Here is a 72089-nt window from a genome sequence, read left to right as displayed (position 1 = left end):
ACAGGCGAAGAAATCTAAGATGTAGTCAATGACTTGATTTTTTATAGGTAGGCTATTACAGTTGACCTTTTACTATTGGAATGCATTTCGGTATGTAAACATTAATTTCTTGCAGATTACAAAAAAACTAGAGCCAATTTTGCAATTTGACTGTCATATTCGTGTTCAGCACTTAAAAATTGATAAGAATTGACTAATTTTATTTCAGTAACATGACTTTTGTAAAAATTTGTTGTCCAGTGTAAACTTCAAAGAAATAGTCATGGTTGCTGTTGCTATTGTACTCTTGTATGCATTTGCCACATCTGCACTGATTCACACCTCCAACAGGCGTGATATGCATGATTGTCCAGCCCTCACATTTGTTTTAAAATTTGTGAGGAGATACGTAATATAGCTTTTCGGGGATGCATAATTGCACCTGTCTGTGAGTGGAATATTACCGTGAGCGTAACAATAGCAATCCTTCCTTCCTATTTCGATGAATAACTGGAGGTCGATATTGGCCAGCAATTGAAATTCTACCTTTGTTTCTGTCAACAGTGCATCCCAGATCATTACAGAGGAAGGCATTGTGCAGGGTCTCTCTATCACGAAACGTATCGAAGACATCCGCGAGTAGAAGCACATCTGATCTAAGATACATATCGTGATAGTAGCAATGGTATGACAAAACACGAATAAGACAATGTTCCTGTACGCATAGTCGATGGGTGGAAACAGAGTTTCTGAAAACTCGTTCCAGTAGCTTATGTACTCGTTTGAATGTTTTGATTTGCGCACGAGCGGGAAGAGCATATTGGAAGTACCATAGTATCGACGAGTGACTGTAAAACGAACATATGTCGACGAGTGATTGTAAAACGAACATATGTATTGAAGCTGGCCTAATACTAGCGAGATGTATTTTTCCACATTATTAGAGATTATACTTAGTGTTGCCTGAGTCTTGGCGTAGTCACTTGGCCAGTCATACTAACTCACTTTACGAAGTACTACAGGGTTTTTGTTTTAAGAAGGGTGGGGGGCCAATTTACAGCTGTATGTTGCATACTGTGTGCGCGGCTCATATGTACGTACCAGTGATTTGGCAGTGGCCGCGTACTTGATAATTGGTACAACTTCACAGATCCAGCAATGAGCGGCCACGAAAACCTCGCGCGTCATCATAAGGTATAATTATGCCAAAGGGCGAGGAGACGTTGGAAGTGTCTGATGTCTCAGCCGTAAAACATGTTCATGCAGAAGTAGTTTCCAGCTTGTATAGAGGAGATATTTTAAAAATAAATGAATAGCTGAGTTTCAACATTGTCTTTAGACAGGAAAATCATTGACTGAAAAGAGATCGAAGGCGTACTTCTTTCGGCAGTGTTATTTTTTTCCTAGACGTAGAATATGACATAGTCTCTTATCATGGAAGTAGACGATTCTTAGTTTCCAAGGTTTAATATCGCCCATTATTATTCACAAAAAAATCTTCCAAACTTCATTGAAAGTGCTCAAATATTCGATTAGCCATTACTAATATTCCACTTTTTCCATTGGTTAATTCTCTCCTCTGACCTCACAATCCATACCCGTCTCCTTAGCTTTGAAATGTGTTTAGATTTTCCCATTTATGTAAAATGTGAATTTATAGAATATATATATATATATATATATATATATATATATATATATATATATATATATATATATATATACTATTATTTAAGGTGGGTCGTGGGCAGTTTTGTCGTCCTCAGACGGTTTCGTGGGCAGATAAAAGTTCGTGGGCAGATTTCCATCTGCCCACGAAGCACGTCGTCCTTTTCTGCACTCTTGCCACAAATATCAATAAAATAAATGCATATTTATGCTGCTGAATGTTAAATATTCGATAAATATTCATCTGCAAAATAAATAATTGCCTTTTTACCTATTTATTTCCATTTTTTCATTAATGAATTGAATTGAATAGCACAACTTGAGTTACCTCCCATTATGTACTAGTATATATTGCACCTTAAAAATAGATTGACCCGGAAGTAGTATGTTTCAAATTTACTGCCCATGATGACAGGGGGTCGTTACAAAGAAAATCAAGGGATGGGGTTCTAACCTGTAACAATATAATATGTTAATAGTGTTACAGGTTAGAACCCAAATCTGTTGATTTTCTTTGTAACGAGCCACTATGCCCGTGATTATTATTGTGAGAGATCAAAACTGCCCGGGAACCAGGATGTGGAGTGAATAATCTGCCAATGTCGCCAACAAGCACCATACATATATACTATTTATTTTGATATCTAAGAAGTTTTCAATAATGCTAATTAGTAACATTATAATGAGTGAGCTGTTATATGTCTTTCGAAATACCTCTATTCACTACTGCTGGTCTTGAGCCCAAACTAAGAGGATTGTGGCTGTCATTAGAAATACAAGTGATACCATTTATTTAAATCCAGGCTTAGTAAGTTCATAACTTCACTTAAGTTCATATTATATGCTGCTGCATTTTCTTCTCTCAGTCTACCATTAACAACGACAACAAAAGAAAAATGGTGTTTACTCAGAATTTGTTCCTATATTTATCAAAAAATTTGTTTTGGAACAGATATTTTGTTGGAAAAGCTGAAAGAATAAAATTGGGGGAAAATCATGATGGTATAATAATACAATTGTTTACTTATAATAAAAGAATACTGGATTTAGTGTACAACATCCTTGCAATAATTAAATGGCATTGTGAATATGCAGAACCCCAATTCTTTAATGTACATGTACTGTTTAAGGTACAAAACTGTTTTGCATACTTCATAACTTATTTCTCTAATAGTGCAAATAATAGGAGACAGAAGACATTTAGAAAGAATTAATTTGTCAAAATAAGTTAAATATCAAGATTAGTTTAATGGACGTTTGAAAATTTACTATTAAAGTAAAATTGCCTATTTTTGAGAGAAACATCCTAATAGTAATACACGTAATTTTATTTAAATTAGCAGTAATGTAGAGGATGCTGATTTATTTATGAAATATACCATAAACGTGTGTTTCATGTTCATTACTCCAAAGTAAAATACCCAAGAACCACCTCAGAAAATCAGTAATGACATATTCACGTAAAACACAAAACACAATTCTAAAAAGGTGATGGAGATGCAGTTATCAGCTGTGAGTCACATAGCTAACACATGTTGAGTAGCAGACTGGATGATTGGTATGGAACGAATTGTATTTGCCTTGTCAGAATAGTTGGTAAAGATTTTAAGAGGACTTCCTGGTTGGAAAAAAGTGAATTGGAGAAATGTATTATTTTTTTCATCGTATGTGTCCTTGTTTCACTTCATTAATAATAATGATATGACTTTTGACAAATCTTTTTGTCCGAGTGACTCAATGCTGATAAGTGTAAAAAATTTCGAGGCTGCGACAGATGTGTCCTCTGTAGAAATGGGTGTTTATTAAACTAGGTCAAAATTAGGTAGTGTAAAAATAGGAAGTGGAACAATACACAATATGGAAAACGCTCGCTGTGGAAGACATTGGGCGGACATACAGACACATCAAGATGTATTTAATAAGATTCATACACATATTATATACTGTTGTATAGCTCTCCTTGTATGCTTCAGATTTATACTATAAACATTGAAGTGTGTGATACCGAGACAAACGGCAATGGAAGATGCACGTATCAAGGTTATGAAGATTGTTAAATTCACAAGCGATACAGAGTCAAATATACCAAAACTTTCATATTGCATTTTCTTACATTTCTACTATCACAGATCGATTTAGACTGATGCGAAACCTATCAATTTATATCAAATTTGTCAAAATCGGGGTTTATTTACTATTGTTATGAGTTATTCACCTGTATGGAAAACGATCGTATAGGAAGACATTAGGCGAAATGACAGACAAAGGAAGATATACTTAATAAGATACATACACATACTATTTACAGTTGTACGGCTTTAATTATATGCTTTAGATATATAGCAATAGCATCGAAATATGTAGTACGATCGCAAAACGGCAATGGTAGATTCACGTAGCAAGGATATGCAGATCGGTAAAGTCGCACCCGATATTCAGTAAAAAGAACAAAACCTTCTATTTTGCATTTTCACACATGTCTATTGGCACAGATCGATTTAGTATGATTAGAAACATATCAATTAAAATCAAATTTGTCATCTGATATCAAATGTGTCAAAACCGTTGTTTTGCGATTGTTATGACTTATTCGCCCATATGAAAAACTTTCGTATAGGTCGGATCTAGGCGCACGGACAGACAAATAAAGACGTGCTTATTAAGATATATACACACATTTTATAATATTGTATAGTTTTAATTCTATACTTCAGATCTCTAATATTAGCATCGAAGTATGTGCTACAATCACAAAACGGGAAGGGTGTATTAAAGTAGCAAGCATATGAAGATCGGTAAAGTCGCACCCGATATTCCGTAAAAAGTGGAACTTTTTTATTTTGTATTTTCACACACGTCTATTGGCACAAATCGATTTAGGCAGATGAGAACCTATATATTAATATGAAATTTGTCAAAAGCTGTGTTTGTTTACTATTGGTATAAATTATTCACCTATATGGAAACCGTTCGGATAGGAAGGCATCGGGTGCACAAACAGACATATGAAACCGTACTTAATAAGATACATACACATATTATTTAATGTTGTACATCTTAAATTATATGCTTCAAATCTATAGTATTAGCATCCAAGTATGTGCTACTATCGCAAAACGGGAAGGGTAGATGCACATATCAAGGATATGAAGATCGGTAAAGTCGCAAGCAATAATGAGTCATAAATACCAACTTTTTTATTATTAATTTTCTCGACTTTTTTTGGCACAGATCGATTTAAACTGATGAGGAACCTATACATTGATATTATATATGTCGAAATATATGGTTGTTTAAGATTGGTACAACTAATTTACCTATATGGAAAATCTTTGTGTTGGAAGGTATTTGGCGCACGGAAAGACAAATGAAGACGTACTTAATAATATATGTAAACATGTTATATGCTGTTGTTTAGCTTTAATTTTATGCTTGAAATCAGTAGTATTAGCATCGAAGTATGTTGTAACCCCCCTCCCCTTAGTACGCTACTGCAAGCAGACTTTGTTAAATGCTAAGAGACACTAATTGCTCGAAAATTATAATTTAAAAATATTTATGTATTTATGGACTCGTATATTATAACCTTATAATGCGCCTTCATTTTCCATCAGGTAGGTCTCCAGGTCGAGTTGTCATGAAAAACAGGAACCAGTATCGTACATTCTTTACTAAGCGACTTCTCCGATGGTGCAATGTGTCTATAGAGCGTCCGCCTCGGATGCGAGGGGTCGCGTATTCAAACCCCGGCCGAATCATACTAAAGACATAAAAATGGTACTAGCAGCTGCCTCTTTTGGTGCCGATCATTAAGAGGTTAGTGTTCGGATTAGTCGGCCTGGTGTCAGGATAGTGTGACTGGGTGGGACAAGTTTGTCTTATGTCCGCTAAAATGCAAAAGCCTACTGAACCAAGTCGAACAGGTTACGTATTATACAACTTATTTTCGAGGTTTCAGCGCCCCCCCCCCCCCTTAAATGCGTACATATATTATCAGTATACCTCCATGCTCAAGCCTATGCATTTGGGTTACCCCACCCCCACCCCTCTATGCGTACATACTAAATGGACGGCCCCTAACCATTCATGAGATGGTATTGATTCAAATTTACGAGTGCGATTGTGATGTACGCATTTCCCTACACAAACACGGGATGGTATTATTCAACCGTACATGTCCACAAAACTATATATATTTATAGATATATGTATACAACCATGGTACATCAATTAGGTATCTAATTACATAATGACAGTGTAGTGGTTAGCAAATTTGAGAAATATACTTTTTTATTCAGACACCATGCCAAAAGGAAAGAACTAACTTACAGTTTACGCTGAACTAAATTAAATTTACTATTTTTGTTTCCAGCATGGTCGGAATATGTTTACATGTTTCATATTAGGAAACAATTTGCATTATGGCTAAGTATATCTAAGAAGGAAATAAGATGTTCTTACAAACTCTTATTTTGTTGGTGTATTGGTTACCTCTCAACATATGAACCATTCTTTGCCATCTCACGATTATAATCCGTATGTACTTAAGCGTTGTCTCATTTGTAGTGTTAATTTTTAAATGTATACTTTGCTTGTAAAATGATCCCACTTTATATAAATGTACAAACACCGCAATCGTGATGTGCTTACAGGAATACATTCTTCTGAGTTCTACTGAAGTCAGTTATTCAGTATAATTTGTAAAACGATATGGACTGATTGATAAAAGTGACTGTTTTCTTTACTTTGGTTTGTCGCAATATTTTTCTAACACAGTACTAATATACACTGGTCACACATGACGCCCCAAAGAAGCAGTTGTAGTTAATTCTTTTTTACCTGTAGTAATGGGATTTTTACAATATATGGCTGTGGCAGATGTACGTCGATTATCAGACAATGGTCGGCTTTTGCACTATTCGCTTATTTCCCTACTTCGAGTGCGGACTGATTGACCGTTAAGCAAAATCTCAATTAATCTCTGCGATTTATGTGCAACGTACGATATTGTCCCCAGTGTTTATTTAATTCCATCATCGTTTAACAAAACTTCTTTTCTTATCCTCTCTAAATCAACTTTTGTTGACCAAAGACAATACATTTTATAAGCAAGGCAGAACGCAAAATCACATTACCCATCCACGAGTACAATGAAAATATGTAAACAAAAATAGTTAATAAAATTCCAAGGTATGTATAATATTGTAATATATTTTGGAGTATGCGCATTTGTTTACCGCTCTCCATTTTAAGGATTCCTTATATACTTGCTTGAATATGGGAAGTCGGTGCTGGGATTATAGTCTTTAGACCAAAATAATTAGCCAATTACTAGGGGCAAACGTTACGGAGTGAAGTGTAAGTGAGTTTCAAGATGACATGGTTTACTTTTGGTGAATTCAGGTAAGAGCCGCATGAGTATCCCTGTCACTCAGTAGTCCCTATTCAAATCTAATTGCGTGAATTGATCGTGTGACTCCAGGTGCAGTATTTATGACTGGAGATTGGTAAATTATACAATGGAATCAACAGAAAAGGACTGTTCCGCCGTCGGCGGGCGCCATTTATTGTTGCTGTGGTGGTAAATATGTTACAAAGTTACAGGCGAAATGAAGCTAAAAATCATGATTTAAAAGGCCTAAGGTGGCGTAGTAAAAACGGTTCCCTGTATTAGGTTGTTGAGTTGTATAGTTTCACGGCGTGAAATACTGGCGGTAAGTTACGGAAAGTTAACGAAGAGAAGCTTTGCAGTTGTGACATTGACATACAATTGGGAAGTTGGGATTTGTGGTCATGTATTAATTAGAGTAACATTACTGATAGATTGGACGCGTTGGACTTTCCAGTTTGCAGAAGTAGTTGTACAGGATTCCTTTGAATCGGGGAAACCTATGACTCGTAGCGGGATTCGCGCAAGGGCTTGACATCGCTCGGTCAAGAAACCCATTTGGTTGATACAATATTTCTTGCGTGAGCATAATGCAAATGTGTATATTGGCTTGCACTGTTTGCAGCTATGATGTACGATGTTAAGATCTCAGTCGGTCAGGATATTCTTTAACAACGGTATCTTTTATCCTAACACGTCTTTCAATACGGTACCATTTACCCCTTGCAATAAAGTATATCAGTTGGAGGTTGAGGATGAACTAATCGATATTGAATTTCTCTAAGTACTGTTTGGTCAATGTTCGGATCTCATTATCTTGTTATTGCAAAAAATATATATTGGTTATAATCAATTACACCTTTAGTTTTATGATTATTTAGACATTCTATATAAATCCAGCATGGTATCAGTTAATATTTCGACGATATTGTTATATGTGACCAGTACATTTGAACATGTATGATTATAATCAGTAAAATTAGGCATTTAAACTGTAGGAAAAAAAATTCTACTGAAAAATGTTTCATCAGCATAAAAAACTAAGGCTTGTCAAATCCGAGACTAGCAATATTTTATAGTACCTATATTTGCTCTTTTCAGGCCAAGTTCTCACGTAATGGCTTGTTTTAGTAAATTGCTTGTTTTTGTGTGGGGTTTTTTTTGGTGCTCCCACACAAAATGCGCATGCGCGGAATTTATTTTCCGTTGCCATGACGTATAAAAGTTACCGGCCATGCACCAACATTTTTCTTTATACATCAGATTTGCATAACATGATTAAAAGTAGTTATACTTGAACAAAAAGAACCAAAAAAAACCTATAAAGTGTACAGAAAAAATAATTTAATTTCTCGAAATAAAAGTATACATCACTGTTACTTAGATACGATTTTCCACCTATAGAGGACGCCAGCAGGAAATGACGTACATTTATCCCCACAAGACGAAGTACTGGGGGGGGGGGGGCCGGCACCAGACAGACCCCCCACCCCACTTTTCCAAAAAATTATAGTGTTTTATGTGTATTTATCCCCCCCCCCCCATGTGTTGTATGTTTTATATTATGCAAAAGAATTTAGGTCAAAAAAATTTAATTCTCCTTTTTAACGGAGTATTTCTTTTAAAACCTAGTTTTATCTATAGGGTTGTTTTTCCGAATAGGTTTCCATCTTTCCATCACCTGACTTGAAATCCCTTCCCTATACTCTTGGTTGACCTTGGCTAGAGGTCGCCTATATCCCGTGTGTGCTATATATATATATGCTATAGTTTGTGTATGCTATATTTTGCTTCCATGTTGGGATAGCCTTTATTTTTTCCCAAATCTCCCCAGTAATCTTAGGACCTTATAATCGGATCAAGAAAAGGTTTATTTTTATTTATTTAATATATTTTTGAATTTTGGCTAAGTAACGGTGTATTATAATTTAATTAAGAAAAAAAAAACTTAATGTGTTCTGTGTGCAAATATATTGTGTCATTATTCACATATTGGATTTGTAAATTGAAATCCGCTGTACTCGAGTTGGAGTCCATACACTTTTTTATTTGCTTGTATTTCTCCCACCTAGAGTTAGCCCGTCTCAAATTATTTATTGGATTTCTGCCAAAATCTCTAAAAATGGTTGTTCTTCCCACACACACACACACACACACACACACATACACACACACAGTGGGGATTTACCGTGCAGTGCGAGAGCTGCACATTTTGAGCAAATAGAATTAGAAGAGAGACTTATTAGATCCTTTGTTTTCGTGTATGTATGTAAAGTTTCCTATATGAGGTGTTTTTCCCGACTCTTTCATAGCCCCATGACGTCATTATCTCGTTCTTTTCCCATATAGTTTCTCTGTCCCGATAATTAGGATTTGTGATAGTTTACGTAATATAATTAAAGTCTATTTAATTATTTAATTTTAATTGTAATGGATAATAAAAAGAAACTGAAGCTGTTTAGGAAAATTTATAAGAATCTAAAAGGGTGGCGGCTACAGCAGATTCCAATCCGGGGTGGGGGTATGAGGGCAAGGGTTCACTTTGTGATGGTCCCCTTTAAGGGGAGATTATCCATTGCCCCATCTCCCTCCCCTTCTTTTCACCCTTTGCAGCCCCGTCCCTCCCATTCACAAATCTTCCTAGAAGTTCTTTTTTCTAATTAATTTGAAAGGATTACAAAAAAATTTGCCTATTCATTTTTTTTATGTTTATGACTTGGTCACACGCCATCATGGTTTTAGTTATGTTATCTGTTATTTTTCCTATTAAAGTTTTGTTAAAGTTGCCGTCTTGATATAAAACTTGGTTTCTTCTGTATTTTTATTTCTTGGATATCTCCATAATTAATTGTATCCTGTCTTGTTTCCTAAACTCGCACTGTGCCATCGCATGATATTTTGTGAAGTTCGCACATTTGCACATGAGATAATTTACATGTATGCATATGTCGTGTAGATATTTGAATATCAAGCTTTGTATTTTTGGAGAGCCGATGTTGGTCCAGTACCTCTAAGGTCTGTCCCAATTAACCGAGATATTTCCTCCTCTACTTTATTTTTAATTTTAGAGGTTAAATTTTCCCTTATCCAATTATATGTTTCCTTAGTTTCAATTCCCCAAAGTTCCTCATTTTCCCTATATTTACATAAAAGTTCCTTTATACTTCTAAAGGTCCTTGTTGTTTCTAGTCTTTTTACCAGTTTATTATTTTTGTAGATGTCACTTATGTTTTTCATGCTAAAACCAAACCAGTAAATGTATAAAGCTTCCTAAGGGGTTTTGGGTTGGATATTTACTTCTTTTACATTATAAATTAAATACTAGAGAGGAGGCCTAACTCGAATCGGGAGAAACACAAATAAATAAAGAAAGAAAGTGCGGACCCTGACTCGAATACAGCCTACCTCATTTTGAAAATAGACTTTAATGTGAGAAACACCACACCATAGTCAATCACATAAAACAAAAGGTTTTATTTTAATTTCAAATGGTAGTATACCGTTCATCTCGCCGGAATTCTAAATTGCAAATTAATTCAAAAGCAACTAAATTTATACCAGGACAAACAAATAAATTTGAAAAGTCCATAGAAAAATATATATTAAGACAACAGAGACAAATTTGACATAGCATTGCTGTCCCTACACACAGACTATATAGCATACACACACCATAGCATTGATACACATAGCATACACGGAACATAGAAAATTCTTGACAAAGATCACTAAAAATCAAGGATATGAAATCTGAAAATGGGAATAAGACCCATGTTTCAGACTACTACCCTTTAGAAAACACTAGGACTAATTATAAACTAAAAGTTTGATCAAAATTCCTTTTTTAAACTTTAAACAAGCACACACATCTTGGGGTATACAAGAGTACATGAAAACACTTAATTTTTTATGTGGTGGGGGTCATCTGTCTGGTGCCCCCCCCCCCCCATGATACTTTCGTAACTCATACCTGCGAAAGATTATCATTTGCACTCACATTGTATGTTCTTTAAAATAATGATTTTTTTTTTTTATTTGCGAGATATCGTCGTATAGTTAACCTGGATACAATATAATCTTGGTCCGTTTGCACCTTGAAACTTATCATGCGTGAATGGCAGGCGCCTTCAAGCAATCTGGTGATATTTTCGTCTCTTTTGCGATATTTTTTTTATCTGACATTAGCGATACACACACAGTAAGGATGCATACGCATGCCGGCATCCGCTACATTTACGGAGTTCGTTGATATATTTTGTTCTGTAAATTTCGCATGATGAAAAAAGAAGGAATACATTATAACAATGCAAGGTTAGTTTCTTTTATTTTATTTTCAATCAAGTGTTTGTTTATTGTACCGTGCCGGGGCGGGGTGGGATGGGGGGGGGGGGGGGGCACAAATTCAACACAAAATTAGTTCCTTTCTTATCTGCATGGAATAATGGAGCAAATATGATTGACGATATTGACTGGTAATAACAAGCTTTCAATTTACGCGCGCACACACGAAGACAACTTGAAAAATAGAAACAAACAATAAAATTAACTGGTAACTTCGCACTTGCTCAAGGTTTTGTAGTTACAATGGGGGGGGGGGGTCTGTGCTATTATCTGGTTAGGCATGACTATTTCGCAGAAATACAAACAAATCTTTTGAGATGAGCATAAAATACAATTATTTCTTTTCCTCCATACATTTACGATGCTCTCAAAGGACCCACATATTTAGGTAAAAGTATGACCGTTACCAGGCGTTACCGAGTTGAAAATATGCCGAGTAAACTTACGAATTACGCCACGTACAATGTATAAACAACACTTGGCAACTTTTAATGATAAAAGATGGTGTTTTTATTTATTTACTTATTTATTTAGTTATCAGAACTCTTTCAGAATAACAATGTAACTGCCGATTATACAGCTCGCCTCTAAGAAGATTTTCGTAGTTTCCAACTGCCATGCATAAAATAAGTTTATGCCAAAGTGATCGTGACCTACAAAATGTTGGCCATTGTCACAGGGCATAAAATTCATAAAACAATAAAGAACATTCCTTTTTGTTCTACCAAAGCAGCGGAACCATAATGAGTAGATAAAACACAAGGATATTTGTTGTTATTTTGCAAACCATTGCTAATAAAATCAGCTTCAGAAACTATTATTATTGTCCGCCCTAGAGGAAAGATTTTACAAGGTGGAAATCACTGACTGTCAGTATCCCTGGAATGACAACCAGTATGACAACTATAACTAGTTTGTGCATCAGTAAATAATCTTGAGTAGCCACTGCACCTGAAATGCGTGCAGTCCATTCATCGAATACCTCCTATTCATTCATTGTATAATACACATTTTACTTACTAAGAATACCCTATCACAGTATAAATGTTTAGTCATAAATCGGGAAAGTTTACAACTGTATATGCATATTTATTTCTATTTTAACCGTACTGTCATAAAGGTACTTCTGTGGAGGCTAGTGTGTATATGTCATGATGAAAGCTTATGTCATTAATAGTTTTCTTTCTTTGCTCTTTACAAAAAATCAAAATAATAAGACTTTCGTTATCTTTTGTCAGATTTCATATTTTCTTGAGAATTTTTTTAAAAATGTATCTGGAAAGTAAACATAAAAAATACGATAATTTAAAAAATGAAATTTGGGTCTCCATCTAAAGAATTTATATATTCTTAGTTACTACTCAGTAATTTTTAATTATTCATAAATGATTGTAAGATAAATTAGTTTTACAGTGTAAAAGTGCGAGTTTGCTCCATTTACAGAAGGATTTACTTGCTATTCTCTTTGTATAATTCTCCCAGCTTTAAACTACAGATACAGAACATTACATAAGACAGCGAATTTCAGTCTTAACCTAAAGCTCGAGGCTGGAGAAGAGGTCACTAAATTACCGTTTCCATAGTTACACACTGGTCAGATAGAGCAGTCTCCCGCAGGTATCATTCCCTAGAGATGAATTAGAGGCCAAGTAAACTGCCTTCATTTCATGAGCTATACTAGTGTAGTATAGATGAAATAAGTTTTAAATTGCAAAAGTTGTCTCTTTTGTAACCAAAGTGCAAATCAATAAAGAAATATAATGACATGTAAAATTACATGAACAGCAATGAAGGATCTTTTCACGAGAGTCGCAAAAGATTGAAACTATTTAACGAATTTCATAAATTTCATTTTAAATAAACTTAAATGTAAGATTATGTTATGTGTATCACATGACAGAAATGATATTCAATAAAAAGCATAAAAATAGGTTACATAATTGACTTTAAATTGCATTCGTCATTACACCTTCAATTCATATGTCGTCATGCCGGCATTTGCTGAGTTACTGGGTGTTATTAAACGTATCATATAGTTACGTATGATACTGGAAAATATCATATGGGTATATTAATCTTAAGAGGAGCAACATTGGCTCAGTGGTTAGCGTCTCAGACCTGCGACCGAAAGGATGCAGGTTCAACCCCTGCCATCGGATCAAATCCTCGACCTTATTGGAAAATAATGAGATAACAAGTACATTCTACAAAGACATGGAACCTATTACCTCCACTGAAACGTACGAAATGATCATCTAAATTTGCAACAAGTGATCAGGAGAAGTGCGACCTGTTGAACTCGGAAGTTTGATATGTTACACGTTTAAAAAATTATGATAAACAGTTACCGCATTTTGAAGTTAGAAATGAAACTTTTATTTCTGCCATCATTATATATAAACAAGAAATTATAGATGTAGTAACTAGTCTTGACCTAAACAAAACCGCTGGAACCAATCCAATAAGTAATAAACTTGTACAAGTATAGTTGAAGAAATGTATGTTCCATTGCAAATACATTTAAATAAATCACTCCCAGCCAGCGTGTTCCTAACACAGTGCAAGCTAGCGTATGACATACCGATGTATAAGAAAGGAGATAAAACACTACCGTCTAAATGCAGACTAATTGTTGACTTCAGCTAAATTATATACACTATTCATAAGTCCAACCTTAGAATATACTTCTGGAGTCTGGGATAATTGTTCTATTGAAGATTCGGAAAGATCAGAATAAAGGGGGGAAAATCAGATGGAAGATGCACGGATCGTTCCAGATCTATACCCATTAATTCTTCTAGATAGTCTCTTTATGCGGAAACTGCTTGGTTTGCACAACGAAGGAAAAGGAAGAGATTATGCATTATGTATTCGATTATAAATACTCAAGTACCTAACTATTTAAACGAACTTCTTCCACAAAGGAGATATGAGGCATCTAATTATCGTCTACGTTACTCTCAAAGTATCACACCAATCTCAACCAAACTTTATATTTTCACACGACCTTTTACCATATACGATTCGTCTTTAGAACTCTCTGCCTGATGATATCCGAAATCCTCCAAATCTTTCTATTTTTAAGAAACGTTTCTCTAATTTAACTAACGGGTCATCACACAAGCAGAAAGACTTAACCAAGAAGTGTATTGAAAGGTAGAGCGAAAGAGCTGGGATCTTTGGCATTAGGTAAGGGGCAATAGACAAAGTGTTCAACTTCTTCATTATCATAAGCACATGCACACGTGAAAGAGTTAACTAAATTCACCATGTAAAGGTCGGATTTCAGGAGACTACCTGCTTGTCTAAGTTTAGTATGTAGGATATTAAGGTGACATTTGTCAGTAGCGTAATTTTAGCGTGATGACCCGTTAGTTGAATTAGAAAAACGTTTCTTAAAAACAGAAAGATTTGGAGGATGAGAAACCTATAAACTAATATCAAATGTGTTAACATCGGTGGTTCTTTACAATTGGCATGACTTATTTGGTTATATACAAACCATCAAAAAACGGCAAGGGTAGAAGCGGGTAGCAAAGATATGAAGATCGGTAAGTCGCAAGCAATACCGAGACAAAAAAGGCAACTTTCAAGGTAGCATTTTCACACATTTATATTGACACGGGTCGTTTTAGACTAATGAGAAACCAATGACTGGATATCAAATAGGTCCAAATCTTTGTAGCTTTTTTTACGATTAACATGACATATTTAGCCTTATAGAAAACGATCATGTTGCAAGGATATAGGCGCACGGACAGAGAAATGAAGATGTACTTAATAAGATACATACACATAATTTTTACTGTTTTATTGCTTAAGTATATGCTTCATATCACTATATCAGCATCGAGGTATGTGATACCATCGCAAAACAGCAATACTAGAGGCACGTAACAAGGATATGAAGATTGGTAATGGTAAAGTCGCAAAGGATACTGGGTAAAATATATAAACTTTTCTAGGTTGCATTTTCACACATTTCTGTAGGCATAGATCAATTTAGATTGATGAGAAACCTACCAAATAATACCAGATTTGTCAAAATCTGTGTGTGCTTACGATTGGTATGACTTATTCGACTCCAAGATAAACGTTCGTGTTGTAAAGATCTAGGAGCACTAACATTCAAATGATTATCATCGAATTATATGGTACCATCTCAAAGCGGCAAGGGTAGAGGCACGTAGGTAGAATATAGAATATGATGATCCGTTGATGATCCGTAATATCGCAAGCGACACCAAGTAAAAAATATCAACTTTTTTACTTGCATTTTCACACATTTATATATTTCACAGATCAATTTAGACTGATGAGAAACCTATCAATTGATATCAAATTCGTCTAAATCGCGTTTTTAAAAAACTACTAATGTTATAACTTATTTGCCTATATGGAAAACGCTCATTGAGGAAGACATTGAGCGGACATACAGACACACAAAGATGTACTTTATAAGATGCATACACATATTATATATTGTTGTATAGCTTTCCTTATATGTTTGAGATCTATAATATTAAAATTGAAATACGTGGTACCGTGGCAAACTGCAATGGTAGAGGCACGTATAAGTCGCAACCGATATCGAGTCAAAAATACAAACTATTTTATTTTCATTTTCACACATTTCTGTTGGCACATATCGATTTAGACTGACGAGAAACCTAACAATTGATATCAAATTTTGCTAAATCGGTGTTTATTACTATTGTAATGACTTATTCACCTGTTTGTTAAACGATCGTATAGAAGACATTAGGAGAAAAGACAGACAAATGAAGACGTACTTAATAAGATACACACACATATTATTTACTGTTGTACAGCTTTAATTATATTCTTCAAATTTGTAGTATTAGTATCGAAATATGTGGTACAATCGCAAAACGGCAATGGTAGTTTCACGTACCAAGGATATGAAGATCGGTAATGTCGCACCCGATATTCAGTAAAAAGAACAATCTTTTTTATTTTGCATTTTCACACATGTCTATTGGCAGAGATCGACTTAGAATCATGAGAAACGTATCAATTGATATCAAACTTGTCAACATCGTTGGTTGTTTGCGATTGGTATGACTTATTCGCCTATATGGAAAATATTCGGTTAGGAAGGCACTAAACGCAAGGACGTACAAATGAAGACGTACTTCATAAGACGCATACACATTATTTACCGTTGAACAGCTTTTATTATATGTGTCAGGTTTATAGAATTAGCATCGAAAAAATGTGATACGATCGCAAAACGGGAATGGCAGATGGACGTAGCAAGGATACGATGATCGGTAACGTTGCAAGCGATACTGAGTGAAAAATACCAACTTTTCTATTTTGCATTTTCACCCATTTATATTGGCACAGATCTATTTAGACTGATAAAAATTTATCAACTGATATCAAACGTGTCAAAATCGTTCTTTGCGATTGGTATGACTTATTCGCCCATATGGAAAACTTTCGTATAGGTCAGATGTAGGCACACGGAAAGACAGATAAAGACGTGCTTAATAAGATGCATACACATATTTTATAATTATGTACAGCTTTAATTCTATGCTTCAGATCTATAGTATTAGCATGGACGTATGTGCTACCATCGCAGAACGGGAACGGTATATGAACGTAGCAAGGATATGAAGATCAGTAAAGTCGAACCCAATATTCAGTAAAAAGTACACTTTTTTGTATTCTGCATGTTCACACATGTCTGTTGGCACAGATCGAGTTAGACAGATGAGAAACCTATATATTAATATGAAATTTGTCAAAATCGGTGTTTATTTACTATTGGTATGACTTATTCGTGTATATCGAAACCGTTCGTAGAGGAAGGCATTGGGCGCACGAACATACATTATGAAGACGTACTTAATAAGAAGATACATAAACATATTATTTACTGTTGTACAGCTTTAATTATATGCTTCAAATCTATAGTATTAGCATCCAAGTAGGTGCTACCATCCCTAAACGGGAAGGATGGAAGCATCAAGGATACGAAGATCGGTAAAGTCGCAAGCGACAATGAGTCGCAAATAGCAACTTTTTTATTATTCATTTTCACACATTTTTTTTAATTATCTTTTTTTTTTTTTTTTTGCACAGATCGATTTAAACTGATGAGAAACCTATAAATTGATATCATATATGTCGAAATCGGTGGTTGTTTACGATTGGTACAACTTATTTACCTATATGGAACATGTTCGTGTAGGAAGGCATTTTGGCGCACGGAAAGACAAATGAAGACGTATTTAATAAGATATATAAACATGTTATGCTGTTGTTTAGTTTTAATTTTATGCTTCAAATCAGTAGTCAGCATCGAAGTATGTTGTAAACTCCCCCTCCCCTTAGTATGCAACTGCAAGCACACTTTGTCAAATGCTAAAAGGCACTAACTTTCTTGAAAATTATAATAATCAAAAAAAATTCCGGATTCGTATATTATAACGTTATAATGCGCTTTCATTTTCCGTCAGGTGGGTCTCCAGGTCGAGTTGTTATGGACAACAGGAAACAGTATCGTACATTCTTTGCTAAGCGATCGCTCAGGTGGTGCAATGTCTGTACAGAGCGTCCGCCTTGGATGCGAGAGGTCGCGGATTCAAACCCCTGCCGAATCACACTAAAGACATAAAAATGGTACTAGCAGCTGCCTCTTTTGGCGCCCATCATTAAGATATTGGTGTGAGGATAATGTGACTGGGTGGGACAAAATGCTGTATGTTTGTGGCATGATGCCACATTGCTAGACATCATTATAAACTGTCACAATGCAGACATGGTAGCGATATGATTGCATTTTTTTTAAAGCTACGTTAAAAATTACACACACACACACACACACACACACTTTGCTTAGTTATTTGCTATTTGAAGAGATGGAATATTGTTCATATTTCAACCGCTTTTTATTAATGATCATCGATGTGACCAACATATACGATAATAATACTCCCGATGATGATGATGATGGTTGTTGTTCTGATTTCTGTATTACTACTGCTCCATGGGTATATTATATATCGAACTTGAAAACAGAAGCACTACCAGCAATAAAGCAGCTTTGAAAACAAATCGCACTTAATCGATATCAATATATATTGACATCAAAATGAACGTCAAATGCTCTGTGCAACTGTATCGAAATGAACTATTACATGCTGGGTTTTTTTTCTTTTTTTTTTGGGACAGTTTTAGACCGAAAAAAGTAGTACTTCAAGGCTCTGTCTATGGTATAAATATGTTCATGTACACTTTTCCATTGTAACTTTAAGTGTATAGACTGCAAATACGATGAAGCACAAATCGAGGACGTCGAGTGTTAGCATTGGAACAATGTTACTACTTCGGTCGAGAAGGATAACGACCTATATATGTATTCCTGCCCACTACCATGTAGGATGTATCAAACTGTATATTACTCAAGCGCTCTTTGTCGAGCGTGCTGGTGTGTGTGTACAAAAACAAATGGAATATAATAACTTTAACTGAAATATATACAATTAAATTCTATATAAAAGTGATGCGGCACCTGGGAGTAAAGCAAAAATGGAAGAAACAAATTTCCGGATCGCTACTATCAACAGCAATGGGATAGACAAAGCGAAAGCAGACAAAGTAGCCAAAGAAACAAACTTTGGTGTAATAATGATACAAGAAACACACTATAGAATTAAGCCAGAGTTCGAAATTTTAGTAGAAGACAAACTTAACGCAATAAAGATATGCAACAATTTTGCAAATAATGATATTAGAGTTGGTTGCAACAATAATATTTTTAAAAAGCTGGGAAAGGTTTGAGGAGGGGGGAATTTTTTAAGGGACGGTTGCTACGTTTTAAAATGTTTAATTGGCATATTATAAATGTGTACATGCCAGCTAATAGAAATAAGAAACTAATTTTAAAGAAAACTTATACACCTACCTACAACAATATTCGATGGAAAATCTAATCATAGGGGGAGATTTCAACTGGGTAACTATAAATTAAACCAGTCTAGCAGGATTGATAAATTTTACGGAAGTTTTTATGATCCATTAATATATATTAATACTGCAATAACCAACCAAAAGCTATCAGACCATTTCATGCTCACTATTGACCTAAAAATGAAAAAAATAGAAAAATGTGGGTCAGGACTATGGAAACTAAATAATAAGATTTTAAATGACAAAGAATATGTCGAAATAATAATTAAAAAAAGAAATTGAAACCGTCAAAAATGAAGAAAATATTAATATAATAATTGATTGGGATGTTTTAAAAAACAAAATAAAAGGAATAAATATTCAGTACTCAAATAGAGGGCGGAAAAACCCCAGAAAAAAAAGACAAACACGAACTCAAATTAGAACTAAGCAAAACAACAAACGACGATGGAGAAAGAAAAAAAAAACGATTGACAGACAAAATTAAAATCGTTGAAGAAGACGAAAATCAGGGGAGAATAATAAGGGCGGGAAAATTTACAGAGATCTACAACGAGGCAAAAAACGTATATAAGCGAGAAGAATTTAGAAAAGGGGGTGATACAATTTTAAACAATATCAAAATAAACAATGTAACCCATACTGTAAAAGAAGATATCCTAAATAATATTTCCAAATATTATAAAGAACTATACATCACACACCACACAGAACATATACTTCAGCACAATCGACAGCTACTTAAAAAATGTCGACTGTGAGATGACATCAGCAGTACATAGAGACCAATGTGATGATGTCATCTCAGATGAAGAAATCACAAAAAGTATATCAACACTCACAAAAGTCACCAGGGAAAGATGGACTCATCGTGGAATTCTACCAAAAGTTCCACGGTGAACTGACGCCGATCTTAAACGCCTTGTATAATAATATAGTTTTAAGTAAAAATAAAATGACTAAATCTATGAGGGAGGGAGTTATCACAATTATATACAAAGGGAAAGGGAATAGAGACGAGATTAAAAACTGGAGGCCTATATCACTTTTAAACACGGACTATAAGATTTTAAGTAGGATTTTAACAAATACAGTAAAGGGTAGGATAAACAAGATAATTAATGTAAATCAAACTTGTGGGGGAGGGATATACAAAACAATATTTTAAACATTAAAACTATAATTAACTACATAAATGAAACTGGTATGATGAGTGCTATGGTACTCTTCGACCAGGAGAAAGCTTTCGACTGATTTGAACAAAACTGTATAAAGAATGTTTTTAAAAAATTTGGTTTCGGACCCAATTTCCAAAATGGACCAAAATCCTACACACTGGGATAATTAAACGGGAAATGCACGAAAGAATTTGAAATACAACGATCAGTGATACAAGGATGTCCGCTATCAATGCTAGAATACGTAATGGCAATATAAATCCTACGTCACACGATAAGAAACAACCCAGATGTGCAAGCAGGGGCGTATTAACCATTAAGCAGACTAAGCACGTGCATAGGACACCAGGGCCAAAGGGGGCACCACAAAGTTGAGAAAAGGGTGAAAAGAAAGAAAGAAAAAAGAATGAAGATTTGTAAAAAAAACTGATACAACTAGTGCAAATTGATCATGATGTTCTGTTTCTTGATCATGGTACACCCTAGGGTTATCTTCTCAGGTGTACGTGGAAAAGAGGGGCGCGCCAAGATTTGTCAGTGCTTAGGGCACCAGTGAGCCTTAATCCGCCCCTGATTATACAAGGCATACAAATACCAAACCTAAAAAAGAATTAAAAAATGCTCTAACATGCATATGATTGCAACATCTTTATAAGAGAGGGGAAATGCTATAAGCGTCGGGTTCCAAAATAAACCACAACAAGCACGAAATCTTAAAAATAGTTAACTGGAGGGGCAACCACCCTGGATTATCGCCCCCCCCCCCCCACACACACACACACTTACTGAGAGACACTGTAAAGGCTCTAGGGGTTTACTTTGGTAATAAAAAAAAGAAGCTGTAGAAAATTATGAACATATTATCAATAAAATAAGAGAAAATGTGAAAATCTGGCCATGGCGCCATTACCTATCATGGAGCGGGCCCAAGTGGCCAAGACTTATTTATACTCAAATATTAACTACATAATTAAATCCATAGATATGGATAATACAATTTTAAACAAAACAGACAACGAAATAATAGATTATATATGGAATCATAAAATGCATCATGTAAAAAAAGAGACATTATATAGGGCCAAAAGTAGAGGGGGCTTGGGGTTGCCGAGCCCTCTACTACTATAATTAACTAACATAATCAATAGATTAAAAAAAAAATGCACTCAGACCCGGCTACAGCGTGAGAAGCACCGTACATCTACTGGTTCGGCTTCACCTTGAGAAACCGACCAGAGATATACAAAAATAACAAATTAATATAAAAAAATCGAAGTGCCACGCAAACATATGAGAACTAATTTTAAAATATAGAGACAAAACAGATTTATGCAAAATTTAATAAGTAAAAGTCACGCTTGGATTAGGGAGGAGGTAACCAAAAATATAAAATGTAGAGTAGAACAGGACAACTGAGGGGGTAAATTGGACAAAAAATTGGAAAAATTGGGGAAAATAAGATCTGTCAAAACACAAAGTATAATTTTTAAATACCTGCACAACACCTGGCTAACAGGCGAAGAAACAATCAAACATCGTATGCTGAGGATAATGCCGAAATGCCCTTTATGTAAAACAGCGAACTTCACCAAACTACATACGATTGTCCAATGTGATAAATCTAAACATAATAGGATAAAGTTAATAATGAAAATTTGCAAAAAATATAAGTATAACAAAAATAACATTTTATTCATAGATTTAGACTACGAAAACAAAATCGTTCTAAAATGTATAGACTATATAGTAACTACGATGATATCCTGTGGACAGGTGATAAAGATTTTTAAATAAGATACGTGGTAAAAATAAGAATATTAACCACAACAAGAACTCAGCACGTCTTACGACGAATAGATACTTACCGTCAGGTTGATATAACGCAATTGATGTTGGAATTGGGGGAGAGAGGGGGAGGGAGGAATAGGTATTACAGACCGAAGGGTAGCGTAGCGCAATTGCGAGCTGATGCCATACCCATACCCCCTCCTCGCACCCCACAACAGCCATATTTCAAAGAAAATTTCAAATTCTATTTCAAATATTTCAAAGAAACCCATATAACTTTTTTTTTTAAAAGAGAAAAGGGAAGAAAGGAAGAATAAAAGAATTTTGTAATTTAATTTTTTTTCTTCTTTCTCTGAAAGAAAATTCTAAAGACATATATAGGAAGGGATACAGGGAAAATATAAGGGGGAAGTAAATGGCGATGACATCATGGGGCTAAGTCACAGGGCTCAGTGAAGTGCATAGGCCCATCATGAGTCTTTGAAAACACCCAATGTAGAACATAAACAGACAAAATAAAGACACAAATACATACTGTATAACACTTAGTTTAAAACCCTACTAACTTCTCCCGCACTGCATGGTTGACCACTATAGAATAATGTGGTCTCATAAATACGTTTGGATCTTTCAATAAAGCATAATCAGATAAACTAAATAAAGGAGGCCTAACGCGACCCAGGAAAAACACATAGAGAATAAAGAAGCGTGAACCTTGGATCGAGCGTAACCTACCTATCAACATCTTTAAAGACTATTATGAGGAACGACACATATTATCACTCGAATAATAAAATAGGAAATTATTTTTTTTAAACAAAGTCTAAATAGTACACCATTCCATCGTCAAAATTAGAAAACCATAAAACAAATTAAAAGATACAATATAACATCATAAAGGAAGAAATACAACTGGGAAAGATATTTGATCTATACTTGCTGTCTCAAACATAAAGAAAATATAGCATACACACAATATAACACCATTACATATAGCAAACACTGAGACCTAGGCGACATATAGCAAAGGTTACAAAACATTTCAAGGGAATGAACTTCGAGCAAGGTGAGGGAAACCAGACTCGGACGAACAACCCTTTAGATAACACTATGGAAACATAAATACCCCATCAAAAATTCTAAAAACTAAATTTTTTATATAAAATTTTGTTTTAATAAAACGTAGAACACATCTGAGGGGGAAATACACAAATATAAAATACTTTTTATTTTTTTTTGGGAAATGGGGGCATCTGTCCGTTGCCCCCCCCCCACTCCCAAAAAAGTGTGTGTGTGTGTGTGTGTGTGTGTGTTATTATACCCATTACATTACTTGCAAAATATATATGGTGCTGACATTTTCGGCAAGAGGGAGACCTACCGATATTCTGCATATAATTATTTTAATGTTTTTCAGAGCGAGAGTATTGGGGCCTGATCTGTTCAATATATTTCTCAACTGATACAGCAGGTATAATCAGAGGCGTAGCGGGGGGGGGGGGGGGGGGGGGAAGGGGAGTACATATGTCCCCGGGCGCCAAGGTACAGGGGCGCCAAAATGAGGCTTACAACGTTACATTATAATAAGTAAACAAGGGTAATATTCAAAAATGTGATTAAACGGGGAGGGGGCTGGGGCGCCAATTTTATAGTTCGTCCCCGGGCGCAAAATATCATAGCTACGCCTCTGGGTATAATAGAGACCCCCCCCCCCCCCCCCGAGTTTGCCACAGAGCGCTCGTGTAATATACGGTTTAATACAAAATACATGATTGTGGGCAGGAATATACAAAATTTGGTCGATATACATGATCGTTGGTATCTATTCAAACGAGGGCCATGAAATACATTAGCAAATTCCTACAGTATTTTAAGGCAGGCGATTACGAATTATTTAAACGACGTTTTTCATCTGTCACAGATTTTATAATCATTTTGAAGTGGCTGCTTTATCTCGAGGAAAACGAGCGGTAAGTGTTATACAAAACAAAATCTTAATAGCAATTTGATCACTTTTGCGTCATTTGACAGTAAGAATAGTAATAAATAGAGGATAATTTCTTTTCCTACGTTAGGCCTAATACCTGGTATGTTTTTTAGTGTGGTACACACACAAAAAACAACCCCAAAACAACACTAACAACATTTTAAAAAACCCACAAAAACGAGTGCCGTGCCGAAGCCACGGGCTAAAATGCTTTATTATCATTTTTTTTTATTTATAGCATCAATCACAAATTGAAATATATACAGTATTAGCGTTGGAAAAGAAAGTTTTCTTTTTGTTATATTTTTTTTTCTCACCCTAGCGAAACACTTTCTGCAAATGACCTTAATAAAGAAAAATAATAAATTAACCTAAACCACTTTGAATGTCGACCGTATCTTTTATTTACACGGCATCATGCGCGGAAGAAAATACCAACTGAACCGGGATTTCAGACAGCAGATGAATTGAAGTTGATTCATTGAACATCATTAGCAATTGTACAATCAAACAGATGCAACAATGAAAAGTGGAACTATGAAAAATCGAGAATGTTAGATTTGCGAAGGATTTATTCCGAATCATTGTCTGCTAATAGAGAATTCATGTCAGTTGCTGTGTCGGCGATGCCCACACAGCGCGCCGTCCAAATGTGAAGTTGCGTTTTGCTGACAGACATAACACTGTGCCATAATTTATCTGATGGCATGTAAAGAAGCTGCTTAAATTATAGTATTTAAAAGTTTCTTCATTTTGTAAGAGCTCAAGAAATTAATTCTGGTTTGAAAGACAAGATGACGGTAAAACTCAGAAGACGTAGCTGTACAGTACCGTTGGTGTTGGAGACGTCATAATAAAGGTAACTGCGTTAACTTCGCTTTTTGTTTGGTAATTTGTTGGATATTATCTTTTGCTGATCTTCTTTGAGCTTGGAGTAAATTTTACATTCTGAACATTTTTATTTGCACTTATCTGCTTAATATGTATTGCTGGGATATCATATAGAATATGAAGTCAGTATAATGGTACTATATTACATATTTGAATGATAAAAGACTGGTAAATGATATAATGATAAACTACAAAATAAATAATTTGCCCAATATCCCAAATATGTTAATTAAAACAAACATTGAATGTAAATTCAGATATAATGAGCAGTTGTAAGAAGTAAGAAATAACATTTTATCCATTGAACCTGTTATGTGTTATCATCATCAGTTTTAAAATAAACACATGGAGACAAGTTTGCTTAAATTCTAAAATTAACACACACACACACACACACACATATGGTATTTTAATCTAATACAGAAATGGTGACATGATATATGCAGACCAATAGTTTTTTTCTTCTACAGATATAAATTAAAAAGCCTAATTCTGAGAGTTTCACCTACAACATTCATGATGGGAAAGGGCCACTAATTAAGAGCTGACATATGTGGAAGAAAAATACCATCCATGTTGAAAAGGGCTAAAGGTAATGTGAGAAAACATAATTTATCAATCTTATTTAACATTATTGTTGATATTTTATCTCAACTGGTCAAAAGGCTAAGTGGGTTTATGTAATGGTCCAGAGTGTGTTATTTATTTCACATCCCCTTCTGTCTTTCAACAGTAAGAAATTAGCTACTTTGGAGTCCATAGTTCTGATCAATTTGTTTATATAAAACTTGGTTTTGGGCTTAAATCAACATCTTGGATAAATCTAATAATGAGCAAAATCCAAGTATATACATGTGATCATGTATAAGATTAGTTGAGTTTTTTAACCAGCCTAAAAGCCATACTTCCACAATATAGGCTAAAATCATTAAGTTGTCCTTGAAGTTTGATGAGTGTTAACCATTAATAATAATAAGGTGATCTTTCATCTGAGTATGTTACCACCGTATGCAATATTTATACATGTAGTGCAGTTTTTACTAAACGTAGAATACATGCTTATATAAATGAGATCTAGATTGAAGAAGTGAAGATGCATACAAATACATGAGGTTATAACCACTACTGCTGATTCAAGTTTGATCATGCTTGGCCATTGGGCTTATAGAGTCAAGTTTCACAATGATGCTTATTATGAGTGTGATAAAGGTATGGTAGTGAAGTGACCTTGCATCTGATTGGCAGAGTTTCTTATGATTTGCACAACAGTGTTTATGATCCAATTTAGATCTGACTTGTTTAATTATTTGCTTGTATGTCTGAGGCTATAAGCAAAATCTATGCATATAATGTGGTGGTTCTACATCTCACTAGCCATTCTTGCTACTGCTCTTAAAACTATTTCTCATTAATTTCATCAGACTTGGTGAATAGATTTATCTCATCAAGATATAGCAAAAGAGCAATTTTGTAAAAAAAATATTCATTCATATTAAACTCAAATTCTGCATCTGATTGGTTGACCTTGCAAATACTATAAGGGCTCTATTTCTGACAAAAAGATTATTTTGATCTAATGTAGCAGAAATGCTTATATGATCAAAACATTGAACATATTTGATGATATATAAGAAATAGTTTTTCATGCAAATTTGATAAACATTGATAAATCGGTTCATATCATTAAAAGCTTGGAAGAGTTTGATTACATGTGAGACCATCACATATTAATCATTCTTTATTTAGAGAATTATTTTTGTCAGGATTTAGTAAAATATGTAAAATCAATATGGACTGGTTTTGTTATGTACAGCAACACTAGTTGTTTACTGAGTACTGAGGGAATTGGAGTAAGGCAAGGGTACATTGCAGTAGGTAACCTGGTTGACTTGATAACAGGATTTTAACACAAACATTTTTATCAGGAGTCTAGCATACTAACCATTGATTCACTGCAGATCCTGCCCCCATTAGTTACCTTTTAATACATAAAGCATTTGGGTTTTTTATGTCACAAATCCCATAGGGATTAAAATTAACATCATAGGTCTCACTGGATAGTTTCGTATTTTGACATCCCTCTAATTTTTAAGGTAGAAGGCATGAACCTAATTATCACAAGCCTAGCATTTATAAATTTACACATAAGCTAAATCTATAATGTGGTTCAGATTTACTTTGAGTTAGGCATGGAAATAGGTTGGCTTGTTGGTGACTGCCTGTCACAGTTAGATGAGCATTGGAGATCATATGCGTAACTTAGTCTGCAAATGAGCTGCCGACTTTTATTTGTGTCTGCTACAGAGGTAAATATAAAAAAATCTTGATGGTAGAGGGGTGATGAAAAGTATGCTAATTTGTTATAGTACTAGTGAACTTTATTCATGCATAAGGCACATACTGATTCTTTTAGTTGCCTTGTCACAGAAAAATATTGAAAATAGCTATTTCTAGTAAAAAATGAATGTAAAATGTACCTGCATCCTTTGACCCTACCAGAACCAAACTAAAAGCTCAAATTTGTGCAGCTGCTTTTGCTCATCACAAACATAATTGGGAGTATAACTGCTAACCCTACCCTCTAGCACACATTTCATTCATTCATTGGATTAAAGTCACGTGCACCTTTCGGTATGTGCGACTGTTTAGTTTGTACACGTTTGTGTACTTTTTGAATTTAGCGATTAACTTATACAATGCCCCCAAGCAAGCAAGCCGAAGCCCAGGTGCCCCAAAAGGTCCCGCCCAGGCTCTCATCGCTGCAACCTTCTCCATCGTTGTACTCCGTTGGTGGTCTGTTTCTGCATCCTGCATCTCCTTCCTCTCTCATTTCAGGCAGTAACCGAAGCACACCAGCAGCAGTATTATGAAATTTTCGTTGCAATCAATGCCCAGTTCCCTATATTTATTGGGCTATTCCTGTACTATCTTGCCAAACATGTGATTGTCACATACGCTTCAGATATTCCTGAGTTGTGAATTTTCCTATCTTTTGTAAGGTCTATTAAATTTTGTGTACTTTGCGTACTTGAATTTTCCGAAAATTTTTTCACATCTAGTAGGCTTTTAGTAGCCCTTTATTTTGTTTTGGAGATCTCAATTTGGTTAAGTATTTCGTACGTGTGGCTTTAAACCAATCAGTGTGTTTCAGGGCCAGTAAGTTGTTGGTCAAAAGAGGGCTTTCGTGGGTCAGAATGAAAGCCCTATGTGGTAAAATTTGTTTGTAAAAAAGAAAAAAAAAAGAAAAGAAAAGAAAAAAAAGGTGGGTAGGGAGTGTGTATGCTATATTTGTGTGATGGCTATAGACATTTTTGTTCGTTTTTCTGCTTTTCCCACATATCCCGACAACACACATTCACGCTCACTTTCTCATTCACACTTATAAGTAGATGTGGGGGTGGGTGGCCTTATTTCTTTTGTTTGATTTCGGGAAGGCAATTCTTTTCATACTGGGGGGTGGGGGTGGTTTGATTATTTGAGGCATACTCTTTTCATTGTTTCTGCCTTCATTCCCCAAGGTCTGCAAGTGTCCTGTTCTTTCTTCTTTTACTGCCTTAGGACGTTTAACTTCATCCTGTGCCTTTTCCTGCTCTTCTTTATTTCAGCTCTTTCTGCCTTATCCCGTGTCCGTTTCTATTTTGGTCTTCTCGTCCTTTTGATACTGCCATGTTCGCCGTGAGATGTTTTCTTCGAGGGAGGTGGTTTGATTGCCTTTGTTTCCCTTCGCTTTGACCACTTGGCTATTTACCTGTTATTTTTGTTTAGCTTAGCTATTTGTGATTTATTTTAATGTATATTTTTTTTATTTTTATTTTTTTTATATTTTTTTAATTTTTTTTTGATCCTACGGGACCTAGCATGCCGTTATAATTCCGAAACAGTGATTTTGTAATATTTTGTCCTTATCTGGTTTTTATTGTTCGGGTTATGATCGGCTGTGCCAGTCTGTGAACCCACGATACCGAGCCGGCCGTCACAATTCCCAAACAGTGATTTGTAATATTTTGACTGGTCTTTGATTTACTTTTTAATATTTTTTTTTTTGTTTTTTGTTTTTTTTTTTTTTTTTCCTTTTTTTCTTTTTTTTTTTTTTTTTTTTTGAACCTACGGGGCCTAGCATGCCATTATAATTCCAAAACAGTGATTTTGTAATATTCGTCCTTATCTGGTTTTTATTGTTCGGGTTATGAGCGGCGGTGTCAGTCTGTGAACCCACTAGCCCGAGCCGGCCGTCACAATTCCCAAACAGTGATTTGTAATATTTTGATTGGTTTTTTTCTTTTTTGGTTCGATCTTTTAGGTTTATTGGTTTTAATTTCTTTACATGGTCTCTCTTTATACCCAACCCTTCATTCGGTTTAGATTTGTCCCCTTTTGCCTATTTTGTTAATGAATGTCATGATGTTATTATAGGTCATTCCTATGTTATTGTTTTTTGCCACAAGTAACTCCGGGTATGTCCACCGTTCTCCTATTTGTTCCTGTTGAGATTTTAGTTCGGCCCTTTCCTGGTTGTATTTGGGGCATATATTTATTAAGTGTGCGATTGTTTCTGGAGTTGGGCAGTAGGGGCAGTTTTCGGTTGGTCCCCTTTTTATGTGTTTCCCTGCGCATCCTGCCAATAGTGTTTTACCTGTTCTTATTCTATTTATTATTGTTATATCGTATGGATTTTTGAAGGTCGGACTTTCGACTTTTCTACTTACTTTTTTCATCATCGTGTGTATTAGACTGTTTGCATCCGATTTTTCCCATAGCTCTTGCCACATGTCATTGATCTTGTCCCATGTTATTGATTTCAGTGACGCTGTATGCTATATTTTGGGCTTTTGGTTCGTTTGTGGCGTTTTTTGCTTCTGCATCTGCTTTGTCATTGCCTGGGATTATGGATGTGAGAGGGTATCCATACGAATTCAACGTGTTTGTTGTTTTTTTCAATCTCTTTAAGTAGCGATCTTGCATGATTAATCATATTAGGTCTGCTCTTGGATTGGTCTGTTGCTAACGATTGTAGTACACTGTAAGAGTCGCTTAGAATGACTGCCTTAGTTGTGGGGTATGTTTTGACGTATGTTAATGCCATTAGTATTGCCATGAATTCTACCGTGTATATAGCGCATTGGTCTGGGAGTCTTTTTCCAACGGCGACATCTAATTTTGGGATCACTATCCCTGCTGCAGTTTTATTTGGATTTTTGGTTTTTGATCCATCTGCGAAGATTTGCGTGTATGTCTCGTATTTGTTGTCAATGTACGTTAGTATTGATGCTCTTAGTCTTATCGGGTCATTTTGTTTTTGTCCTAGTTTACATAAGCTAAGATCTATTTGTGGTGTGGGACAGGTCCACGGGGGGTCTGGGTAGTACCTTATTTTTTCTGGGTTGATATTTGCGATTTGAAATTTCCTTTTTAATTCTATAATTATTTTCCCACTAGGTATTTTTTTATTTTTTCCTTTTGTATCGAATGGTTTGTCGCATGCTAAGAGGGCTTGTAGCGTGAGGTGGTTGGGTTGGTGTATTGATATTCGAGTCGAGTATCGCAGCATCAATTCCTTCCGCCTTAGGTCTAGCGGGGGTTCTCCTACTATTATTAAGATATCTTGTGTGGGGGTACCATTTAGGACGCCGGTGCATACCCTTAGCGCTTTTGATTGGACTGTGTCTAGTTTCTTTAGTAACGTGGCATTCGCCGCTCCATATACCTGGCAACCGTAGTCCAATTTTGCTCTTATAAGTGCTCTATATAGGGTAACGAGTGTTTTTTGATCAACCCCCCAATTCACCCCTCTGAGGTTTCTGTGGAGGTTGATGTCTCGTTTGCACTTCGTTACGAGTTCTTGGATATGAGCTGCCCACGTGAGTTCGTGGTCGAATACCATACCTAGGAGTGTCGCTTGTTTTTCGAATTTGATGGGTACCCCCTTTAGGGTTAAGTTTGGAGTGGGTGGGGGGTGGCCACCTCCCGGATTGAAAACTATGCCTACTGTTTTTAGAGGTGACAATTTAAATCCCCATTTATCTGTCCAATTTCCTATATCGTTTAGTCCTTTTTGTAAGTGCTTGGTCGTTTCTCTGCTGGCTGGGTTGCCAGTTTTCCATACGGCGCTGTCATCGGCGAATTGGGATAAGTCAAGGTGGTTGGGTTTTACCGCTGTTTCCAGGTCGTTTATCATTATATTAAATAAAGTTGGGCTGATTACGCTTCATTGTGGCGTGCCATTTTCCAGTTTGTATCGTTCGGAGTAGTCTTGTCCTAGTCTGACTTGTATCTTTCTATCGGTTAGGAAGTTAGCAATAAATTTGTATATATTGCCAGTTATTCCGTATGGTTTAAGTTTACTTATCAGTCCCTTAGTCCACATTAGATCATATGCTTTTTCCATGTCTAAGAAGATGGCTATAACATATCTGGATTTTTAAAATTTTTCTCTAGATGCTAATTTGACAGCGGTTTCTAGTCTCATGAGTTGGTCTATTGTGCTTCGGTAGTTGCGAAACCCGCTCTGTGTATTAGCTAGTAGTCCTTTGCTTTCTAAATGGTATTTCAGCCTGTTGTTTACCATAGTTTCCATTATTTTACATATATTGTCTGTTAGTGATATGGGCCTGTATGATTTTATATCGCTTGAGGGTTTTCCAGGCTTAAGAATCGGGACCACTACTGCCTTTTTCCATCTTATAGGTATGGTACCGGTTTCCCATATTTTATTAATGAGGTTAAGTGCAATTGTGACAAGTTTTTTGGGTAGGTTCTTGTACATTTCATACCCCAAAGTATCCTCCCCGGGGGATGTGGTCTTTTTGCCGGCGAGGGCCTTTCTCCATTCGGCTTCTGTAAACGGAAGGTTTAGTGGGCCATCATTATTTCCTGCTTCCTTTATGTTGTCAGAGTTGCTTTCCTCAAATTGCCTTTTATGATTTTTAAACTTATCCTCTAAGTTGGTATTGCTACACATGTTGGCGAAATAGTTTGCGAATAATTCTGCCTTATGTTTGTTGTTTTGTCCAGGTATGTTGGGGGTTATTGATTTAGTTTTGCCTCTCATTTTTTTAATTCTTTGCCACACCTCCTTCGATTTTGTGTTAATATCTAGTTTTGAGCAGAATTCTCTCCATGAGTTTTGTTTAGCTATCATAATAGTTTGTTTGGCAGTTTTTTCCTTTTCCTTGTAGTAGTTAAAGTCCCTATTATTTTTAGTTCTTTTGAATTTGTTTAGAGCTCCTTTTTTCTCTTTAATTGCTATTTTACATTCATTATTCCACCAGGGCACCGTGGGTTTGGGTGCTACTCCTTTAGTTTTAGGAATTGTTTCTTGGGCCATTGTGTTAATGGTTTCTATTAATTTGTCATTAAAGGTGTCAATGTCCCGGTGATATATGGTTTCTGGGTCGATTGAGTCACCTATCTGTTTGAACCTAATCCAGTTGGCCTGTTCGTATTTCCATCTTGGTGTGAAGGACGCTTTATTTTGAGGTATTCTAATTTGTATTTCTATATTTATAAGGTAATGGTCACTTCCCATAGGGTCGCTTTCATCAACTTGCCAATCAGAAATGCCTGTTAATCTTGGTGTGCATAGAGATAGGTCTATTGCTGATGTGTGGCCTGTTCTGTCATCTATCCGGGTGTGCATTCCGTTGTTTAGAAAAACTAAGTTGCATTTTTGTGCCCATTTTTCTACAATTTTTCCTTTAATGTCCGTCTTTTGACTCCCCCATAGTTCATTGTGCGCATTGAAGTCCCCGCATATTACCACCCATTCTCCACAGTCTTTAATCATTTTGATTGTTTCGTCTGCACTTAAATTGCGCTGCTCATTTGTTTCATAGAGGTTAACGATTAGTACCTGCTTAGTTTGAGCGGTTATTTTGACTATCTGTATTTCGAAGTCATTGGGCGGTCTACTATCTGTTAATTTATGCATTTCTGATGTAATTCCATCTCTAACAAAGGTTGCTAACCCCCCTCCTCTTGCTGTGGGGGATCGATGCTTTAGGTATTTGGTGTTGTAGCCTATGATGTTTGGGATACGTGAGGTATCGTTTAGGTGGGTTTCCTGTATGCATATAACATCTGGTTTTCTTTCCTGTTCAAGTATTTTGTTATTTAGTTGGTTAGCGTGGGCCCTAAGGCCGCGTGCATTCCATTGCCATATTTTGATTTCTGCTCTGGAATCCATCTCTAGTGCAAAAAGTCTTAATAGTTTGTTTAATTTACTGTTGTTTTCGTTTTATGCGTGTTTCCTACCAGTGAGGGTGCTACCTATTTATTTTGTTTTTGGTATCCTGATTTTTGTTTTGGCCTGCTTATAGTTTACCCCATGGGAGATCATATATTCGACTATTAGGGCTTCTCTAAGAGCCCTGGGGCATTCTGCGTGGTTTGGTTTGTGGTTACCACTACAGTTAGCGCAGTGCTGATTGGTGGCGCTACATGTTTTCCGGTCTGGGTGGTGAAGACCACATTGATTGCACCGGAATAGGTTTCCGCAACTCTTTGAGTAATGCCCCCAATTTTTGCAGTTGCCACAGAACCGTGGTTTGTTTTTGAAAGCAAAAATATTTTTAGCCTCGAGTTTTTCGGCTATTTTGATAGTTTCTGGGGTGGCGCCCTTAAAAAAGAGTACCACTGCAGTGCTATCCTTTCCCCTTCTTGTTTTTAGGCGGATTGCTTTCTCTACTTCCTGTCCTTTACTCCTTATGTAGTCTACTATTTCATTGGTTTTATTTTGAGTTGATACGTATATGACTCCTTTGTTGTGTGTTTTTGGGGGGTTTGGGTCTATGTGTTGTTTTGTTCTGTTGTGTCTAGTGACCTGAACATTTATTTGGTCTATTCTTTCAATTTCCATATATTTGGCAATCTGTTGTTCAGTGGTGCATTTGATTATCAGCAAGTCGTCTCTAGTGCTTTTAAGCGTGAATTCTCCTTGGTGATGTTTGTTCAATTGCCATGCTATGGTTTTAAAGGCTAACTTCGTTATTTTGGAATTTACTCCCTTGACGAAGAGAGTCAGTTCAGCGGGGTGTTTCTTGTTTTGGATATTTTGCAGACTGGTCTTTTTTCCCCTGGTGTTTGTCTCTTTAGCTGACTTTGTTTCGTTGTCCATAACCGGCTTGCTGGGTCTTGTATTCTGACAGTTAGTGTGTTCCTTATTCTTTCTAACTGGTATTTGGGATTTGGTTTTCCTATTATTCTTACCTTTTGTTGAGTCGTGTGTGACTGCTTTATTTGTGGTAGGGTGAGGGCGTTCTGTTTCATCTAGTAGGTTCTCAGTTTGAGTCCCCTGGCTGCTAGTGTTTTTAACCAGCGTGGTCTGGGTTGTTTTTGTGCTTGTTGAGTATTGTTCCTCAGTTTGGGTACTCATGTCGGATGTAGTTTTGCGGTTACTCGGTAGATTGTCCACATTCTCGTTTACGCTTGGTGACAGGTAGAGTCTACTCATCGAGTCAGTTGGGGTCGAGTTGAAAATTGGCGTTAAGAACTGTATCTGTCGTTTTTCTCTTGGGGGGATGAGACTGCTTCGGAGTAAGTTTGCCTTAGTTTATCTGCCTTTAGGTTGACCAGGCAGCTGAGATAACTATTTGATGATGTGACATTAATTTTGTTGTTATCCATCTTGAGTTTCTTTATTTGATGTAAGGTATATATGACGGGATATTTCTTTAGTTTTAATCCTGGGTTTGTTTTGATTTCTTGCAATTTATTTGAGTTTAATTCTAGCTTAAAGCTATCTGTCTTAACTATACTTTATTCTACTTAGTACTATGAAAAAGCAACAGCTGTAAGGGGATATGCAAATAGCTTTTATTCTGATTTGTGTAATTAATTATTATATTACTATTATCCAATTTAAACTTATTGAAAATTATTTTCTAGCCAAATGGTCAAAGTAAAAGGTTTTACTTACCCCGATCCAATTTTCTTTTTAAGATCTTTAGAGTTTTTAAATACAGCCTTCTAATTATACAAGTTTCATTACATTGGTCAATAATTAGTCACATGTGATGACACTTGTAACTAATCAAACCACAGCAACTGAGAGCAGACTAAGCACTGATATTTATATGGTACAGTGGCAATATACAGTCTGTCTGCCGCAACACATGAAACAAACTGGACAAATCTGAAAGCCTTGACTTTATTTATCTGTATGGTAGAACAGAACCTGAGTTGAAAAGCTTTTAAAGAAAGACCTTGATATCAAACCTAATAATAACTGCAGGAGTTATATTATGGATAATTAACCATTCTCTCAGTTTCAAACTGGGCATTCCATCCCATGGGGTTCTAAACGTAAACCAAGTGTAACTGATATCCTAATGAACTGTAAAGACCATAGCAGCACAACAGCAGGGGACCAGGTATGTCCAGATCCAGAAATCACAGACCAGTTTCAAACTGATGATGAACCACATAAAAATTACACATCTGCTAGAACTTATGTTATGAAGATAACTTAAATTGCATTATTATTAATCCTCCTCCTCACATTCATAATAATTGAGATGCATCATATATGTTTTATTGTAAAATAGTTTATGCAACATAATTCAGTGAAGACCTTTGCTGCCAATTTACCAGTGAACCATTTGTTTCAATGAACATATTTTATGTTGTAACAAGGAGCATCATTTAAACATTATGATACACTTATCATACCTGTATATGAAATCTTAATACTAACACTTATACTTGCAATACTACTACTAATAAAAACACCTGCATTGATAATTTGATTATGTTCAATTGGACTTGTATCTAAATGATCACCAGCTGTATGAAAAGACATATTTTAATATATAGATATTGGATGGAATACTAGTTACCACAATTGAATAGTCATATGATAAATGATATATTATTTTAAACAATTTATATTTGCAGTGAAACATACTTTTACATTATTTTCACTTAAATTTCATTTATAGAGCAGTATACTCTGCATTCATTAAATTACTGAAATGGTTATAATACAACAACAAATACTGCAACTTCCAGAATCACAAAAATCAAAAGATATAAACAAAAACTTCCCTACATGTATCAACAGTTGTCACTTAATAGACAGAACTCTGAAGATTTAGAATAGGATGTTAACAAATTAGGTATTCAAGTTAAAAAGAAAAAAATACCAAGTAAGCTTACTACCAAAAAATCAAACAATAACAGTGTTTAGTACATTCCCAGGAAACAGAATATATGATTTTTCTTAACTTGATCTGATACATCTTAAATCTATAGAAAATGATTCATATTGTATGACTAAAATATTATGTAAACAAAAATTCCATCACTTTTTTCAGATGCAACATGCATACCCCAACCCATCCTTCTTGATCATAAAGTATACCAGCATTCCACTATAAGATGGGGAGCTGTAGTGGCTCAGTGGTTAGCTTTCTGGACCTGTGAAATAAGGTAGGTTCAAATTCTACCATCAGACCAACCTGGGTTAGCTACCATGGTGTGTCCTTGGGCAAGGCACTATACTTAAAGTGCCTTGGCACTAAATAACTTACTTGTGTTGGTTTACCATAAAAGGCCAAACCAAACACAAAAAAACAACAACTTTAAAATATGAGTTTTGTCAATACTAAGTAATTGAAAATCATACTGAAGAAATGTTTTTGTTAATATAGATTAATGGATCTAAAAAATCTCTTTCTTCTGCAGGAGTTTAAAATGTTAAATTAAAAAGGTCATGGTACACATTGCTTTGTTCGTACACATCAGGCTCCGTAACCCATATCCAACTAAAAATTTTAGTAGAGTCTGAATAAAACATATTTTAATCTGGATGATAATATTCTTTCTCCATTCATATATTACACCACCAAGATTGATCCAAATAAGATTACATTTTACTATAACACTGAGGATGAGTATGCCTCTTAACAACTTACAAATGTGGAGAGAATGGAGTTAAATTGAACTTTGATTTCTTTTCAACCATAGCACAAGATGATCATTTATTATGAAAAAACCTGAATAAAGTTGGAGTTCATAACCATGACAGTCTTGATACAATATAAATTCAATATATTATTGTTGTCTTGAGGTATAGTTCTGTATATTACAATCTCACACAAGATCAGGGTATATTTTAGTACCATACAGTTAATTCGGGATTGTATTAATACCTATTCTGGTGAATGAACATTAAATAAGATTTACTATTTTGGAACCAGTTGCAATAAAGTTTACTAAACAAGAGAAAATATGACTTTACTATAATATCTAAAATGTAAAATCTGCAAACAGAATACTTGCTTGACTTTACACTTCAACTATATCATAATATTTATTTGAAATGAATTTATACAAATGGCATTAAATTTGGTTTCAGGCTGGTAATGACAATGGTAGTAGTGAATAGGGACGGTCTAGGGACTAGGGAACTTCCATGTTAAAAAGGGTATATCCACTCTGGGGACTATGTAATTTAACATGGGAGAAAAAAAAAAATATCCATTCTAGGGACAAGGGGAATTTAACATGGGAGAAAGAAAAAAAACTATTCACTCTAGGGACAAGGGAAATTGAACATGGGGAATAAATCGTGGGACTGTCTTGGGACTAGGGGAAATGGAACAGGGTCGGGACCCTATTTTAATAAGGTCCCGACCTGATGGGTCTATGAAAATGGAACAGGCGAAAATTGAAACAGGGAGGGGTCTCTATTTTTTTATTATTTTTTTAAACAAAAAAATAAAAAAAGGGGTAGGCAATTGAAAGTCAAGATCTTTTCGAGAGATAGGAATGGCCCTGAAAAGGGCCTTTGGTTTTATGTTAATATACCCTTAACATAAAGGGCATCTGTGACATCTTCTTCTTGACCTTAGGCTGTGCCTGACTGCAGGACCATAGATTAAGACTCTTTTGAGGCATCCTTGATGCTCCACATAAGATTCTTCGCATCCACAGGCTGGTGTCTGTCCTGTGGATAACTGTCCAGTTGGATCGGACATACATTGATATGTCCGTCCGGAACATCATCGAAGACACAAGCGTTGAAGATTGTACATCGGTCCACATGTTGGGGTGCTGAGTAAAAGGTGAAGGAATGCAGTGAACTGTACTTATTTATAGGGGGAGGAAGGATTGAAACGGATTGAGTTTGTTGACCAATCCAAACACGCGTTACAAAATTCAGTCAGCCCACGTCCAATCCGAAGAGAGCAGTCTGTGACGTCACATAGTCTATATAGATTCGCTAGCGCCTGTGCGTAGTCAATCTAAGCGACAGTTTTTCAACATGACGGAAACTCAGAAAACGATCAGTTTGGGTGCACTGATGGTGGAGACTACCCAAGGGAACCCAGACTTACTTTCAGAAGAGGTGAATTGGGATTTTGTGGATTTTTTTACCTTGCAAGAATTTGTTCCTGAACCTTCGTCACCTTCTCCTTCATTACCGCACATGGAAAATTTTAGACAGAGACAGAAAGAAGAATTGGAGAAATTTATACAACAGCAAAAGGAAGCGGAACAAGCTTTTCTCCTACAGCAACAGCAGCAAGAAGAAGAGGTAAGAAAAAAACAAGAAGAAGAAGACGCAGCAGCAAAGAAACAAGGGTGTCAAAATCAAACGGTCACGGTACTGTTAGACATTTTAGTTAAGAAGTCTGAAACAGATGTATCAGACTTCTTTATTACGGCCGAAGAGAATACGACCTTCCCAAGCTAAACACTCCAACCCTGTGACTACGCCTACTGCACCATCCTTAGTGATTTCAACGAAATCATCATCAACAGTACGCAGTCCAGAAGTAGGCCTTGGCCATGGCAAAGGCTTAAGACAGTTAAAGTTGATTGTTTAAACTCACCCCTTACACCAAAAAAGGCCCTTTTCAGGGCCATCCACGTCTCTCGAAAAGAGATAGGCTTTCAATTGCCAATAACTAAAAAAAAACATTTTACCCAATAGTACCTGTCTGTGTATGAGTGTGCGTGAGTGTAGGTTCTTATTTTAAAATCAAAACCCAAAGACACTTACCTTTTATAATTAATTTATTCTTTTATAAATATTTACAATTCACAATTCACAACAGAGCACTTTAAAAAGTTCATAGACTTATTCTGTCTCATTGTTCACTCTGTTTTTTTAATTTCTTCACCGTCATAGTCTTTTCCTCCTCTTCCTCCTCACTTTCTTCCCTTCTTTTCTTCTCCTGTTTCTTTTTCTTCACCTGTCTGTTTTCTTCCTCTTCTTCTTCCTCTTCCTCTGAAGAATCCCTCTCTTCTTCTGACTCCTCTTGTTTCTTTTTTGGGCAGTCTGGTGACCAATGTCCTTTTTCTTGACAATAATAACAGGTATCTTGACTTTTGTCTCTTCTAACCCCTTTTTTTTCTTTTTTGACGGTCTGGACACTCTGAAGACCAATGCCCTTTCTTCTGACAGATATAGCAAGTATCTTGACTTTTATCTTGAAAGGAAGGAGAGTAGTCCCTCGGCTGGTCTGAAGAGAATTTTCTAATGACCCCTCGCAAAGCTCTGATGAAACGTTCAATCTTGGTAGTCTCTTCCATTGTTGTGCTCAGTTTGAGAGTGAAATGAATAGTGAAAGGACAAGACACATACCCTTTATATACGCTGGTCTGCTATGACTATAAATTAATCCATGGTGTTTAAACTTTAGTCATTTGACTTTTTGCTATCGAGATGAAATGATCCAATTCATTTGAGAAGAAAGAAGAAGAAAGTAAGAGGCAGAAACGTGATCTATCGCCTCGTACTAGGGCTGAAGTCTTGGCACAAATTCATGCCAGTGATTTTGAAGAGGACATGAGTGAACCAGAATCCAAACCCTCTAAACAAAGTTTACCACCCTTAGTCAACCCTGAAAAGTACTATGACATTCGAGAGACGGAAAAGCGTCCCTCTAGAAAATTTAGAACTACGGCTTACAAATACACAGTGAAGTTTAAAGATTTCAAGTCTGAAGTACTGTTAGAGAAAGCAAAAGGGTTCATCACCGACATGTGGGATTCTTTGCTCACCACACTCAAGCGACAATGTCAACCCAAAGAAGATGATCGCTTGAGACTTTCCATACAACATGACGGCTTGAAATCCCCTGTTTGGATCGAGTTTAGCAGCCCTGCAGAATTGACCACTTCCAAAGTCATGGACAAGATTCAACACGTGCAACAATCTAATGACCAGTTTGACATCACCGATGGAAAAGCCACACTGGACATGACCCACGTCTCTCCTCCTCAAGGGACCGGACAATGCAGAAAGACCTTATTGGTCAACAACCTTCGCATTACCAAAACAAGTCTTGTCCAAATTAACAATTTTCAAGACCACATGTGTTTAGCCCGAGCCATCGTGGTGGGATGAACCTATGCCGACAAGAACGACACGGTAGAATGGAAAAGAGCCTGGGAGAACATTCGAAAATCGAACCGAGCCAAACAACGAAATGAAGCAGAACTTCTGTTACAACAAGCATGCCTGTCCAAAGACACACCCTGTGGCATTCCTGAGATGCAAAAATTGCAAGATGCCCTAGCTCCACGATACACCTTGAAAGTGCACCCTCAAGAAGTGCGCGGGTCTCTGTTGTTTCGAGGGAAAGACTTTAAGGATGGAAAATACATTCACCTCTATCATCACGATGACCATTTCGATACCATTACCACTATCACTGGATTCCTGGGATACAAATATTACTGTGAGAAATGTGACTTATGATGGTTATAATAATCGAGAGCAACACAAACATTGTGGATCGAAATGCTCAGGATGTTTGGCCTCTCAACCCTGTCTGAGCGAAGGGCAAGAACCAGTGCATTGTCCTGCTTGTCTGCGCACATTTGTCAGCCCTGCCTGTTACCAACAACATCTGAAGATGCAAGGTTCACAGAAGAAATGTGCTTGTCAACTCCTGAGATTGTGCCCAATGTGTGGACAAGGTCTATGTATCAACAGTACCAAGGCACACGTATGTTCAGGAAAGAAAAAATGTCACATTTGTCACTGCATTGTGGACTTGGAACACCAATGCTACATACAAAAATACCAATCCCAACCAGAGAAAGAGGATGGTCACAAGAAGAAGAAAGGCAATTTCATCTTTTTCGATTTCGAATGCATGCAAGAGATCAGTATTCACATTCCTAATTTCTGCGTGGCTCATCGAGCGTGCGAGAAGTGATTCAAGAACCTATCTTGAGTTATTGCCCTCACTGCAGTAAGATTCCTGGAGGGCGTGAAAAAATCTTTCAAGGACCGAACACACTAGCCGATTTCACACAATGGGTCTTAGACCCCATCGACAAGACGTGGAGCCAAGAGGACATCGAACATTATTATGGAGATTGTCATTGTCATGCCACGGTGATGGCTCACAATTTCTCCGGATATGATGGACAGTTTCTTTTGAGATGTTATACGGAACGTGGCATCGAGCGTCCTAAAATCACTTTGAACGGAGCCAAAATCATTTTCATGCAAGTGGGACAAGTGCAGTTTAAAGATTCGATGAGCTACTTAGCCATGCCTTTGAGTCGAATGCCTAAAATGTTTGGAATGACAGAAATGGCTAAAGGGTACTTTCCACACTTTTTCAATACAGAAGCCAATCAACACGCCGTTCTACCCCATTTGCCTCAGGCTCACTATTACGACCCTGACAACATGCGTACCGAACGAGAAACTTTCTACGCTTGGTACCAGGCTCACGCCTCTGACCCTTTCGACTTTCAGGAAGAAATGCTAAAGTATCGTCGTTCCGACATGGACATTTTACGGCGATGCTGTGGAAAATTTCGAGAACTGTTCATGGAACACGGAGGGGTTGATCATTTAAAAGAGGCTTGCACCATTGCCAAAGCGTGTTCCTTAGTCTACCGACAACGATTCATGCTTGAAAACACTGTGGCTGTCATCAGTCCTCAAACGACCAACTATGTCAAACGTCAATACTCGGTCAAAGCCCCATGCTGGTTGCATTACTTGTGCGACAAGGAAGACAAATGGATTCAGCATGCCCGCAACGGACAGGGCGAAAGATCATCGGAATGCATTCGGTCAATGGCTGGGACTTAGAAAACCCCAAGATCATGTACGAGTTTAACGGTTGCTTATTTCACGGATGTCCCGTCTGTTACCCTGACCGCGGCACTAAAAATCAGTTCTTACAACGAACCATGGAAGACTTGTACCAGGCCATTTGTCAGCCACGCCTAAAGTTAGAACAGGAAGGATACCAAGTGGTGGAAATGTGGGAACACAAATACAATCACCGTTTGAACACCGATCCCGAGTTTAAACGCCTCATGGAAAGTTACCAGTTCATGGACCCCCTGAACCCAAGTAATAGTTTGTACGGAGGAAGGACCAATGCCACCTGTTTGCTGTACCAAGCTGACGAAGAGAAAGGAGAAGAAATCATATACTTGGACGTGTGTTCACTGTATCCCTACGTGTGCAAATATTGTTGCTTTCCTGCAGGGCACCCACAATTGTTCACCGAACACATCGACCTAAAAAACATTCGACAATACGAAGGCTTGATCAAGTGCAAAGTTTTGCCTCCCACGAACCTATACCATCCTGTCTTACCTCGCCATTGCCAAGGCAAACTTATGTTTCCTTTGTGCCGTACTTGTGCTGAAACGTGCAACCAAGATCAACCTTGTCATCACACCCAGGAAGAACGGGCCTTGACGGGGACATGGGTCAGCGTAGAATTGTTCAAAGCTCTGAACATGGGATACCAACTGTTAGAAGTGTACGAAATTTGCCACTTTCCCAAGACACAATAATTCCACAAGGGTGACCCCACGCAGAAAGGCATTTTCGCAGACTACGTGGATGCCTTTTTGAAACTGAGCAAGAAGCCAGTGGCTATCTGTCCTGGTGTCACACTCCCGAAGACCAAAAGACATTCAGAGAGAAATTCTGGGCACAAGAAGGCATTACTTCAGATCACATTGAGAAAAACGAAGGCAGGCGATCGTTTGCCAAAGTGATGTTAAATTGCTTGTGGGGTAAAATGGCACAATGACCGTGTTTACCCAAGACGGAGTATTTGACCGAACCTTCCCGCTACTTTCAGATGATTCACGACAAAGCCAAATTCATGAAACACGTGGACGTCGTTCGTGAGGATTTGATCTTGGTGAATTACGAAGAAGATCTGAACTTTGTAGAAGATGACCCCTTTGGAAATGTCATCATTGCAGCTTACATGACAGCTCATGCTCGCTTAAAATTGTACGAAGCTTTAGAACTGTTAGGGGAACGTGTCTTGTACTTTGACATGGACAGTTGCATTTATATCGATCACCCGAGTCAACAACACCCTGACATCGAAGGAGACCGTTTAGGAGCCTGGACAGACAAGCACCCCGATGACAAGATTCTAAGTTTCGTTAGTGGTGGTCCCAAAAATTACGGCTACGAATACTGGGCCAAACAAGGAGAAGTGCACACGAAGTGTAAAGTGAAAGGACTTACTCTGAATTATCGTACCAGTCGAGTGGTCAACTTTGGCATATTGAAAGAAGCCTTGCAGTCTAGAGATAGTGACCACCTATCAACCCAACAAGATTGTACGTTTACCCACACACCACATCGTCAGTCGACCCTTGGAAAAAGTCTATCAAATCGTGTAGCAGAAGCGAGTGCGGCTTCCCACCCACTTTACTTTGCCGTATGGACATGTCGGTATAAAACATTGGTTGTAAGAGGATAGCCACCCACCAGAAGGATGACTTCGCCGCAGCAAGAATCGAGTGAGAAATCCAGTGAGAACTCCAAGTTCAAACCCTACCATTTTCCAGTCTTCTTACCTGACTATTGTGATTGTGCCCGTCGATTGGACATGTTTCAAAAATGGCCTACGGATAGGGAAGGATTACCTTCTTCGTATGTTTTAGCTAGAACAGGATTTGTCTACTTCGGACCCGAGTCAGGATTGGGATACGAAGTACAGTGTTTCGCTTGCGGACTGAAGTTACGAATGGATCTATGTATCTACAAAGATTCAGCTATTCTGGAACATACTCGATGGTCTCCGCACTGCCCTTACCTTTCAATGGCCTTTCCACCCATTAAACTACGGTACAATTATGACGGTACCTTAGAGACGGTACCTTCCAAAACTAGACATAAACACATTGCATCCTATTTCATTGTTGTTTCTTTTCCACATAATAGCTTATTTTTTATAAAATGTTAAACTTTACTAATCTTTTTTCAAGATCACTTTAGTTTGCAAAAATACATCTTGTCATTTATTGGCATTCTACATTGAATTTTGTAAACTAGCTATAAACCTGACCTAATTACTCAACTTAACTGCTGACAGAAACAGTCTACAGTAAATGTATTTCATTTCTATAGCTCGATGGATAAACATTACATCTTTTAAAGCTGTGCACAGAATAGGCCGACATATCACGAGTCAGGAAAACATGGGGGTGGTATCCCCTGTGTCCAAAATTAATATCATTTTGAATAGAATATTCTAGTGACAATTGCCTCTTTTCAAATGGTAAGCATTGCTTTTTTTTATTTTCATCAATCTGTCAAATTCGGTATGCATTTTGCTTTAATATTTGAGATGGAAACCTTAGGTGCATAGAAATGTCAGACAGCATTGTACATCATGGATGGTGTCCAACATACTTTTATGATCATAAAACAAAATCCCATTTTTTAGTTATGGCCACTGATTTAAAAAATATTCATCCAAGCTAAATATAATAATAATAATAATGAGGACTTTGTATAGCGCCTAATCTTTAGAAGCTCTAAGCGCTTTGCAACATTAGACAACATAAAAACATACACAATGATATGATTACAAAAACAAACACCATGAAATTAGAAAACATAAAAAACATGCTGAGAATATTTAAGGTAGTTAACATTATTAAGTCATTAAGTTTGTTTTTGTAGTCAGAATAAGTAGTTTTGAGAGCACTCTTGAATGGGATCACTGCGTCTTTGTGTCTAAGTTCAGTGGGCAATTCATTCCATGTTGCTGGGCCCTGGTATGCAAAAGAATGCTGTCCATGTGACTTTGTTTTCATAGTGAGAATAATGAGTATATGATTGTCGGAAGAGGAGTGTAAGTATCTTGCTTGTGTGTACACATAGGTGAGGTCGGATAGGTATGTTGGACTAGAGTCTGTCAGTGAAACGTAGCACAGAGAACTAATGTTGTGTTTGATTCTGGATCGAATGGATAGCCAGTGTTGGGTACAGAGCAGCGGGGAGGTGTCCTCTGATTGTGGTACTCTAAGTATGATCCAAGCAGCTATGTTTTGAACTTTTTGAAGTCTCTGCAGTAGATATTAAGATGAACCAGACAGAATTGAGTTACCATAGTCCAGTCTTGAAAGCAGTAATGAACACACAAGTGTTTTAGTGGCATCAACTGAAAGATATCTGAGAATGGAGCTGATGCGTCTCAGCTCAAGATACGCAGCCTTGCATATGTTCATGACATGTTGGTGCAATGTGAGAGTACTGTCCAGAGTAACACCTAGGTTTTGTACTGATTGTGTGAATTTAATGTTGGTGTTGCTGATATTTATTGTGTGAGGTAAAGGATGTGAATGAGAAAGTCTTTGATAAGTAAGTATGGCTTGATTTAAATTGTGTTTTTCATGTGACTTGCCAGAGATTTTTAAATGAATTGATAAAGTAACTTGAGACACATTTCAAAGTACATGTTTTAAAAATATTCCATTGATTATTGCTGGCATTTAGAAAAATGCAATGCATCCTTTGTTGTGAAACTTATTTTAAAACATTGTATTACTCATGCAGAAGCCTGCTTGAAAACTAATGGCAAAGCAAAGGCAAATGGAATGGAAGAGACCATATCAGAGACCCTCAAATATGCACCCAACCAACGCAGAATGATAAAAAACAAGGTAATCCAAATGACTCTTATTTCATCAATATTGGATTCAGTTTCGTCTTTTAAAGCATAGTATTTGCAAAGCGGATGCATTTCTAAACTGATAACAAAATCAGCTTATCCTATTGCCCAGGACTATCAGAGCTAGAGTCCAGCTAACTACAATATGCATATATCTTGTCTGATCGGACAAGTGCCTCCATTTGGAATTTTTATTCACATGAAATATTTGGATGAAATAAATTCATCTTTGTGCAAATTGATTGCACCATCCACTTGCCAGAAATGACAAGTAAGTGCAAAGTTATCTTGTATCATGGCTTAACGATAGTAAGGGAAGCACAAGTGCAGTGAAGAAAATTTCATACATTTTTATAATGCTGATTAACATGACTTCTGCATATGTAACTAGTGCTGAGATGATATGACTTTATTTAAGCATTACAATTTTGTTTTAATTTGCAGGTGCCTGAGCAGAAGAAGTAATAGATAAACTTTACAGTGGAGTTGGAGACTGATTCTGATTCATAATCTTAATTAAATCTAGAAAATAAACATTAAAGTCATATTAAAATATCTGTTGTATTGTTTCCTTCTTTCATTTTTCTCTTAAAAACAAATGTCTGAACCTTTAGTCTGTAAATTCAGTGGATTCCTTATCAGCCCATCTACTTTTACTTTACACCATGCTACTTTAAAAAAAAAATGAATTATCCCCATTGAGGTAGGTCCCCCCAACCCCCCACCCTACTTTGTCAACTTACCTGCCACATTTAAATCTAATGGAAGGCCCTACTGTAAAGCCTGTTAGTAAAACTACCCAACAAGAGGATTTCATACATTTGCAACTCCTAGATGGATGGTAATGTTTTCATTTTTGTAATGTAGATTTGGACATTCTTGCCACCAGTATGGAATATGTGTTTCAGAAACACAAGCAGCTTTCATCAGATTTGCATATAGGTTTTATATGTTGTGAGTATGTTGTAGGAAGTTTTTTTAAATAACATCATATGAGATGATGCCAGTGGAAATGGCAGAAAAGTGTCTGTATTGTTCACCAACTACACCTTGTTCTTACAAAATGTGGCTGTTACACATTCCCATGATGATGTCACTGACAGCCATCAGTGAGGAATGCCCCAACAAGCATAATACAAATTGCTTCCATTGTAATTGTTACAATTCCATTCTGACCACTCCGGTGTCCTAGTGGTTAGAGCGTCCGCCTCAGAAGCGGGAGGTCATGGGTTCAAACCCCAGCCAAGTCATACCAAAGACTTACAAAAATGGTATTAACAGCTACCTCGCTAGACGCTCAGCATTAAGAGGTTAGTGTTAGGACTGATCGGCCTGGTGTCAGGATAATGTGACTGGGTGCAACATCATACTACATGTTTGCAGCATGATGCCCCAGTGCTATACATCACTATAAACTGCCACACTGCAGACATCGTAGCAATATGACTGAAAAATTATTCAAGCTACGTTAAAAATCCAATCACACACACACAATTCCATTCTACGATCCAGAACCAACACTAATTCCGTACTACAGTTCTTGCATTTCAATCCAATTTTGCTTTTGAAATGTAGTGCCACTCAATTCATAATGAACCCATTCATTTCAAACACTCGCAAATACTTATTATTCCTGTCTACAACTGAAAAATATCTATATAAAAAAACGTGTAACTGTGTTTTATGCAAGGGCATGGAGATGCACAAAAACTTGCACCTGAAGCTTGAATAAAACCCCGACTGTGGATAAGACTTTACCCATCGATTACCCCAGCTTGGGGATAAATTCCGACCGTGGCGATTTATTATATATCCTATGACTGCTCCAGCTTGAGGGCAAAATCCAAGCACATCCCTAAAAAGATAACAAGTATAGCGGCTCTTTACCTTCTGTAAATGCCACTTGAGCTTCCTGATGCTGTTGTATCTGCCATTTGACAGAATCACGAATGTGGATATATTTCTTAATTGCCTCTAGTTGTTGAGCTAGTTTAGCTGTATGAAATTCCTTTGTGCAGACTCACTCATTATTAATATTACAACAGTGATTTAATTACACATCACCTGTCAGCACACCGATGATAAGTCAGTTATTTTATAACACACCAACAAGCTTGCCCCTTGCACCCCCCCCCCCCTTTTTTTTTATTTGGGCACCTGTGGACATGAATCTGCAAGGCTCAAATTGTCATTTTTAATATAAGATCTCAACATTTTTAAGGCCTTAATTTTAAAGACATCCTTAAAACCCCCAAAAGGTTATCAACTGGATCACCAGCCTTCGTTTAGAGTAACAGCAAGTATATATATATATATTTAGGTCTAAGGAAACACAATAAAAATGTTTGATTTAACAATGACATATTTGCCTCAGGTCTGTGATCCTGAAGTGAATATTAACTGTCCATTTATTTTCTTGGCTTTTCTTTACTAGGAAATTGATTATAGAGATTTCTGCAATGGTGAAGGCAATGTAAAAATTGATTACTATAACATACTTTTTACGCCATGTTTGAAAAAATAAATCCAATGGAAAGGTTATAGTCTGAAAATCTTCATTAAATTAAGTTAATATAGGGGAAAAAACTTTAAGAGTTCATAAATATTTTTCAGTGCTGAATAAAGATATAACATAACACTTTCTGCTGTGATTTTAATAGTTTCTGAGAGCATGAAAAATTTCTAGAACTATAATGTATAAATGTTTTCAAAAGATTATATTAATATGAGGGAAAAATCTGTTATGAAATAAACTGACAAGATCTTGTATGAATTCATGTTATCTTTAAATATGATATTTGTGTGAAAATATCTGGAAGAAAAAACAAGATGGTGCCACTCACACATACAATGTGGTTGCCACAGTAGCCATATTAAGAAACTTTTTATCGCTACTTCTGAATGGATAATTGTGTCAGCGTGTCAACATGTGTACAAAATACTTATGTTGATGTCTAGCAGGTCCTGAATGAGAATTATGGTGCTGTACAGACATCCTATAAGGCCACCAATGTGGCCATCCTGAAAATCTTGGTATAACTACTTCTCCTGAATGAATCGTCATATCAGTGAAAGACTTCTTATGTCTAGTTGGACGTAAATGAAAATAGTGCCAATCTAACCTCCAATATGGCTGTTTTAATGGGCATCTGGAAAACCCCTTCCTTGCTACTTCTCCTAGATGGCTGGTCATTTTGACATTGTGCTTTCACTAGATGACCTATTTGATGTCTGGTTGGCCATAAATGGAACTATGCATATGGTTTTGATGTCTAGTTGGTCCTAAATGTGGTTTTTGCTGCTCATAAACTTCTAATGGTATTATAGTTGGTTCCTTAATGAAACTGCTGTACAAAATTAAAAGGCCTTCTCACTTTCTGTCAAGTTGGATACAATTATCTTTACCAGCTAGGATTTCTTGATCCTCTTTTTTATACATCAACCCTTCGCATATGTAGTTAGCTAAAACAGTATTTTGAACAATTAATTGCCCTCTTGCAAATACAATCCCAATTGCATGCTTTTACCAGTGTGAGAGCTCCTTATATAAGTAGCTAAGTATTCAGTAACTGAATTTCCACATCCACATGCATCAACTCAGAATTAAAAGTTGCAAAACATATACAAATTTGAAAATCTTGAGACATGTGTCACTTTGCATGGTGGGTGTTATGATTTAAATGCAACAAGGAAATTGAATTAGGGTTAATTTCTTTAAGCTGTATTCAATCATGGGGCCCTGGATTATAGAATGGTCTAGGCATACACATCACTAATCAACTCTCTCTAGTCCAACCAATGTGTGTATATGAGAAAGCTTGCCAGTAGCGTTATGTGTGTTGATTTCTTCCAATAAATATGTTGGCTGCCATGTAAAGTCTATGATGTCCTGAAAAATGGTGTTAAGCTCCATACAAGCAAGCTAAACAATCAATGATATAATGGAACAGTAGACACCATTTTAGCTAAATATGCCAAGAATTGATTTAGAGACTTGGTTAGTGATGATGACTTAAAATTGGCAAGGGATTAAAAAGATAAAAGAAATGACCTTTCATGGCACTGTAATATAACAAATGAGGAAAAACAAAAGTTTATTGCATTTGAACCTTTTGTTTTTTCACAGTTTCAATTTAAGTCATAAGGCCCCTTATTTTGCCTTACCAAACATATAGCAAGTTATTACCTCAAGCCCTAGCACTAATAATGCCTCACAAGTAAGCAGTCTTTTATGAAGTCTCAGGTCTGAGTATATGTCTAGCAATACTTATGTCCACTTTGTTTATAAAATTCTTTCTCACATGGTACAGTTTTCAGAGAGACACGATAAATTCAACAAGTGTGGTAATGAAGGGACAGGCATTCTTTATTTATGCACACATCCCAAAGGGACATTGCTATGTTTGAATCAACACTGAACTGAAGAATGGAGCATCAGCTGCATCAATTAAAATATTGTGGCCCACACAAAATACTGCAAGGACTATAATCAATTTATGAGTGCAATGGGCATGAATTACTGTAGCAGACTGGAGGAAGTAATCCGAATTTATTAATATCTTGAAGCTAAATATAGTAAAGTTTTCATCTATAATCTGTGGAATCATTTTTGCACACAGTTTGCAGGATTTGTCTTTGGGTCATCGTTTTTCTTTTTCTTCATCTTTCTAGCTTATGGTATCTTGATAAGTCTTATGGTGCCGTGCAACTGCACTTGATGATTACCACAGCCAGTGACATTGTATCAAATCTTCTGGGATCAGATGATTCAATGCAAATTCCACATAACCTATCACCATCCTCATGTTTGCCATCTGACTTACTAAGTTATTTTGCCTAAATAATAATAAAAACAATCTGGTCTGATGTATTGATAGCGTTCTGAATGACCATAATATATTCTCTGTATCTATCCTAGAAAATCCTGAGTGGATTGCTGTTTGGTTTTAATAAACCAAAGTAATCCAATGAAAGGCATTTTACAGACACAAGTGTCTGTTTCCTGTATGCAGTGATTAAATGATAGTATTATGTCTTTATTTTTTTAAAACTGATGATACATATGATCACCTTCAATGTGCAATATTAGTTATGTTAATTAACGAGTGGGCAATATTTGAATTTCAAAGATAAAAGTGTATGCCATGATCACTTTAGTAGGATGATTTGTCAAGTGAGGTTATCTTTTCTGTTTGAATAAATATTGTTAACTAAACTATTTTCGTAAGTTATGACATAAGAATGATTCAAAGAAAGAAAATTTATTAAATTGAACATATAAAATGTAATACTGCAACAGAGTCTAGATGAACTATTTCTTCAGAGACACAATCCAGACTCTGTGGCAGCAAAATTATCAAATAGGACACAACTAAGAGACAATCACATTTTCAGTCACAATGGTTTGACAATTATCAATGGCTTGAATTCATTGACTGTGAAGGCAAAGTGATTTGCAGTTACTGCAAAAAAAGTTCCCAAACTGTCACAGATTTTAAATTCTACCAGTGGACTTGTAAGTGTAACTGACAAATTCAGGATTTAATCAAGCAAGTCTCATGATAGTATTATACCTAATAAAGCAAAATGTAGCACAGTATATTCATGACACTTAGGCCAGCATGTACAAAATATTCCTCAAGTTACAGTTGCTAGCACTCCACTAAGAAATGTCATTTTATAATAAATAAAAATGTAATGGAAAAAAAAATCGATAAAGTGATTGCACTCTTTAACATAGCCTACTACCTAACTCAATAATGAAAATGATTTGGTTCATTATATCTTTGTGTTTTATGGAATAAATGCATACATCTGATTGAATTTTAGGCAAGAGACTGAACTTTTGGGTTAAGTTAAAATGTATGTGGAACAAATGCATTTTCTAAAACTACTTGTATCAGTGTGCATTGTGACTTTTCTTTAAGATAACTCTAAATGGTACTGGGTATATATCATTTTCTTCAACTGCACACTGTTGTCTTCCATTTGATTTGATGACTTACAGCTATACTGTCTACACAGTAGGCCTCAACGTCAGGAAAAATTCTGTATACTTCAGTTACAGCTGAAATAAGTTTTGCATTAGTACCTGAATCAGACAAAAAAGGTTGTGTTCTGGTGTGTGAATAGAAATGGTTAAAAGTAATATAGACAAAAGCCATAAGAGTACACAAGTTACATATGAAAACCACCAATTCACTTGCATGTGTGGCATACAAGTTCAAAGATTTGCTTCATGTTTATTTCTGTACACACATTGTTCAACTCATAAGATATTTTAAGAGCTATTTCTCTATTGTATGCATAATTCATTTACAAATGTGATTAGTGGGCCACACCGAAGGCCATACTATTAGTTCACTTGGCAATATGGTAACGTCAGCTGAAAAGCATAATCATCCATTAAAAGAGCATTATGATATGAACATTAGGTATTTAGGACATATAGATTTTTCTTTTCCAAATGGAGTCCAAGTAATTATTGCCCAATCCAGGTATAATTTTGTACACAAGTAAAGAACAAAATAAGATAAATCTTCATTTATTTGCAATTGACAATACACTTCTTAATGAATATACACTTTTGCATTTATTTTGTATCACCTGAATAAACAATATTTCTTTCAGTTCATTTTAAACTTTTATTTTATATCACTTGAGTAAACAATATCTCTTTCGTTTCATTTAACACTTAGAAACAGGTTCTTCCAGTTACAATAATCAACTCTGGAAACAATAAACAAACTGGAACTTTTGACCTAATTATATTACATTTACTAGGGTTAAAACAATAAATTCCTTAACATAATAAATTAACAGTTCCAGTTAATCAAACACAAAATCACCTTTTATACAGGGTGTGAACTGTTAATATTTACAGGATAAAGCTTATAGTTTCCAAATTGATTGAAGCTTACATGTTGCAGTTGCTGGCACATATCTATTTCCAGCATGGTTTGCATACATTCCACCTTTAATAATTTTGTTACTTCCCTACCCCACCCCATTCAGTAACAAGTATCAAAAATCAGGCTCATTCTAAGGCAAAGTCTGTAACTTGTGTACCACAGTCATCAGAGAGACAAAGATGCAAAACTTTATGATGCCTGTCAAAGGAAGAAAACAGTTTGTTGTTTACCTAAGTTTTGAACCAGTTAACTTGAATTCTCAGACCATCAATTGCTACAGCCCCACTAATTACAATTGTTAGGGAATAATGAGAACTCACCTTCAGTTATCTGTGTATATATATAATTTTAATAACCAAGAATACCGGATGTCTGGGAACATTATAGCATTCAATGGTAACGTCAGAACTGAGATGAGAGAATTAAACAAGCATAGTACATGACATAATATATCCATAAACTATTGACTGGGAAAAATACTACAGAACACCATTTCTGCTGGCAGTAAGATGTTGAACCTATATGTCATAAATATCAGGTTGGACATCTAGGACCAGTAATATTCATAATGGGCAGTACCCACCCCCCACCCCCCCAAGTGAGAAGGGCCTGATTTGTAATCTAAGCCACCCAACCTATCACAGCCTTTATAGTACTTGAAACAAATATTGAGTAATAGTAAAACAAACTCTGAAAGTTATTAAAACCAATTTGTTATATTTCCATAACTCTGCATAGTTAACTGTGCAAGCAGACTTAAACATATCAGTGTATGACAGTTAAATTGAGCTATAGCATCGATTAACAGAAGCTACGAATTCATCAACAAGCAGTGAACAATCATCTTCACAATAAATGTCAAACATTAGCATCCATAAGCTGTCAAGACAAGTTGTTACACTGGATATATAATCATCCATTTATTTCAAACAAGCTGTGAAAAACGAACCTCACGTCCGCTATATGTACGCTGGCCATTGCAAAGGATGCTTTAATAGATTAATGTTTATCGTCGTGTCTTGACAACCATTTTGCGCGCGCACACCGGAAAGTCATGCTATATATTTGTTACTTGTGAACGTATTCGTGGGCAGTACGCTATATATTGTTCCCGTGACCGTATTCACGGGCAGAATGCTATGTTTGTTCTTCGTGAACGTATTTTTGGGCAGTTACTTTGTCATCTTCAACCTAAAGGTCAAAACTGCCCATGAAATATATATATCTGCCCACGAACCGAAAACATGAATAGGACTATAACATAAGTGTATATACTTATTTTCAACATAATTACTATGTAAGAAATACAACCTATGTATATGTATTTTGATTTGAAATGTAAACTATATCATGTCCTTCCCGTAAACCCACTTTCGGGATGACTGCCCACAACGCACCTAAAACGTGTATATATATATATATATATATATATATATATATATATATATATATATATATTCATACGGAATTTTTTTAATTAATATCTTCCTTGGTGGAAGAAGACTAAGTATGTTCTTGCCATTAATAATTTTAAAAATATCGAAGAATGGAAATAAAATAGAAAAACTAATTTGCTCTATGAATGATATGATATCTTCTTTGGCTTCCATGATTATGCCTAGAATGAATGTATGTTTAGGCGTAAGAATAGAGTAGCCGTTCGTAGTATGAGATAGGAAGTCACTTCCTTGTTTACATTTGGAATCTGGAAACCTAGGATAAATTTGGTTATAACCCTGTCCTGGTTAGTGACAACATTCAGCTTAGTTGTTCTGATCCTTTATTATTCTTTAAAATTCTCCATTTATGTTATCATAAAGTTGTGTATAGTACACTTAGAAAGACTTGTATTAACACGTTATTTACAGCCATTATATTGTTGTAAAGTGCTTGTGTGTGTAAAATGATTTTCATCACCATCAATCAAACGTCAAAAGGTATAAATCACCAAAACAGATATCTTTTTACATGAGCCAACTACTGATTAATGACTGCCACTTACGACATAAATGGAAAATGATTGATATAAGCTCAATATTCTCTCATTATGCAATACTTGTTGCAATATGACTTCCTTTTGTTATTGTTGGTTTGATATATATATATATATATATATATATATATATATATATATATATATATATATATAACCGCTCTCTCTAGGTCTTCGTTTGAGATTATTCAACGAGAATGGGATCATCTGCGTCCAGCACAGTCAGTGACTCCAATTCGTCCGACAATGCGACAACGTTCAGCAATTCAACTCTGAAGAACGGAGTCCAATTTGAGACTTCAGGGAATAATAATGGGATTCTACCCGGAAACTTGAATCAGATAATCTTCCCTCTTCTCTTGGTTGCTTTTATCTGGTTCCTTTCACAGGGCCGTAAGATTGCATATGATATTCATATTTATTTTATTTATTGTAAGCCAACCTTGAAAATAAGAAACTAATTTCTCGTCTTGCCGCTTCGTCTTTCATTTAAAAGTTCAAAGAACGAGCAATCGTTGACAAAAAATCCTTATTATAAGGAATTTATATGTTTCATCAGTACCAGTAGATACTATGTATTGATAGATGAGTAGCATATATTAAGAATTACTATTCAAAATCTTGTCCTTAACATATTCATCTACAGAAAATGAGTATGCTCTTCGTAAATATGATATATTAAACTTATAAATTGGAAATAGTCATGAAAGTTCTTGAGATGCACAAAAAGAAATATTATTTAAACTGTATTGAATGATTTATGATTTCAGGATTTTAAAGGAACAAGGCAAAAATGAAGAGGTTAGTGATAAACTATTTACATCACATTATCTGTTACTAGCGATATATTTGTGAACACATGTGTACGAGGTAATTATTTCTTTACATGCCTTTAAGGAAAAGAAATAAGGTACACAACGTGCCTTGCCATTTTACACATGTCGGTGTGTGAAACAGAAACACAGGCACATGTGGAAATAACACAAATTGCGCATGACTGTGTTTGAGAGAGAGAGAGAGAGAGAGAGAGTGATAGAGAGAGAGAGAGAGAGAGTTACTTTTCCAGTTTTCCTTAATCACTGAAATTTATTTCCCGAATAAAGAATTGAATATACTGTTCGTGAGTGACAAAAATGTAATGTGTATTGTTTGTATAGGTTTTGATAATTCCTCTTCTTTGCTTCACAGATATGACACCATTGACTTGGTCGAAGTGGATTGATATTAGAGGAAACAAACCAATCCGGACTTTTCCTCCTCACTAGATCTACAATATCTGTGTTCTGTTCTCTCTGATCATAAAACTCGTTTAATAAATTTCTGAAACTGTTTATGGATATTTTTCCTTTTCAGGTTTCAATCAATTTATCGTACAAATCGTCATTAAGGCAAATATACAGGTTAAATCCGTTCAACATACATTAGTAATAAGAGTTGGACACCATGAATCACATTTCTTCAAATATTTTATCTCTTTCACTGACGAGTGTACATTTTCATACTTGGAACAATTAATGAAGAAATGTGATCTTTTTGTGTTTGTTTTTAAGAGTAGAGCCCTCAGACTAAAAAGAGAACAAATTTTATAATATGGCTATAATAGAAAATGTTTTTGAAAATACCGTTTAGTTAAGTGCTATTTTATCCAAATCGGTAAAGTAAGAATTATACTGCAACAAACTGAACGTCAAATGCAGTGATAGAACGAAGGATGTTATTTCTTTATGCACTTATCTGACAAAGAGGATGTGTAAGCTGATGTGAAAGATCACGTAGATTCTTTGACTCTAGTTCACATGCAAAAGTAACATATTTGCGGATTAAGTCCACCACTTTTATCATTTAAACTGACACAAGTTAGATGAAAGCTAGTAAATTAATATAAAACTGTGTATTTAAACAAATGTTAAATTAAAAATGAACGATGATCGCTTACTTATTCATCAAGAAAACGCTGATCTTTAAAAATGTTTCATTACAGAATAGATTTTATTTACAATTACTAAACATAAATGGCTGCCACTGAATGCTTTTCTTGGTTTGGTAATTTGCTTCGTTTTTACATTATATATGTTGTTACATTCATCAACCAAAACAATGTATTTGTTCCTTGATAGCAGTAGCAGTAAAATAAGTAATTCCAACCACGTGTGCAATTTATTTTAAGATATATCATTATTACATTTTAATATTTTGCTAGCCACTTATGTTGCATGTCATATTAAACAGAGAAGGTGGACAGTAAATTCGATTTAGGAAATAACTCTGACCAGATTCTGTGCAAATTCAGTCATTTCTTATTTTCATGTTGTAAGGCTTTTTCACATACGTTTATTTAGACATGCAGTGGGCATGAACGGTTTCAAATAATTGCTAAGAAAGTTTATCTGATCATCAGACACTAAACATTTATACATTTTATGAACATCTGCATTTTCACTTGTCTTCTTTTGAAAGTGACGTCATAGTGAAAGATTAGCTTGTTTCTGCCAACAAACAGTATATCATCATGTGTAATCCAAATGCAAATAATGTTAAGTCTTAATTTGATTTGTGTTCTGTTTATTGAAGAGATTATTAGTAGATTGTGCAGACTATTGACTAAATTGAAAGCATTGAAAATAACTACTATTTCGGAGATTTCCAGTAGTCAATCAGTTTGTTTTATGTTGATTAGTTGAGAAATATTTCTGGATCACTTTCTCCTCTCGTTTTGCACAGTTTCAAAACAACTCATTACGCTTGAATAAATTGTGAGATTTGTTGAACTTGTACTAGATGACAAGCAATTCTCCTCCTAGCAATGTAGTATAAGGTAACATTTCTGTATTTGCTACTGACAGTTGGCCTAAATATTCCCAAGTAAAGTGGTATTCAAAATGTATTTCCTTAAAAAAGGAACATGGTTTCTATGACATTAGTTCGCGCATTACCTGCCCCTGATCTTAATGTTCCTAATGTTGCAGTCATATAGATTGGCTCCATGATTTGTTCTATCCGACGGAGGTTACTGCACATTTTTTAAAGTAATGTTGTAGTCATTTAATTTGGAAAGCAAACCATTCTCTCTTTCACAATCAAGCTACGAAATTAGTATCAAAGTAATGGTAGAATCTGCTGTCACCTTTTAAGACGAAAAAACTTCCTGGTACAATCAATATTTAGTTAGACATCGGTTTGGAATTGTTGCCTGTAAACGTTCAATGTTAATCGATGTGTTTGTAATGTAATTATATGTGGGACTCGTCCATTCAACTAGTTTCTGTATCGTTTCCTTCTTGTCAGGTGTTAAATATTTACCTTACGTTGCCAGTTTCTATTTATTGTTCTTAAAAACAGCACACATTCATTGTGCATGATTTTGCATGAAAGTCATTGTCTTCGCCACGGCCATCCAAAATGTTTCAAAGTTTAAAATAATTATAAGCAGCATACATATCGCAAATGGCAGTCATTACGTGCTCGCAGTTTGCTGGAAGAATAGAACCTTGGTAGAAATCATTAAATTTAAATCATCTTGGATTCTCGAGTCTTGCATTGTATTGTAAGGAGATGAACCGGAATGAGTAGAAACATACAAAGCGCAAGCAAGATCTTGTTGATTACATCAGTATCACCAATGTTTGTTGTCTCAATCTTTCTTTCAAAAATTCACCGTCTTTCCTATGTTTTCATAGACTTCCGCAGAGTGGTCATTTCTTGATTTGTAATCAAGAGCTCAATTAAATGTATGGACAGATAGTTTTTTCCTGTGAATGCTAGGCCATGAGATGTTCCTCCACTAGTAATAATTCATCCTGCTTCCTTTCTACTACTTATCTAGAGATACATAATTTAAAAAATTATTTTGCCTACGCGATAGCTACGGTATTGAAAATCAACAATGTTTCATTATACTGCCAGAGTTAGGTGCTGTAGTTTTGTTCTTCGAGCCAGATGATAAAAGATTGTTTTCTTCTTGATGGTATATAAACAGTTCTTTAAGAATGTAACAATGAGCTTTGATTTTTTGTAGACTCTAATGAGTAGGAGACGCATTCTTTGTCTTAGTATCTTCTTCCAAGGGATCGATAGACATACACATTCGGAAAATTAGACATTTTGGTTTCGTTAAAGACCAGTTAGACGTATTTATCTAACAAATAAGAAGCACTCTCAACAAGAAGAACAAGACTAGTACACATAAGTCTGCCACCAAATCATACCTTTAAATATTATAAACAGAGCATAAAAGAATGAAATTAATGAAAGTAGACTCACATTTTACATATCAAATTTGGACAGCAAAGAGGCAAAATGGATGGTATACAGGAATGAATGATTGACAATAAACCTATATTGGTACTAACCGCTAACTGAAAACCGATATATGGATGCGTGAATTACTTTATTATGAATACGTTTTGTACGAATGCAAACAACATGTATGTCACAAATATCTTTGACGCTATCGGGTCAATCTACAAACCACCTCTGATAAACTTTTAAATTACATTTGAAATAGACACTGTCATTAGTATAATAAATACCCAGTGTAATTATATAATATTCCAAAATTGGAACTTGATTTGATTTGAATAGTCTGCAGATTTTTTAGAAAATATTCAAAGGCAAACAGTGCATCTAATATACCCTACAATGAGCCGGCAAGAGTAACTGTCAGAGAGAAAGCCAGTCATGTTGATTGTATCCATTTAAAGCGACCGTTGTCACAGGTAAAATGAAGGGATATACCATGATGTTGGAATAAAAGATTTATCAACAAACAAATACGATGGGAAGAAATGTATCTGTACCACAACTGGATATTGTTTCTACAACATAAACGTTATTAGGAAACAAAAATGCTGCCATGTTGTAAGCTCGATTGATATACTGTTTGCACAAAGTCCGGTTACAAAATATCAACTGATCTAAATTAATTAGAATATTTGTATGCTATTTTGTACCATGCAACAGTCATGGTACACTTCAAATACTATTTCCGTTGGTTTCTATCGCTCTCACTGATATTTTAAAATGCCTACCACTGAAAGGTAGCTGAGTTAGATTAGATGCTTTCTGTTTATTTTTGACGTCATCAAAATTCCCAAAGTAATCAATATGCAGTAAATATTGTCCTTCTTTTCTACATGTCAATAAGTAAATCTGAACCTTTATCAAAGTATACAAACTTTTGTTATTTATATACTCATTTGCTCCCCGTTAACTTTACATTGTCAGAATCGTGCCATATTACCCGATACTGAACTCGCGCGCCAATACACATATTACATTCACGTGAATAAAGGAACTACTTTCTATTTTAAACAAACAATGGACGCAAACGCCAGCACTGTTGATTTATTTTATTTGTCTGTGGGTGAAGTAAACCAGCTGTTTGAGACATCTGAAAGTAGAGATGCCAAAGTTGACAACGTGGATGAATTCATAGAATCACAAAAGAACCTTTCAACAAAGCAAGCGACTGAACTTGATATCAGAAATGTGTAGCGATGGCTGTATGATAACAAACGTGAGACTCGCTGCATTGAAGATATCATTCGGGATCATTTAAACACGTATTTAGCCGAGATGTTTATAACGATTCGCAAAGCCAATGTTTGTGAATATGAGCCATGGTCTTTAGATTCCAAAAGAAACAGTATAGTACGACATCTTAAGGCTAAAGGGTATCCCGTCTCTCGTAGAGACCGTCAATTTCAGAAATCAATGGAAGCACTAAATTCTAAAATAATGCAACTGAAGAAGGCTGGCTTTGGAAGAAAAGCACGTGCATCAGAGCCGATAAGCCACAATCACGAAGAAGCTTTATTTTCAGCCGGTGAAATAGGCTCTCACGCACCAGCTGCTTTGCAATTTTCCCTGTTCTACTTTTTGGGAAAAATGTTTGGATTAAGAGGCCGAGACGAGCACATGCAATTCAAATTTGGAGATGCATCTCTTTTGACACATTCAACCAGTAAAAAATATCTTCATTATGCTGAGAGGGATAGCAAAACCTTTGGCGGTACTGGGAAAGATGACTACAGATCAACAATACCTGACATTGCTTCTACTGAACAACATCAGAGCGAGACCCTGTTCATCTTTACCTGCAATATTTGAAAGGAAGGCCCTTGGAAATGATGGACGACGACAGGCCCTTTTAGTTGACACCAATTCCAATGCAGAAACTGACAGAAACCTCCCAGATATGGTAATTATATTTCTAAACATTCATTTAATGTTCTTATTTAAAATAAAAATATAAATAAATAAATAAATATTCGTAATTTTTTCCGGTAATAAAAACAATAAATGAAAACAAAATTATATCAAGGTAGTCAAAATATTTTGGAAAAATATGGAATACATTTCGTACTCTGCGAATACCAAACAATTTTCACAATGCAATTCATCAACCAAACTTGCTAAATATAGATTTGTATGAACGTGTGCTTTTAAAAAATATAAATAATATATTTTACTGGACAAAATATTAAAAAATTGCAAGTATCATCCGAGACCAATGGGGTTTAATCAACTGGGAACTCTGATGAAATGATTCTCAGAAATGACAGAAATCCAGGGGAGAATTACCAACCATTAAGTAAGGAAGACTACTGTAACAACCCTGTCGAAAAATGGTGCCCCTCCAAAAAAGGTCATGCAAATGACTGGGCATAAAAATATAATTATAACTGGCAATACTAATTAGAATAGATGTACTTGCCTATTTGCATCTTTAATCTCCTCAAAATGTACTTTGTGGGCTCTTTCTGGTAATAAGAATTAAGTTGTTTTCCAAATACTGATCCACATCACGGAAATGTACTGTAATATGTAGGCCTATAATCCAGACAACATTTTTGAACTCGAAATCACATTACAAACTAGACTGTACTACACTCCAAAACGAAAAGAATTTGTTGTTCTCTAAAAAACAATGTTGAATCCAGCATCTTCTTGAGAATTTAGATTTAAAAACTTTCATATCTTTCCAGCTTACGATTCCAAATTATCTATGGCAGAACAGAAACAGTTATGCAGCTTATTGTCAACGCCAGTCCCTCAAGTCACATGTACATCGTGCGGAAAACACACAAAAGGAGATATTCAGAATTTAGCTGGATTGACAGAGCAACTCAATTCCTCCATTCCTGTCCAGCTGGGAACTTTTTTCAATAGCCTAGTCATTCATAATATGACTTTAAATTTCAATTTCAGATAGAGCAAAATGGGATTTCTTTTTCAAATGAGTGACTGAGCGCACGGTACGCTATGAAGTTAAAAGGTCGGTGGGCTGAGCTATGTGCGGATGAATACTGTTATTGTGTATTGAAGAATCTACGGTTGTGAATTGATTTTGGAATAAAGCATAAATCAGATAAACTGTTTCTTGTAATGTATTTGATTATTAAGTCTTAGGTAGTGAAACAAAAATAAGCATATAATAAAAAGGTTACGGCATTTTGTATGGAAAATATGAACTCGTTTTGTCGGATGGATATACTGCACTCCCAATGTCGTGCAGTATTTGCATTCAAATAGAATCCCATGTACATCATAATAGGGCACCTGCAAGAGACATCCAATTGCATCTGGTTCATGTGCTTTCAAAAGCATGTAGTTTTTTGTCTAATTGTTATCGTTTATAAACGTACACTGTTATTCTTAGGAAACTGACCTCATTATTTTAAGGAAATGTTACACGTAAAGTATTGATATGTAATAGGATTACCTTTAGAACCAATTGAGATTACTAACTATTTAATCAGAATACTTTGGCACATGCATTTTTACTTCAAACAAATGGAAAAAGAATTCTTATAAATATGATAGCATATATCAACACTGGCAAAATGTTTATCTTTATTAAACACGTAATGGACACAGCGGTTGTAGTATAAGTAGTGAATGGGGATACCATAGAGTCTATTGGTCTTCTATGTTAAAATATTGTGTTTGTACCCTGGGGTTTGTGGGAATTTAACATGGGTGGGATACTATATGGTCAATAGGAATTTAACATAGTTAAATTAATATATGGCGACATTGTATTGGGACTGTCTAGGGACAAGGGCAATCGGAGAGGGGTAACGTCACGGTAACAATGGCAGCAATGTTGCAAGGGGCTGACCTCAATAGGGCGGATCAGTGAGGAAAAGTGTTACAAGGGGCTAACCTAAATACGCGCTACTCTAGGTAGCGACGAAAACATAGACAGACAGACATATACCAATGCAAACCCGAGGTTTATATATAAAGCAATACCTAGACTTTAAATTATGTTGGCGGTGTTCATAAATCTGTGTAATGGTAATGATACTTTAAATAGCTATAATCAAGGAAAAGACCAACGACAAAACAGATGTGAGTTAAAGTATCTCTGTGATTAGGAAATTGTCCCAGAATTTAACGGAGACTAAACATATCCCGGAAGATCAGATTCGATAGGTTCAGACTAAAATTAGAACTAAAATTGCGATATTGTCCCGGACTATAGCGGAAACGGAGAAAATCTGGAACATTATTATTCAAGATGGATGTGACTAAAAGTAGGGCTAAAATTACGTAATTATCCCAGAATTTATCGGAGACTTGTTATGTATATTTGATTCAATTTATATTTGATATAATTTAATTGTCTGTTTGTAAGCTTTACATTTTTTTAATTTCATTACATGACATTTAATGTAATTTTGTTTATTAGGAATTTGATATTTTCCAGAAAATTCAGTTTGACCTGAATCTTTTCATAAATATCTAATAATAGAAGCACTTTCTATTTTTGACTTAGTTCCCGACCTTGATTCAGAAATCACTGAGATAAGTAAACAACTTTTTTTATGTTATTCTCGGAGTAAAATAATTGGTTTTTATCAAGGTCATACTTAGAGTACGTGATTTTATATGTAAATAGCCTCTATTTCGCAATTCTGGGTTTTCCCAAATTGTGCAGTAGGTAGGTTTTATACCGATGTCTATAGAGATATTTCTCAGTTGGTCTTTTTTCTCTACACTCGAAAGTGTATGTTGTGTCAGTTTTGAGTTATACGTTAATTTTTATTCAAATTTTTGGGACTCGAACTTGAATTCATTAGAACTTTTCATTACTAGGACTTCTATAATTTAATTCGTGGATTATTCTTGGAATCAATTTTTTGGTTAGGTTGTTAAAACCGTAAGTTCTTATTTTTTTAATTTTTGCAGTGTTTTTCCAGGGAAATAAATTATTTGTTAAATTTTTTCAAATAGTGTTATTTTCACTTTTTCTTTTGTTACTGTTTAGTACAGTCTAAACAAGTAACATAAGAGACTAAACATATCCGAGAACATTAGATTACATTGGTTTAGTCTAAAAGTAGTACTAAACTTACCCAAAGTTCCCAAAGTCTAGTGGAGACTGAGGAAAACTCCGGAAGATTATATTCAGATTGCCGTGACTTAAAATACTGCACTAAATTTGCGAAAAATTAGCGAACTTGAATAGAAACTGATAAATAGCCAGATGTTTTGGTTGTCAGAAATGGCAAAGAGAAAACGTACCACTAAATTCTGAAATTGCATAGGACTTCAGCGGAGGCTGAAAATAATCCAGCTCATCACATATACAATCCAGCATCGGTTTTGTAAACAACTTTGTTTTATTGTCGGAGTAAAATGATTGGTTTTTATCAAGGTCATAATGGGGGAACGTTATTTTTTACGTGTAAACATGATCACGTGACCCTCTATTTCGCAATTCAGGAATTTCCGAAATTGCGCATTACAGAGTTTTAATAGTGATGCTTAGAGAAAGATCTCTCGGTCTGGGCTTAAAACACTTGATTTCAAGGTGTTCCTTCGTTGTGTCAGTTTAGAGTTATTTTAATTTTTATTTGAATTATTTGGATTCAAAAGGATTATTTCTTTTTCTCTGGAAATATATGTGTGCTCATACAGATTCTTGAACAAAGACATTTCTTAAAAAATTTATTTGGATTTCAAACACCGATGTGGTATTTCTTGTGTTTCTACAAGGAACTGTAGACTTCAACACTGTACAGGACACAGTGACACGTCATCGCCTTCAATCTTGGATTCTTTGTCGGGATTCGAACTTGATTTCATTAGAACATTTCATTATTAGGGCTTCTAAAAAAATTTTCGTGGGTTATTATTTGATTATTTTTGGATTTGAATCTGAAAACCGTAAGTTCTTATTTTTTTCTTCATTTTAAAGTATTTTTCTAAGGAATAAATAATTTGTTAAATTTTTCAAAGTTTTTTGTTTTCACTCTTTCTTGTGTTACTCTTTATTCGAGCCTAAACACCTAGCATAAGATTTGTTATTTATTTATTTATTTATTTAAAGATTAGAAATAAAATCGAAATTGTGCTATGAAGTGACCATGGAATGGAAAAAGTCATGATTGTGACAATTTTATAATATTTCTTAAAGTTTCATTACAGAATAATATCAGTTTGGTTTTAATTTGGTTTAAAATATTTTAACTAAGTTCTATGCTTTTTTTTTGTACTCATAATTTCTTGCAAGTCATTTTCACAAATAAATTGCCAAGACATGAACAGACATACGATCCCATTTCCCTCCATACGTATATTGGTTGTGATGTTTCTGACTGTACTATTTTAAAATAGCTGATGAACATTATCCAAGTTGTTTTTAACTCTACAAGGAACTTTTATTACGATCTTTATAGGTTTAGGAAAATTGGATTCTTGTCCGGCTAATTTATTCAAGTTATTTACAGGTTATTATAAACGATTGTTTGTTCGTTTCAAGATAGCTGTGCACTTACAAATATATTTAAGTAATCTTGGTAATTTGTTTATTGAATATAAATACAACTGTATTTTTTATTTGCAGTGAATTAGAGTGTTTCTAAAACTATTACTCATTTCGACATCAAACATACTCTGCCTTGTAAATGTGGTTCAAGTTATCGCAGTGTTGTATCAAACACATCCATTTCATAGAGTTATCATGTGCTTTAATACTTTAATAAGGCTGTAATATTAAGAATATATTAAAGTTTGGAACGTAACACCAATATCCCCCGTTTTCCGGAGTACACGACATACAATATGTATTATTAAAAATAAATTTTCTCCCAAGACGTGGTTCGAACGTAAAACTCGTGCATACTGGGTTCAGAATTCAGAGCCTATATCACCAACCACGTTCCCAGGTAAAAACAAAACTATAGATTTAAAATTACAGTATTTATTTAGATTAGAGTATGTATATAATCGATTTACCTGAGTTTATGTAGATTAGAGTGTGTATATAATTTATTTACCTGAGTTTATGTAGATTAGAGTGTCTATATAATTTATTTACCTGAGTTTATGTAGATTAGAGTGTGTATACAATTTATTTACCTGAGTTTATCTAGATTAGAGTGTGTAGATGATTTATTTACCTGAGTTTATCTAGATTAGAGTATGTATATAATCGATTTACCTGAGTTTATGTAGATTAGAGTATGTATATAATTTATTTACCTGTGTTTATATAGATTATAGTATGTATATAATTTATTTACCTGTGTTTATATAGATTATAGTATGTATATAATTTATTTACCTGAGTTTATGTAGATTAGAGTATGTACATAACTTATTTACCAGTGTTAGAGATCGTGATAAAACAAGAAAATTACAGTACATATACGTAAGTGCTGTAATAATGGTAACACCTCGTGTATAATACTGACGTGGAATGACGCCAAGAACATCCTGGCAGAATTTTTCGCATAATATTAGTTTTCAATCAGTGTTTTGTGAAAGTGAAACGTCACGCTCTTTCTGGTGGTAAATTATTTCATTTTACTGTTGTTGTTGTTGTTGTAGGGTTTCACGCCATTTTCAGCACAAGATACATGGCGGCCATTATAAATGGCGGAGGAAGAACCCGGGAAAACCCCGGAAAGAACCAGCGACCCACGAGAAGCTACTGGCAAGCTTTCTGGTGTGCGCTTTAGACCACTCGGGGCCCATATTTCGTTTTTTGAAATTAATGGTGTATTTTCCAAGATGTAATGAGATTGATATAAAAGCTATGGCATAAATCTTAGTAACATTCTTCACTGGTCGATACAACTTGTCCGGCTAATACAGTGTTTACCAATGTATATGATGACTGAATGTACAGAATCTGCATTGAAAAAAAATAAAATTGAGACTAAACTATTGGATTGAACCTCATTGGTTTTATTTATAGAAAGGGTGTATATGGCTATTCATTAAACATTTTGGAGGTGGGGTGTTTGGTACAACCTTTAAGTTTTTATAAAATGTTTAAGACCTGTTATTGTTTAAAAAGCTTTGGACGACCAGTGGCCTTGCTTGTATTTTAAATAATATATTTAGCGACCTGCGCACATGGTCTTTATTCTTTATCATAAAAGTTTGACAATTAGTGGGAACGGTTTTCTATTTAATTTTGTTTAGGTTTTTTCACAAATTTAGTACACAAATGGCATTTTTGCTTGCAAAAGTTGGGAGGTCATTAGTACAAGTGTTTTAAGTAAAACAAATTGATGCCCATCTTCCTAAATCCTTACGTGTAGAAAAGAAAACGAGATCAGTGGACTAGTGAAACGAATTTGAGGATCAGAAGCCCAAATGCTTTCATTAAAAAATTTGAGGAGCTATTTCCTAGGAAGCCATGGAGTTCAATTTCATAAAATTTTGAAAGCGTGTGGCTTAGGGTTTCTGTTTTCATAAAGATTTGGAGGGAAGGAAGAGGGTGGCCTAGGGATTTTCAAAATAAAGAAAGGTTGATGGTGACATGTTAATTTTGAGAAGAAACAAAATCCTGTTTAAAGTGGACGAACTAATTAATTAGTTCAAACTATATAAGTAGGCCATAATTCGTAATTAAACGACTACTTAGGGGTTGAATGATCGGGCTTTATGTACTCAATAAAAGTATTTCCAAGTATTTGAATATTTTAAATGCTATTTTTAAGATAAAATGTTATATATTCTACGTGCATTATCGTAATTACTAGATGACAAACGGTACTAGAAAATATTGACAATATAGATGTACATACTCCCTCCAAGCACAGAGACCATCATATGTTGTTCTCATCCGATAGTTCGCACATATATTAGGAATGTTATAAAAAAAAGACTTTCCCCCCTCCAATCATGAATGAAATGTGGAATATTTGGCCCCTATGCACATCTTTTAAAACATATTTGTATGTATTTAAAACAATTCTAAATTTGGAAATAATGTTTGATTGATTAGCACCCGCAAATTTCGATGCAGACGGCTTGGAAATGGGTCTTAGATGCAGCGATAGTAATTAGCTGAAATTAAAACCATAAAAGTAACGAATGTGTTAAAAGAGGTATTTGTAATCAGTGTAAAACCAGGAAAACTGGTAAACACGGTCATACACACAAGATATAAAGACAGACTATGAGACCGACAGACAAGGAGGGAGAGTGTGAGAACAGATATGTGGGGAAGATGATAGTGAGCTGAAAAAATATAAGTTTATTATTTATTATAGCGTGCAATTTGTAGCATATAAAACATTTGGAAGAAAAATGATAATAAAGTTTATTTGTATCATAATAAACCAATTTCAAATTTGGATATGTCTGCCACTGGTATCTGCCAGAATGAGAAACATACAATGATTTTGCAAGCGGACATTGTTACTAAATAAAACTGCATTTCTTAAAGTTACAAACGGTGTTAGCATTTTTTTAAAATAATTTAAAATGTATACCAATAAATCATGCCTGATATTTTATAAGTGGACTATCATTTGATATGTAAATTTGAAGCTGGGTGCGGGGGAGCTATACGTAAATTTTATCGACCACGTAAGATTAAAAGGTTATGTAATAAAGTTTTATCTCTGTCAGAATGATCCACAATAGGAAACATAAAATAAAAATTAAAAAATGACGAATAAAATCATTATTGATCAGCTAGGAACAAATCATTTCATTTACGCATTTATGTAGAGAACTGTTGGCAGCGAATATAACATAAAAATACATCAAACTTAATAACTACATTATTTGCAGTGTATATACATTGCATTTTACAATATTGGCTGTGCGTGCAAATCTTAAGAATATTATAAAGCACGAAATGGAAACGATAAAAAACAGTGGTAACAGGAAAGGAGACTGACAAATGAGTTTCATTTAGCTCTAAGTTGTTATTCAGAATATAAATGATATCCCTTCATAAAAAATAAATAGGGATGTAATAGGAAAACCAAATTCCATACTATTTAATACGTATATTACGGACTCACAAAAATATCTCAGGATTTTCACTTATCAATTAACGTCTTCTTCTAAAAAATGTTGAACTTCTCCATTATACATCGATGCAGGAAGAAATTTCGTTGCTCACACTTCACAAAGATATTCGCATTTGGAATTAAAACTTTTTGACCACACTTAATAAATATATGCGCTCCTGGAATAACAATTTAGACATGAGATTCGCTTGAATCACGAATTTCGCAAACTTCACAAACATTAGCTCAGTTGAAATAAGACTCCAAGGACACAATGAACGATAAAAAAACTGAGCGACAAGGTCAACAGGAACTTTTCAACCATACTTCACGATCATAAAACACCTCCCACATGTGCAACGAATGGAATAATAACCACATTCCAAAGAAGGGGCACATTTGGAACAATAATCATGCGCCACACTTCACAATAATATGCACATTAAGCACGGGGTTATCCTCAGTGATGATTCTTGAATGATATGTGAAACTCCAGCTGCACCAATCCAAGAATATTCCTCAAATGATAATCACTAAGTCAGATGGAATAGAACTAACCCCGAAGCGCAATTCAAAAAACTTCTGATCACATTGTACGTGATAAGAGATTTCTATATCTACACCAACATGACCAACATGAATCCAGTACATTACATGGACTAGTTACCCAATTTATACGCTTGACAAATGATTATAGGTTGTGTTTGTTGTCAATTTAGATACGTGAAATTATAAATTACTATGCTGAATAGGATATAAATGAATTCGTAAAAACTATTTCTACCACTGCTACAGTTAATAATAATAATAATAATAATAATAATAATAATAATAATAAACAATTGTAAACAAACTATCAAGCACATTTGTATCTGGAATAATAATTCTTCCGGAACACTAGACAAATTTTTCCCCGTATTGGAATAACTAGATATCACCACACGTCATCATCACACGTGCACAGCACAGACTTGGCACTCTTAGGAAATGCCTGAAATAACACCGGCTGATCACACTCTAAACTTAAGGCACATTTGGAACAATCACCTCTCTCTACACTTCACAAAACATCCACATAAAGCACGGGGCCTTTCTCTATGACGATCCTTGAATGATATGTGAAACTCCAGCTGCAGGAATCCAAGAATATTTATGGAATGACACTCACAACATCATGTAAAGAACTTCTGGTCACACTGTACGTGATCAGTGTTTTCTCCATTTACACCAATGGAAGCGAGTACATTATAATGATTAGTGATTTCTCAAAGTTGCCAAACCGTTACGTTTGACAAATGGTTCTACACGTTTTCGAAACCGGTATTATTAAATATTGTGAAATGAACCGATTTTGCCAATTAACATATGAAAGTATAAACTGTTACGATGAATAAGATATAAATGTAGTCGTGATATCTATAATAACAATAAAAATAGGAATAACAACAAGAACAACAACAAGAACAAAGTCTATATCAGTACTACTAATACTACTATTTCTACTACTACTACAAAACAAGTGAAAAAGAACTATGAAACATATTCGCATCTGGAATAAAAACTCTTGCGTCACACTGTACACATTTTAGCTTTATAGATATAACGTGGTATCGCCGCATTTTAAAATCACACGCGAAGAACAGATTTGGCACTCATTGGCCACACTTCTGAATTATAAAACACTGCTCACAAAAGCCTCGTTGACCACAATTTGCATCCATATGCGCAGTTTGAATAGCATTCTTGGTCCACACTCGATAGGTGTAACGAGGCATCACTACATTTCAAAATCACACGCCAGCACAGATTTGGCATTCTTTGGCGGAGATGAAACGACACTCCTTGGACACGCTTCTGAATTATAAAACACTGCTCACAAAAGCCTCGTTGCCACATTTCACATCCATATGCGCAGATTGAATAGTAATCTTTTCAACACTTCTTAATTATACAGCGCTGCAGGAGGAAATTTCGTTGGTCACGCTTCAAAAAGATGTGTATATTTGGAATGAACCATTTAGACCACACTTCACAAATGTATGCACATCTGGAATTACAATTAAGACTTGAGCTCCGCTTGATACACGCGTTTCACAAATTTCACAAGCGAAATCTCAGTAAGAATCTTTCATCAAAATGAAGTATAAAAAACTGAGCGATAGGGCCAAAAGGAATAAAACTTTTCGACCATACTTTACGATCATAAAACACCTCCCACATATGAAACGCCTGGAATAAAAATTGCAGACCAAACACCACAGCGGAAGGCACATTTGGAACAATAATCACGCGCCACACTTCACAATAATATGCACATAAAGCACGGGGTTATCCTCAATGACCATCCTTGAATGACATGTGAAACTCTCGCTGCTCCAATCCAAGAATATTATTCGAATGACAATCAAAAATCACATGGAACAGAACTGAAAAAGAGCGCCGTTCAATGAAAGCCAAATGGTCTATGGCAAGAGATTTCTTCATTTACACCAACCTGACCAAGGAGAAGTGAGTCGATTACAATGAATAGTGATTTCTCAAAAGTTGTCCAATTACACGGTTGAAAAATTTCCTGCCATAAACCAAATATCCCAATTAACATATATCTAATGATAAACTGCTATATAAAAGAAATCGTAATTGAACTATTTTTACCACTCCTACAGTTAATAATAATAATAATAATAATAAACAATTGAAAACAAACCATCGTATCAGGAATAAAAACTGTTCCGGCACACTAGTCAAATTTTAGCTATATTAGAATAACGAGATATCGCAACACTTCATAATCACACGTGCGCCGCACATATATGGCAATCGTTGGCGCAAATAGAATAA

At 35.4% G+C, this 72089-nt stretch overlaps 1 long non-coding RNA gene across 1 annotated transcript; it reads left to right on the top strand.

Annotated features, from left to right (window-relative positions):
* The first annotated feature begins 24751 nt into the window (after nucleotides 1-24751).
* LOC149799966 (uncharacterized) lies at nucleotides 24752-46810 on the top strand. Its single transcript, XR_016420932.1, has 5 exons — nucleotides 24752-25133; nucleotides 25636-25757; nucleotides 36475-36589; nucleotides 45963-46069; nucleotides 46522-46810. It is a non-coding gene; the product is annotated as an uncharacterized LOC149799966 (long non-coding RNA).
* The last annotated feature ends 25279 nt before the right edge of the window (nucleotides 46811-72089 follow it).

This window comes from Sinohyriopsis cumingii, chromosome 5, assembly GCF_028554795.1.
Source record: "Sinohyriopsis cumingii isolate HCF-2022 chromosome 5, ASM2855479v2, whole genome shotgun sequence".
Classification (NCBI taxonomy): Eukaryota; Metazoa; Mollusca; class Bivalvia; order Unionida; family Unionidae; genus Sinohyriopsis; species Sinohyriopsis cumingii.
This window is presented reverse-complemented; position numbering and strand designations above follow the sequence as displayed.